Source organism: Mobula birostris, chromosome 14 (genome assembly GCF_030028105.1).
Source record: "Mobula birostris isolate sMobBir1 chromosome 14, sMobBir1.hap1, whole genome shotgun sequence".
Taxonomy (NCBI): Eukaryota; Metazoa; Chordata; class Chondrichthyes; order Myliobatiformes; family Myliobatidae; genus Mobula; species Mobula birostris.
This window is the reverse complement of record NC_092383.1, coordinates 11948025-12020113: the sequence shown is the minus strand read 5'-3', so window position 1 is coordinate 12020113 and position 72089 is coordinate 11948025.

Sequence of the window (72089 nt, the reverse complement as noted above, 5' to 3'; positions counted from 1 at the left end):
CAAGTGTATGTAGAGTGATTCAATATGGATGACGATGGAAAACGGATGTCTCTAACACAGAGAATTCAGATTACAGACAGTTCTCAAGAACAGAAGCTTTACACATGGAAATGTAGGTGGGTGGGTTAGTAAGTTTGTGGATGATACCAAGACTGGTGGAGATGTAGATAGTGTAGAAAACTAGCAAATAACACACCGTGATATAGATCAGTTGCAGATATGGGCAGAGAAAAGGCAGATGGAGTTTAATCCAGATAAATGTTAGGCATCACAGCTTGGTAGGGCAAATGCAAGGAGACGGTACACTACTAAGGGCAAGATCGTTAACAATGTTACAGAGCAGAGAGATCTTGGGATCCAAGTTTGTAGGTCGATAAGGTGGGCTAAGAAGGTTTATGGAATGCTTGCTTTGATTAGTCGAGGTATTGAGTTCAAAAGTCAGGAGGTTATGTTGCAACTTTACAAAACTCCAGTTAGGCCATATCTGACGTATTGCATGCAGTTCCGGTTGCCCTGCTATAGGAAGGATGTTGATGCTTCGGAGGGAATGCAGAAGAGGTTCTCCAGGATGCTGCCTGATTGAGAGTACATGTGCTATCACGAGAGGCTGGATAACCTTGGGCTGTTTTCACTGGAGCACTGGAGTTTGAGAGGAGATCTGGTACTGGTTTACAAGATTATGAGAGGCTTAGAGAGAATGGACAGAGGGTATCTGTTTCCCAGAATTGAATTGTCTAATACCAGAAGGCATGCCTTGAAGGTGAAAGGAGGTAGGTTCAAGGGGGATATGAGGGGGGAGTTTTTCACTCAAAGAGTTGTGGATGCCTGGAATGCTCTGCCTGCAAAAGTGGTAGAGGCAAATACATTCGAGGCTTTAAGAGACTTCTGGATAGGCACATGGAAATGAGGACGGGGAGGGATAGGGACAATGTGCAGGTAGGAGGGATTAGTGTTTGCGTGTTTTTGATTTGCTTTTTAGCTGATTCGGCACAATATTGGGGCCGAATGGCTTGTTCCTGGGCTGTACTCTTCTACAAACGTTTGTACGTTCTGTAAACTGGGGAATGCAAGTGTCCATTTTTTATTTAATTCCACTGTAAGTCAAACCACAGTTCCCATACCCCATCTGTGCAAACTCAATTTGTCCTGCTATTTTCAAGGATTTGTGTTCAAATACCAGCAGCTAAATTTGTGTTGACTTTGCCATAAAATAGCATTTTTTAATAGGACTGTTTATGGTGTCCTGAGGAAATCTCTAAAGATATATCCTTTTGTGGGTGTAAGTCTAAATCTGTCTCCCATTCTTGGGTCCTAATACTCCTAAAAAAAAATATCATCCATCCAAGGCAATGTTGCTTGTTTAATTCCTTAAGGATTTTCAGATATATTCCATCTGGTTGATCAGTGGGCAACGCTTTCAGTTTCTGTGTGAGACATTCTTTCCTAAACTCGAAGTGTGTTTTGTCTCCTTCAGACGTATTTACTCCAGCTAGAATTTGTCAAGAATTCTCCTTTATGAAGAGGTGTTTAATATAAAGAAGGGAATTGTTTGGTAGATGGACAAAGAATCTTCACTCTAACATAAAATGCAGCTCTAAGGTGGTAACCTTAAAATTCCAGCTGTTAACGCTGTTACAAGCAGTAACAGATCATTGCTTAGAGATTAGACCAGATTGCAGTATAATTTTTTACACAAAGACTTTGTGTAAACAGAAGGCAGCACAAAATTGCTGCATTACACAGGGAATAGCACCAATAGCCATGTACATAATGTTGAGATTAGCAGGGATTGCCACATTGCAGCAGAGTATCGTAGTAGTCAGCACAACACTTTAATTCAATTCCCGCTGCTGCCTGTAAGGAGTTTGTACGTTCTCCCCATGACTGCGTGGGTTTCCTCCGGGTGTCTGGTTTCCTCCCACAGTCCAAAGAGGTACCGGTAGGTTAATTCGTCATTGTAAAATTGCCCCGTGATTAGGCTAGGGTTAAATCACGGGATTGCTGGGTGGCTCAGCTCAAAGGGCCAGAAGAGCCTATTCCGCGCTGTATCTCAATAAGTAAGTAAATAAATATATTGCACAGAGAATAGTACATTTCAAAAGGCTTCACAAAAAGTTGTATGGTGGATGGGGAACATTCCAATGAGGGGTACATTTTATTAACAATAACACAGAGAGCCGTGTATGACACAACATAACACACAGAATCAGGATCAAATTTATTATCGCTGACATACCATGCGCGTCATAAATTTTGTTATTCTGTGGCAACGGTACACTGCAAGAGCTACAATATAAAACTAATTAAGAGATATTAAGCTAAATAAATAAATACAGCAAAAAGAAAGCAAATGGTGAGGTAATGTTCATGGTTCATGGACCATTCAGAAATCTGATGGCAGAGGGGTAGAAGCTGTTCCAAAAACATTTGAACCTCCATACCAGGCAGTGTTGCAACCAGTCAGAATGCATCCATAGTAAGTCTGCAGAAATATGTTAGAGTTTTTGGTGATGTTCCAAATATCCTCAAATTCCTAATGAAGTCAGCCGCTGGCGTGCCTTCTTCATGATTGCATCAATATGTTGGGCCAGGATAGGTCCTCAGAGATATAGACACACAGGACAGCGAAGCTGCTCACCCATTCCACTGCTGAAAGAGGGGTCAAAGTTCCGATGTCTGCAAATCCACTGGGGGCTAATGGCCAGAGATGTAGAGATGTGTGTGTGTGTGTGTGTGTGTGTGAAAGACTGGGAGGGAGGAACAGGGCTTGTTTTGCTGTTGTGGCTTTGTTGCTGTTGTTCTATCATTGTTGTTCTGCGAACATGGTGGGCACCCTGCAATGGGTGGCAGGCTCTTGTGGGCTGCCCCCAGCACATCCTTAGGTTGTGCTGGTTGTCAATGCAATTGACACATTTCACTGTACGTCTGATAAGTAGATAACTGACTGAATCTGAGCCTGACCCTTGTTTCATTTGAACTTCCTCCTCCTGATACCCAGGGTATCATCAATCTGCTTCCGTCATTTTGCCAGTCTGCCTTTCACCTGAAGCTTTCTTCTCAATATTTTAGCATAACAACGTCTCTGTTGGTCTGATAACACCTCGGCACAAGTTTTATTACTTGCACACAGCGAGATGCTCCAATTGATTTCATTTCCCATGAGCAGCCTCAGATCTCCTCACTGCAACTCACTCAGAGATCAATAAAGCACTGAACACAAATGAAACCTCAGTGTGAACAACAGACTCAGAGAGAGAGAGAGAGAGAGAGAGAGAGGCAATCAGAAAGCTAATCCCTGAGCCTACACTTCAATCACAGCCTTCCAACAGTAACACTGTGTCACAAATCCACCATAAATTGTGAAGCTTTGCACATGTTCTCAAAGCTCCGCTCTTCAATATTTAATACAGATTTATATTAATGAGAAATCCAGGTGAAGATCAAAAGGCCACTGAGACGAAACAGTGGCAAAAGGATCAACTTGAACATTTCAGAAGTGCTTGTCACAATCTCTCAAACATCCTAACCGTTTTATAGCTAATATTGTGAGTTGCCAGGACCCTGCGATATCACAGAAAGTGCAAATTGAACATTATTAATCCTCTACTTTCATTTTTGGCCCAGGATGAGTACCATCCTATAAATCTGCTCAGGCACTGACTATTCCTCACACACTGTCTCTCCCTCACACTCTCTCCCTCACACACACATTTTGTCATCCTCACGAAGTGACTTTCTCACACACTGTCTCTCTCCCTCACACACTGTCTCTCCCTCACACACTGTCTCCCTCACACACTGTCTCCCTCGCACACTGTCTCTCTCCCTCACACACTGTCTCTCTCCCTGGCACACTGTCTCCCTCGCACACTGTCTCTCCCTCGCACACTGTCTCTCCCTCACACACTGTCTCTCCCTCACACACTGTCTCTCTCCCTCACACACTGTCTCTCCCTCACACACTGTCTCTCCCTCACACACTGTCTCTCTCCCTCGCACACTGTCTCTCTCCCTCACACACTGTCTCTCTCCCTGGCACACTGTCTCCCTCGCACACTGTCTCTCCCTCGCACACTGTCTCTCCCTCACACACTGTCTCTCTCCCTCACACACTGTCTCTCCCTCACACACTGTCTCTCTCCCTCACACACTGTCTCTCCCTCACACACTGTCTCCCTCGCACACTGTCTCTCTCCCTCACACACGGTCTCTCCCTCACACACTGTCTCTCTCCCTTGCACACTATCTCTCCCTCACACACTGTCTCTCCCTCACACACTGTCTCTCTCCCTTGCACACTATCTCTCCCTCATACACTGTCTCTCCCTCGCACACTGTCTCTCTCCCTTGCACACTATCTCTCCCTCATACACTGTCTCTCCCTCACACACTGTCTCTCCCTCACACACTGTCTCCCTCACACACTGTCTCTCTCCCTCGCACACTGTCTCTCTCCCTTGCACACTATCTCTCCCTCACACAGTGTCTCTCCCTCACACACAGTCTCTCCCTCACACACTGTCTCTCTCCCTCACACACTGTCTCCCTCACACACTGTCTCTCTCCCTCACACACGGTCTCTCCCTCACACACTGTCTCTCTCCCTTGCACACTATCTCTCCCTCACACACTGTCTCTCCCTCACACACTGTCTCCCTCACACACTGTCTCTCTCCCTCGCACACTGTCTCCCTCACACACTGTCTCTCTCCCTCACACACTGTCTCCCTCACACACTGTCTCTCTCCCTCACACACTGTCTCTCTCCCTTGCACACTATCTCTCCCTCATACACTGTCTCTCCCTCACACACTGTCTCTCTCCCTTGCACACTATCTCTCCCTCATACACTGTCTCTCCCTCACACACTGTCTCTCCCTCACACACTGTCTCTCTCCCTCGCACACTGTCTCCCTCACACACTGTCTCTCTCCCTCACACAGTCTCTCTCCCTTGCACACTATCTCTCCCTCACACAGTGTCTCTCCCTCACACACAGTCTCTCCCTCACACACTGTCTCTCTCCCTCACACACTGTCTCTCCCTCACACGCTGTCTCTCTCCCTCACACACTGTCTCCCTCACACACTGTCTCTCTCCCTCACACACTGTCTCTCCCTCACACGCTGTCTCTCTCCCTCACACACTGTCTCCCTCACACACTGTCTCTCTCCCTCGCACACTGTCTCTCTCCCTCACACACTGTCTCTCCCTCACACACTGTCTCTCTCCCTGGCACACTGTCTCCCTCGCACACTGTCTCTCCCTCGCACACTGTCTCTCTCCCTCACACACTGTCTCTCCCTCACACACTGTCTCTCTCCCTCACACACTGTCTCTCCCTCACACACTGTCTCCCTCGCACACTGTCTCTCTCCCTCACACACGGTCTCTCCCTCACACACTGTCTCTCTCCCTTGCACACTATCTCTCCCTCACACACTGTCTCTCCCTCACACACTGTCTCCCTCACACACTGTCTCTCTCCCTCGCACACTGTCTCCCTCACACACTGTCTCTCTCCCTCACACACTGTCTCCCTCACACACTGTCTCTCTCCCTCACACACTGTCTCTCCCTCACACACTGTCTCCCTCACACACTGTCTCTCTCCCTCACACAGTGTCTCTCCCTCACACACAGTCTCTCCCTCACACACTGTCTCTCCCTCACACGCTGTCTCTCTCCCTCACACACTGTCTCCCTCACACACTGTCTCTCTCCCTCGCACACTGTCTCTCTCCCTCACACACTGTCTCTCTCCCTCGCACACTGTCACTCCCTGACACACTGTCACTCCCTCACACACTGTCTCCCTCACACACTGTCTCTCCCTCACACACTGTCTCCCTCACACACTGCCTCACACACTGTCTCTCCCTCACACACTGTCTCTCTCCCTCGCACACTGTCTCTCCCTCACACTCTGTCTCCCTCACACACTGTCTCTCACCCTCACACAGTGTCTCTCCCTCACACACAGTCTCTCCCTCACACACTGTCTCTCCCTCACACACTGTCTCTCTCCCTCACACACTGTCTCTCCCTCACACACTGTCTCTCTCCCTCACACACTGTCTCTCTCCCTCGCACACTGTCTCCCTCGCACACTGTCACTCCCTCACACACTGTCACTCCCTCACACACTGTCTCCCTCACACACTGTCTCTCCCTCACACACTGTCTCCCTCACACACTGTCTCTCTCCCTCACACACTGTCTCTCCTTCACACACTGTCTCTCCCACACACTGTCTCCCTCACACATTGTCTCTCCCTCACACACTGTCTCTCTCCCTCACACACTGTCTCTCCCACACACTGTCTCCCTCACACACTGTCTCTCCCTCACACACTGTCTCCCTCACACACTGTCTCTTCCTCACACACTGTCTCCCTTGCACACTGTCTCTCCCTCGCACACTGTCTCTCTCCCTCACACACTGTCTCTCTCCCTTGCACACTATCTCTCCCTCATACACTGTCTCCCTCACACAGAGTCTCTCCCTCGCACACTGTCTCCTTCCCTCACACACTCTCTCCCTCACACACTGTCTCCCTCACACAGAGTCTCTCCCTCACACACTGTCTCTCCCTCACACAGAGTCTCTCCCTCACACACTGTGTCTCCCTCACACACTGTCTCCCTCGCACACTGTCTCTCCCTCGCACACATATTGTCTCATCCTACAAAGTGACTCTTTCTCCTCATAGGCTCGCTCTCCCTCACATGCTGTCATTATCACATACCGATTTTTCCCACAAACATTGATTCTCCCTTACACGCCAGTTCTTTCCCTTGCACACTGACTCACCCATGTACTGAATGTCTTCCTTTATCACGTTAAACATCTCTGGTCTGGATACCCAGATCAGTAAAGAGAAAGAAAAGAAAGGAAGAGCAAGAGACAGTGAGGGAGAGAGAGAGAGGAAAGAGAGAAGAGGAGAGAGAGAGAGAAAGAGAGAAAGAGAGAAAGGGAGAAAGAAGGAGATAGAGGGAGAAAAAGAGAGAGAGCCAAATAACCTAATGACCCACACATTTTTAAAACTGCGTTACCTGGATGAAACCCAAGTGGACACAGAGAGAATGTGCAAACTCCACATAGATAGTAGCATAGGTCAGGATTGAACCTAGTCAACAGAGTATAAGAGTAGGGCAATAGAGTATGAGAATCATGCATTCATATTCTAGTTTTATGAAACTTTGGTTTGGCCACACTTGGAGTATTGCATACATTTCTGGTCACCCAATTACTGGTTATAACCTATAAGTAGAGGTTGGACAAACCAGGATTGTTTCCTCTGCAATGTCAGGGGCTGAACATGATAAGATCGTGCCAGTGAACAATGGTGATGTTCTGTGGGCTGCAGAAAATATATACTTTGATAATAAATTTACTTTGAACTTTGAACTTTGAGAGACCTGATGGAAGTTTCTGAAATGATGAGGGGCAGAAATAGGGGAGACAGCCAGAATCTTTCTCCCATGGTAGAAGTGTCAAATGCTAGACAGCATAGCTCGAACAGGAGAAGGGGAAAGTTTGAAGATGATTCCTGGGTAATATATTTATGTAGACAGTGATGGGAATGAGCTGCTGGCGGTGGGGGGCGGGGCCACTGGGAGCAGATATGACAGTGGCATCCAAGAGGCTTTTATATAGGCACGTAAATTTGCTGGGAATGAAGGGATATGGATCATGTCCAGGCAGAAGGGATTGGCCTACTTTGGCATCCTACTCAGCACAGACAATGTGGGCCGAAGGGCCTTATCCTGTTCGATGTCTTATGTTCTAAGTTCTTAACCAGCATTGGTAAAATACTTGAAAAGATGTAGGTAAAAGGCAGCAAAGAGTTGGAAGCTCTAGGCAGAAGCCAGCAAAGGATGGTCATTGAAAGGGATATGATTCATGAGGAGGCTGTCAGTGACAACAGAGGTTGAGTTGCTGGCACACTGGGCTCTGAATCTGAATGTGGATTGCTACCACATCCCACCTGTGGGAAGAAATCCAGACTGGCATCCCAGTGCAGCAGGGGGGAGGGCACTGTACAAATGGAAGTGTACCATTTTCAGATGGCACATTAAACTAAGGTCTGTCAGCTCTGACAGGTGATTGTCAAAGGCCTCTTGGTGCTATTTTGAAATTTAGAGATACCAGATCTCCAGTATCATCCCCAATGTTTATCCCTCAATGAACATCATAAAGATATTTTTAAAAAAACATTTGGACAGGTTTATGAATAGGAAATGTTTAGAGCAGGTGTTCCCAACCCTTTTTATGCCATGGACCCTTACCTTTGAGCGGGGTGGGGGGTGTCTGTCGACCTTAGGTTGGGAACCCTTTGGCTTAGAGGGATCTGGGTCAAACACAAGCAAGTAAGACTAGCCTCGATGGACATCTTGGTCAGAGTGGACGAGTTGGGAAGAAGGGCCTGATTCTTTGTCTGTATAACTCTAAGTGTCAGGAAACTATCCACCTTGCTGTTTGTGAAACCTTGCTGCATACTAAGAACTTTACATGCTGGGTTTCTTCCATTACAACTACCACTACAATAGTTAATAAGGACATTATTGGTTCTACATCCTTTGCAACATCTTAACATGGTGCCGCATTAGTGCAAGAATTTATTTTCTTTCCTTTTACCGACATGCAGGAACACACTGTTCATCTGGGCACATCGTCCCCTACTGCATAGAATAAGGATATTGATCAAGTAAAGCAATGGGAAAATGTCATATGGATACATTAAGCGTTAATTGATTCACATCACTGGTAAACAGACAATTTTAGCGTACAATGTTTTGGGGAAGTATTTTCTCTTCAGTGCAAGTCCTCCAGCATTACGTCGTCATGGACACCAGCCCAGGTTTACTCCTGCAGCCAAAATAGAGGGAATATATCTAACTAATCTCCTGTTATAATTGCAAGATCTACATTCAAAGCTCCTCTTTTCGAACTCTTATGGCATCAAACTATTCCCAGCAGGTGCATGTCATTTTGCCTTTAATTATTTCCCATCTTCTCTTTTTCCCACATGGAGCTGACAATCAATCCATTTCTTGCTTGGTCTGTCAGGATTAAGCAGCAAGCCCAGGTATCATTCCCCTATCATCATAATGCTTTCTGACTGCTTTATTTATTATCATTATTATTTTTTGTTCTTGCACAGTTTGTCTTCTTTTGCACATTGGATGTTTGTCTTTGTTAGCGTGTAGTTTTTTTCATTGATTCTATTGTATTTCTTTGCTGCACTGTGAATATCCACAAGAAAACGAATTTCTGGGTAGTAAGCGGTGATGTATACGTACTTTGAAGAAAATCACACCAACGGACATCGCTAACAAAGGCGACATCCTCAGGACAGTTCACAAAGCATCTCCTTCCACTTCCTTTGCGTTTTCGTTTGACTTCAGATGTGGATCTGCTACTGTTGAAGCCTGGGAGGTACATTCTGGCGGTGTGTTTTCGGGCTGATCGGGTGACTTGCTGTCTCTGACAGGGTTCCACAATGCTGAGAGCAAAGCGTGCAGCACGGAGGCCAGGGAGCCTGGAGACGGGGAGTGAGCCCGTGACCAACTCCATCTCTTGTTAATCTCACCGATTAAAGTGCCGAGGAAGATAGAAATCATCGAGGCGGGTGAGAGGGGCGAGCGGGTGTTCAGTGCTGTCTACTAGCCTCTCTGTTGTTGCTACCAGGGGAGGGTGCCTACGTATGGCGGTCTCTTTCTCTCGCTCGCTGCTCCTGAGGGAAGGTCCTTACATTTGAGTGATCTCTCTCTCTCTCTTTCTCCCTCGATGCTGTTTGAGGATGGTGCCAGAACAAGGTTTAATTGATGTAGTTTGCAGATGGGACTCTAATTCACGTTTACGATGTGTTACACCCTTTTGTTCGTTACGAAATTTTGGGACACTTTTTGAATCGGGGCTGCCTGCAGATAACAAACATGAGCTGAACTGAAATATGCTTTTTGATTTTGTGTTTTATATTCTGTGTTTTTGCTTGTTTCTCTTTTCGTTGCCGTTTGCACAATTAGTTTTTTTAATGCATTGGTGGGGGGGAGGGTTTGAAGTTTTTCTTTGAATGGGTTCCATGGTTCTTCTATGTTTTGTGGCTGAAGTGGAGAAGACGAATCTCAGGGTTGTATACATACTTCGATAATAAACGTACATTGAAGCCTTTGAATTTGCTTTGAACTTTAAACTAATTTAGCAACAGCAATTTCAATGGCTCTCCACACGGCTTTAGACCACCTGGACAACACAAACACCTACGTCAGGATGCTGTTCATCGACTATAGCTCAGCATTTAATACCATCATTCCCACAATCCTGATTAAGAAGTTGCAGAACCTGGGCCTCTGTACCTCCCTCTGCAATTGGATCCTCGACTTCCTAACCGGAAGATCACAATCTGTGCGGATTGGTGATAACATATCCTCCTCGCTGACGATCAACACTGGTGCACCTCAGGGGTGTGTGCTTAGCCCACTGCTCTACTCTCTCTATACCCATGACTGTGTGACTAGGCATAACTCAAATACCATCTATAAATTTGCTGATGATACAACCATTGTTGGTGGAATCTCAGGTGGTGATGAGAGGGTGTACAAGAGTGAGATATGCCAACTAGTGGAATGGTGCCACAGCAACAGCCTGGCACTCAGCGTCAGTAAGACGAAAGAGCTGATTGTGGATTTCGGGAAGGGTAAGACAAAGGAACACATATCAATCCTCATAGAGCGATCAGAGGTAGAGAGAGTGAGCAGCTTGAAGTTCCTGGGTGTCAAGATCTCTGAGAAACTAACCAGTTCCCGACTTATTGATGTAGTCATAAAGAAGGCAAGATAGCGGCTATACTTTATTAGGAGTTTGCAGAGATTTGGCATGTCAACAAGTACACTCAAAAACGTCTATAGTTGTACCATAGAGAGCATTCTGACGGGCTGCATCACTGTCTGGTATGGAGGGGCTACTGCACAGGACAGAAAGAAGCTGCAGAGGGTTGTAAATCTAGTCAGCTCCATCTTGGGTACTAGCCTACAAAGTACCCAGGACATCTTTAGGGAGCGGTGTCTCAGAAAGGCAGTGTCCATTATTAAGGACCTCCAGCACCCAGGGCATGCCCTTTTCTCACTGTTACCATCAGGTAGGAGGTACAGAAGCCTGAAGGCACACACTCAGCGATTCAGGAACAGCTTCTTCCCCTCTGCCATCTGATTTCTAAATGGACATTAAATCTTTGGACACCATCTCACTTTTTTAAAAATATACAGTATTTCTGTTTTTGCATGTCTTTTAATCTATTCGATATACGTAATTGATTTACTTGTTTATTTATTATTACTATTTTAAATTTATTTATTAATTTTTTTTGCTGCTGGATTATGTATTGCATTGAATTGCTGCTGCAAAGTTAACAAATTTCACGTCACATGCCGGAGATAATAAACCTGATTCTGATTCTGATTTTGATTCTGATTCTAAGGCTCACGTTATGACTTCCAAATCCTTTTGTGGCCCTTAAGCTAACTCTCTAATTTCACCTGCACTCCCTCCCTCCCCGGCCCCCCCAACTATCCCTTTAATTCTCTACATTCCTCTGATTAGGGCCTCCAGGTCACACCCCCAACCCCAGTGGTATCAAAGCAACACTCACAACACGCTGGAGGAACTCAGCAGGTCGGGCAGCATCTGTGGAAACGAACAGTCAACATTTCGGGCCAGAACCCTTTATCAGGACTGAAGAAGGAAGGGGCAGAGGCCCTATAAAGAAGGTGGGTGGAGGGTGGGAAGGAGAAGGTTGGTAGGTTCCAGGTGAAAAACCAGTAAGGGGAAAGATAAAGGGGTGAGGAAGGGGAGGCAGGGAGGTGATAGGCAGGAAAGGTGAAGTAGGAATAGGGGAAAACACAATGGGTAGTAGAAGGAGGTGGAACCATGAGGGAAGTGATAGGCAGCTGGGGGAGGGGGCAGAGTGAAATAGGGATGGGGAAAGGGAAGGGGAGGGAATTAACGGAAATTGGAGAATTCTATGTTCATACCAAGGGGCTGGAGACTACCTAGATGGTATATGAGGTGTTGCTCCTCCAACCTGAGTTTAGCCTCATCATGGCAGTAGAGGAGGCCACGTATGGACACATCTGAATGGGAATGGGAAGCATATGAAGTGGGTGACTACCGGGAGATCCTGTCTATTATGGCGGACAGAGCGGAGTGCTATCACTCTGCCATTGAAAAACAGTTTTTCAGTTATGTAAATCAGTTAATTATCGTCACCTGTACTAAGGTACAGTGAAAAAGTTTATCTTGCTTGCCATCCATACAGATAGATCATTTCAGTTCAATAGTGCTTTGAGGTAGTACAAGAGAACACAAATGACAGGTCTTGGACCTGTTGAGTTCCTCCAGCATTTTAAAAGACTGTCAGCTCTGCCACTGTGCAATCATTTACGTTCTGTGTAACAAGCCCATAAATTTTATTTTGTTTTTTGTTTTCATTTGGTCATAAAGATTTTGAGGCCTGGATGAAGGTTAGCTGCTTGATTGACTGTCAAACACTATCCAATCAGATTGGAAGATCCCCGCTGTGTTTCCATTTAGGAAGTAACACTTCCAAGGTGCACTTGCCTGTTGTAGGGAGGTGTGACTTGTCAGACTGTGCTGAGATCATGGAAGAACTCTATTCTCAATGCTGATTGGTGCACGTCCTCCAATCCTGTTTCACAGGGAGGAAACAGCCAGCAAAAGTTACACAGGAGAGGCCAGATGCTGGAATCTGGAGCAAAAATCAATCTGCTGGAGGAAAGATTAGCTTTACTTGTCACAAATAAAGATTAGCTTTATTTGATATCGAAATATCAAAACACGCAGTTTCAACGTTTTGTTTGTTTTAACGACCAGTATGTAGGGTAACGTAATGGGTGGAAATATATGCACAACTCACATCCACTGACATTGAGTTGGGGTTCACCTTAAGAGGCTTGTCTGATGTGCTGACATAACAATGCAAAGTTTTTACTGCGCTTTGTGTTCGTTGTTGGGTTGACAATATTGTTACGGTTTCTCTTAAACGTAAAACGCCTCTGCTGTTTTATTTACGAAATTTGCAAATATAGTCTGAGAAGGTGCTGGGGGCAGCTCGCAAGAATTGCCATGCTTCTGGCACCAACATAAAATGCCCAAAACCTACTAACCCTCAGCCATTGTGGGAGGAAACCGAGGCACCTAGACGAAACCCAAACAATCATGGGAAGAACATATGAACCCCTCACAGACTGTGTTGAGAGTTGTACCCCAATCTTCCAATCTCTGATGTGATAAAGTGTTATGCTAGAGAGGGGCTGGAAAGAATTGTCAATATTTCTTGTCGACCCCTGGGTCTGTTTACTCTACCAAGTTACTCTAACTCTACATTAATCCCTATGTATTTTCCCACATTATTAACCACCTACAGATGCTACCAGACCTACAAACATAGATAGAACATAGAATAGAATAGTACAGCACATTACAGGCCCTTCGGCCCTCAATGATGTGCCAAACCTCAAACCCTGCCTCCCATATAACCCCCTGCCTTAAATTCCTCCATATACCTGTGGACAATTTTCAATAACAAATCAACCAGCCCACCTGCACATCTTTGGGAACTGGAGGAAACCAGAGCACCTGGAGGAAACCCACATGGTCACGGAGAGGAACTGCAAACTCCACACCAACAGCACCCAACGTTAGACCTGGATGAGCCCCTGGCTGTGTGAGGCATTGGTTCCATCAGCTGTGCCACTCTGCCACCAAATTTGGCTCCTGACATATTGGAGAGCCATGGATTGTAACCAATGGGAGAGAGGCGATTAGCAATGATTGCTGAATGGACAGTTTTACAGGGAGAGTTTTCAGGCAAAGTTGGAAGGCTTTTGTTGAAGGGTTTCAGATTCAGGACATGGTACGGTGGTGACACTATCGATCTTTCATGATGTGCCGTGTTGTATGACGTGGGTGAACATGGTCTTTCCATGACCAGGACTGCTCTTGGCAAAATCTTTCTACAGAAGTTGTTTGTCATTGCCTTCTTCTGGGGAGTGTCTTGACAAGATGGGTGACACCAGCCACTATCATACTTCAGAGATTGTTTGCCTGGCATCAGTGGTCGCATGCTGCTCACACGACCACCTGCCACCTACTCCCATGGCTTCATGTGACCCTGATCGGTGGGGGGGGGGGGGGGGCGGAGGGAGCTAAGCAGATGCTGGCCCAAGGGTGACCTGCAGGCTAACAGAGGGAATAAGTGCCTTCCTGCTCCTTTGGTAGAGACATATTTCCACTACACCATCCGGTGGAACGAAACTTGTCTGATTTGGGGAGTGGGAGCTATGGCGTCCAGGCTGTGACTTCACTACAAGAGCCATGTTGTTTCCCTGCCTCCCCTTCTTGCCATTCATAGTTCACTCAATGTAAATTTGTTATCACATGTTACCACAGATTAATTTTCTTGCAGGCATTTACAGGAAAACAAATAAATACAATAGAATTTTGCCAGAAAATATACATAAGCAGACATTATCAGACAACCCATGTACAAAAGAAGGCAAACGGAGCAAATGAAAATAATATTGAGAACATAAGTTGTAAAGAGCCCTTGAAAGTAAGTCTGTAGGTCCCAGAATCAGTTCAGAGTAGTGGTGAAAGAGCATCATCATTGCTTGTCGCACCAGACAGCCAGCCACTCTAGTGTTGTTTGGTTGACGTTGAGCAGGTCAGTGTCAGCTCAATCAGGTGAGAGTGGGCAGTTGCGCAGAACGTGTTCAATGTTCTGCACCCTTTCACCACACTCACAGGATTCGCTGGTCTTTAATCCCCACTTCACCATATTGTCTCCCGTCCTACAAACTCCCGCTCTCGCTCTGTTGAGAGCGCACCACTTCCGTCTGTCAAGCAGTGCCCCGTCTGGCAACATTTCTGTGGGGTCTTGCACTGTATTGTTTGGTGGGGTTCTGGCTTCTGTTTGTTGCCAGAGGTCAGTCCTGTACCTTTGGGGGGATGTTCTGTGTGGTAGTTCCTCCACTGCAGTAAAGCTTTTCCTCGATTTTAGGCGGTTGGAAACTGGCACATGATGATGTAGTGGGTGCTGTAGATCCGAGTTCTGTTTACCTTTTTCAATTTTTGTTGTAGTGTGTCTTCAGATCTCTGGGGGAGCAGTGCCTGCAAGTCTATAAATGCTGTTAGTGGGTGTGGGGTTTAGTGTGCCCATGATTATTCGGCAGGATTTGTTAAGCAATGGGTCTATTTCTTCGCATCGGCTGATCTGCCCCACACAGGTGCACAGTATTCTGCAGAGTGCTAGGGCAGTTGATCTAAATGTGTGAGCATTAGCTCCCCATTTCGTGCCTGCTAATTTTTTCAAGAGAGAATTGCAAGAGCCAACTTTCCCTCGGAGTGTTTGGATGTGGGTGGCAAATGAGAGCGACCTATCCAGTGTCACACCCAGGTAAATTGGAGTCGGATGGTGTTCAAGTTCCTTCCCACACTGGAAGATCTTGTGCTTCTGAGCTGCTTCTCGATTCCTCAGGTGGAATGCACACACTTGAGTTTTTGATGGATTTGAGTTCAGGGACGATTTTTCATAATACAGCTTCATTGCTTCGAGGACTGTGTAAGTCGTACTTCAACTTCTTAGAAGGAGTTAGCTTGTGTTGCTATGCATAGGTCATCTGCATTGATAAACCTGCCTGTGTTAGGAAAGGTTGGTTGGTTGTTTGTGTAGACATTAAATAGTAGAGGTGCCTGGACTGATCCCTGTGGTAGTCCGTTCTTTTGCGGTGAAAGTTAAAGATTAGCTTTATTTGTCATGTGTACATCGAAAATAGAGTAAAACGTGTTGTTTGCATCAAATCAAATCGGGAAAGATTGTGCTGGGGGCAGCTGGAGGTAATGTCATGCTTCTGTTGCCAACATAGCATGCTCACAACATACCAACCCTAGCAGTACGTCTTTGGAATGTGGGAGGAAACCAAATCACCCGGAGGAAACCCACGTGGTCACAGAGAGAACACAAAAAACTCCTTACAGACAGCAACGTGAATTTAACCCCGATCAGTGATCACTGGCACAGTATAGTGATTGCGTTTACCGCTATGCTAACATGCGTAATGCCATGCATGCCAGTTCAGGAGCCTGATGGTTGTAGGGTAATAGCTGTTCCTGAACCTAGTAGCGTGAGTCCTGAGGCTTCTGTACTTCTTGCCTGATGGTAGTAGCCAGAAGACGGCATGGCCTGTGTGTTGTGGGTCTTTGATCATGAATGCTGCTTTTTTGTGGCAGCTCTCCTTATATGTTTACTCAATGCCCCTGTTCCCAGCTCTTGCAACCGCTGCCCTCAGAGCTGGGAACCAGCTGGCTCTGAAAGAGCCAGTGAAGGGATAATTGTTCTTAAATCCAGTCTTGCTGTTAGTTGGGCAAACAAGCTAATTGTACCAAATGTGGGAAAGGGAGTAGCTTGTTGATCGCTGCTGACAGCTGGCAATGTCACTTTCAGCTGGATACCAGCACCAGTCATCATGTCCAAAGCTAAAGCTATCGTCACTACGTTTAAGAAGAAAGCCGCAGTCCAATGTAACCACAGAGAGGAAAAAAGCCAGAAAAATTGGGAAGAAAATAACTACAGAGCTTCATCCCCTCAACGTCATTAATGGGAAGATTGTAATCACTTTAGATTAGATTTAGATGTAGATTTACAGTGATTAAAATTTATGTACTTATCACAACATACAGTGAAATGTGTCATTTGTGTTAACAACCAACACAGCCTAGCAATGTAACACACATCAAAGTTGCTGGTGAACGCAACAGGCCAGGCAGCATCTCTAGGAAGAGGTACAGTCGACGTTTCTGGCCGCCAAAGACAAGCCTCCTGTCCCATGATCCTCTCATATCCCTTTTGCTAATCACCTGTCCAGCTCTTGGCTCCATCCCTCCCCCTCCTGTCTTCTCCTATCATTTTGGATCTCCCCCTCCCCCTCCCACTTTCAAATCTCTTACTAACTCTTCCTTCAGTTAGTCCTGACGAAGGGTCTCGGCCTGAAACATCAGCTGTACCTTTTCCTAGAGATGCTGCCTGGCCTGCTGCGTTCACCAGCAACTTTGATGTGTGTTGCTTGAATTTCCAGCATCTGCAGAGTTCCTGTTGTCAGCCGAGCAATGTGCTGGGGGCAGCCCATAAGTGTCTCCTCACATTCCGGCACCAACGTAGCATGCCCCCGATGCTTGACAGAACCACACAGAACACAGTGAAGCAGAAGATGCCAAGCACAAAGCAACAACAATGAAACGAGCCCCATTCCACCCTCCCTTCCTCTTTGCAAAGATCCAGAAGGGTGTAGGCAGCACTGATTGATAACTCCCAGCCCCCACACCCTTTCCATCACACTTTTTTATCCTGGCTTGCCAGGTCTGCTGCAATTAGACTCCACCTGCTTTTGGGACCTGTGTGGGAAGAATCAACCATGTGCTAAACATAGACCTCAGTGTTTATAAAACATTATGTGATGTTTAAATGGTTGGATTAATGCCCGAGCACCTAATATAGTATTTGCAGTGAGCATAACACAAACACTGTAAATTACAGTCATCTTTGGACATTTTTATGGCTAATGATATAAAGTTAATTTATCAATTTTTAAAAAGCCCCACACTATCCCTTTGTAAATATAACATCATCAAGCAGAATGTTGATCCAGTGAAGATCGATGTAAGTAGACATTTATTTAACTTGCTTTATGTGTGAATTTTCTATTTGTTTAAAATCAGGGCGAAAAAATTGGAACAACTTATCATCTTGATAGCACAGCAAAGCAGTAACGTCTCTTGGTGTCCACATTGAGAATGTCTAATAGGACTTTGTTGTTGGAGTTGTGTCACGCCATCTCTGTGAACGTTCAATTGAACAGTATCAAGAGGGCTCTAAGCTTCATGTCATTGGAGGAGTCCAGACCTGTTTCTATATTCATATACACCAGGGATTCCCAAACCTTTTTTTTGCCATGGAACAATAGCATTAAGGAAGGAATCTATGGATCCCAGGTTGGGAACCCCTGACTACACTCAGGGCCCACTTTATCAGGTAACTTGTACTTAATAAAGTGGCCACAGAGTGTATGTTCATGACCTCCTGCTGCTCTATGCTGTTCAAGGTTTGACATGTTGTGCATTGAGAGATGCTCTTCTGCACACCACTGTTGTTACTGACAGGTGACTCAAATAGCCAGGTGTATAGGTGTACTTTAGTGTGGGCACGTGGCCAAGTGGTTAAGGCATTCGACTAGTGATCTGAAGGTCGTGTGTTCGAGCCCCAGCCGAGGCGGCGTGTTGTGTCCTTGAGCAAGGCACTTAACCACACATTGCTCTGCAATGACACCGGTGCCAAGCTGTATGGGTCCTAATGCCCTTCTCTTGGTCAACATTGGTGTCGTGGAGAGGGGAGACTTGCAGCATGGGCAACTGCTGGTCTTCCATACAACCTTGCCCAGGCCTGCGCCCTGGAGGGTGAAGACTTTCCAGGCGCAGATCCATGGTCTCGCAAGACTAATGGATGCCTTTATTTATTTTAGGTGTACTTCATACAGCGGCCACCGACTATTTACCTGTGGAACTGTTTAATAGGAGGGAGTGGAGGGAGTTAAACTCTCCATTTAAACCATGCCAAATTCAGAAGGTAACATTTGATGCCTAAAATCACAAATGTTCCACTCTTTCAGCACCAATTCAGATTTTTCAATTCCTGCTGCCTCCGCAAGCAGCTAACATAATCATGGACCCCCTCCCACCGCAGTCATTCTCACTTCTCCCCTCTCCCATCGGGTAGATGATGCAAGAGCTGGAGATCATGTACCACCATGCTCAAGAACAGCTTCCACCCCACTGATATCAGACTCTTGAATGGATGATCGTCTCAGATGAATCCTTGATTTACCTCACCATGGTCCTTAACATTTATTTGTCTACTTACACTGTACTTTATTCTGTATTATGTTTTTTTTACTACCTCAAGATATGGAATGACATGCAAACAAAAGATTTTCACTGTATTTCCGTACATATGACAATAATAAATTAGTACCCCTTGTGATGCTGAGATACACACTAAGATGCACTTCAACTTAGTGATGTAACCTGGGATCATCGGGTGTTTCGGGTCTTTCAACATCAGACACCCTGGCTCAGGTGACCCAGCCAGGGTTGATCAGGCCCTGGTTTGTGTCCCATCATCATTGGTCCACGGGTCACACCTCTTGATCCATAGCCATCTGGAGTCCCACTCAGCAGTCTCTGTGACAGTCCTGATGGCTCTTTTCTTTACAGCCCCCATAATGCCAGGGAGAGAGTAGGTTCTGCACAGCGAGCAGCCAGCTAAATCTCTAGATTTCACCTCTTTCAGCTCACATCGTGTCCTCCACCCCTTTCTCTGGCATTACTCCTGGTATTTGGCTTTCTGATGTTCAAACGCCTCCTTAATCCGGTCATCCCAAGGAACAGTCAGTACTACCATGACCACCTGCTTCGAGGTTTCTGACAGAATGACCATGTCAGGCCTCAGAGATAGATTATAGGTTCACAGAAGGAGTCTAGTTGATCTAAGCAACACACACAAAATGCTGGAGGAACTCAGCAGGCCAGGTAGCATCTACGGAAAAGAATATTGTTGACATTTCAGGCCGAGACCCTTCAGCAGGATCTGCAAAGGCCCAGGTTTTGAAGCTTGTTGATTGGTACTGATGGGATGATGATGAATACCTGCTGGCTCTTGCACTACCTCTTCCACTTTCTTACACTGGCTTCCTCCCATCTAGCTTTCAGTCCAAATGAAGGGTCCATTTCCCTCCATAGCTGTGGCCTGGGTCACTGAGCTCTTTCAGCATTTATTTGTTGCTCCAGATTCTAGCATCATCAATGAACCTAATGGTATGAATATCGATTTCTTCTTCCAGCAAGAAAAAATCCCTCCCCTACCTTTTCTTCTATTCCCCACCCTGGCCTTTTACTTCTTCTCACCTGCCTATCACCTTCCCCTGTTGACCCTCCTCCTTTCATTTTCCTAATGGTCCACTCTCCTCTCCTATCAGATTTCTTCCTCTCCAGCCCTTTACCTTTCCCAGCCACCTGTCACCTTATAGCTATCCTCATACCCCTCTCCCCACCTTTTTATTTCCCCTTGCTTCCCGGTCCTGAAGAAGGGACTCAGCCCAAAGTGTCAACTGTTTATTCATTTCCCTAGGTGCTGCTTGACCTGCTGAGTTCCTCCAGCATTTTGTGGTGTTGCTCTGGATTTTCAGCAACTGCAGTCTTTCTTGTGTTTACGATCTGCAGTCTCTCGTGTCTGCATTCTTTGTTGTTGGAATGCGTCATCAATACATTAGGACATGCATCCACGGCTCAGTCTGAGTGGTAGTGTCCAAGTTCTAAGTTCAAATCCCACTCCAATCACTTGCAGAAGAAGTTCAATCTTTCTTCCCAGTACAGTGCCCATTGATGCTAATCTGTTGGAACAGCAAGATTACAGAGGAATTTTGGATGAAGCTGATCTCAGATTCAGATTCAGAGTTTGCTCTCATTGGGGCAGCAGAGGAGGTAAGGACTGACATATCAGAATGGGAATGGGAAGTCAAATTGAAATGCATGGCTACCAGGAGATACTTCTTTTTGTGGCAGATGGAGCGAAAGTCCGAGTCAAGGCAATCCCCCAGTCTACATCAGGTCTCTCCGATGTAGGGAAGGCTGCACCAGGAGCACCGGATACAATAGGTGATCCCTGCATACTCACGGGGAAGTGTCGCCTCACCTGGAAAGACAGTTTGGGACCCTGAATAGTGGTGAAGGAGGAGGTGTAGGGGCAGGTGTGGCACTTGTTATGCTTGCAGGGATAAGTGCCAAGAGGGAGATCAGTGGCGAGTGATGAGTGGACAAAGGAGGCATATAGAGAGCGATCCCTATATAAAGCGGAGAAGGAGCAGAAAGGAAAGATACGCTTAGTGGTAGGATCCTGTGATGGATGGCAAAAGTTACAAAGTATGATATGTAGACTATGGAGGCTCATGGGATGGTAGGTATGACCTAATTATGAAAATTCTGGTCCGATCAAAGTATTTAAATCAAGTTCCCTTGATGTCAATGTCAGCAATGGATTTTTTTGGCTAGAAACAAAGGGGAACAGAAATCCGTGCTGGATCTTGCCAGCATCTCGCTGCATTGGACACTGCTTTATTCCTGATTGACTCTACATAGCAGAGGTCAAGCCCTGACCTGACAGATGACATCAGGGAGACGGCGTGGAGGGAGAGAAACTGGTCCCTCTGGTGAGGGGATCAATCACTCCGAGTCAGGATTCAGAAACACTGACAGAAGCTGGACAGAAGAACTGAGGAGATTATTTTCACCCGGAGCTGTTAGGATTTAGCATTGGTAATTCCATCAATAATGAGAGCTGTGGAGTATACAGGTCAGAAACAGGGTCCTTCAGGTCATTATCTCCATGCCAACCTTTTGCTCAGCTACACTAATTTTAAAAGTAAGTCGGACAGCTCTTCAGAGGTGGGTAAAGGGTATAAAGTAGGACCATGGGACATTGGAGGGCAGCTCCCTCAGAGAAACATCACTAAAATGGACCAAATGACCTGCTTTTTTGTGCTCCCCTCAGATTCTACAATTGGGAGCTGTACACTCAGTGGCCACTTTATTAGGTACAGAAGGTACACAATAAAGTGAAATAGATCATGGGAAATGGAAGGAGATGTTGAATATACAGATCTGTGCAAAAGTCTTAGGCACATATATGTAGCTAGGGTGCCTAAGACTTTTGCAGAGTACTGTAGTAATTTTATGTGTTGCACTGTACTGCTGCCGCAAAAAAAAACATAGATTTCATGACAATGTGAGTGATGATAAACCTGATTCTGATATGGGCCTCTATTGCGGATTGAGAGTAGGAAGGGGGCAGGGAAAGAGAGTCATGGTTGGGAAAAGGGGAAGGGAGAGGGGAGGGAGCAGGAAGCCTCAAAAGACATTCTGTAATGATCAATAGACCAACTGTTTGGAATGAAATGACCTTGTCCAGGTGTCTCAGGGCTGGGTGTGCCTGCACCTGTGCTACCCAGCGACCCCACCGCCCTTGACACCTGTCCCACCCCCACCTGCAGCACTCCACCCTTGCCATTCCCAGCATCCTTTGCTCCCGCCAGATTTAACATTTGCACAGTATTGTACATAGCCGGCGATGAAGTGCTGCTGTTGGAAGGAGAGTTTATATTGCTTGCGAGGAATAGCACTGAAGACACAAACGCTAAATCTTTCCAATATAAGAACTATAGGCAACTGCCTACTGTGGAATTTTACTTAAGTACAGGAGGTACCTAATAAAGTGCCAAGAGTGTACAGTATAACAGTAATAATAAACCAGTTTCTGATAGGCAGATCCTGGTGAGGCGAGGTGATAGGCAGACCGGGATGGGAAAACAGGAGGCGATAGATGGAGAAGCAGAGAATATTTGCCTTCTCAGTTCCCACTACCCACATCATTTGTCCTTTTCTTGCAGAACATGGAAGGTGGGCCACTTGCTCTTCAGTTTCTTGTCCAGAGGGAGTTTCTGCAGCTGTAATTCCTACTATACTCAAGTACCCCACACCTCATCACCCACTCACTTCCAACTTCCACAAAAGCAGATGTGTTTTGTTATGTAACATCTGGAAACCCCATTTCTCAGCAACCATCCTGCTTGTTTATAATAAAATCGACCATGGGAAATGGAAGGAAGCGTTGAATACACATAGCTGGCGATGAAGTGCTGCTGTTAGAAGGAGAGTTAATATTGCTTGTGAGGAATAGATTTGGAGATACAAAATGCTAAATCTTTCTGATATAAGAAATGATAAGCAGCAGCCTACTTTGGAACTTTATGTAATTATACTTGGAGATCTGGGAGTATTATACAAAAATTTTCTTGTGACAAAAATTTGGAAGATGAAATATAAGAAAGGGTAGGCATCATGGAATTTCATATTTGGACGTCTGGGAGTATTATGCTGCTTTCTTGAGATTAACTTTTGAAAGATAGAACATTAATACAGAATTGAGCAGGGTTGGGGAAAGAGATTAAATCCATAGGATTGAGGACATAATAAAATATAGGTGGAATGGAATAAGGGTATAGTACTGTGGTGATTAATTACTGGACTGGTATTTTGAGGTATGGATTATTCATCTATATTTTCTTGGGAAAATGTAACAATATATATTATATTAGCATCATGAGAAAATGTAGACTTTTTTATTATATATGATATACAGTATTTTGTTCTATTATAATATTATATACAATAAATTAGACAGTATACTTTATTTTATAATATTATAACATATGTTGCAATTTATTCTACCATAATATACGCTGTTAAGCCCATCTAGTCTATACTGGTCCACAGAGCATTTCCAAAGATCCTGTTTCTCTACTTAATTCCCAGTAACTCGGTCTCTTTCGGCTGCCCACAAAGGCCCCAATTCTCATACCACCCACCTACACTAGGAGCAAGTTACAGAGACCGATGAATCTTCCAGCACGTCATAGAGCTATCAAGGTTTTCAGCATGGAGAAAGGCCCTCTGGTCTATAGGCCTTCATGCCGCCCAAGATCAATATTGAGCTGTCTTTAGGATGTGGAGGGGTGAACCAGGATACCCAAGGAAAAATCACGCAGTGGCATGTAGCATGTGTAAGCATCACACAGACAGCACCAGGTTCACTAGAGCAGTCCGGCAGCAGAACTGCCCGCTGCAACGCAACATTATCCAGAGATGTGAGTTTGAATCCACCACAGCAACTAAAGAATTAAATAAAACTTAAATGGCAACAGCGACGATGAAATGAGGCAGCATAACAACCCTTCAGAGTAGGACACCTGTGTCCTGACTGGTCCAGATGTGCCAGGGCAGCTGAATTTTAACACTCCAGCAAGGACAGGCAAGCCAGTCATCTCAAGAGCCAAGATGGGCAATAAATGTCAGTCTTTCCAATTACACCCACGCCATGAACAAATAATGAGGACTCTGTACATGACTCTGGAAGGAATGCGCTTGCATGACCAGAAGAGCGGTCCTTGCTCCAAGCTTTCTAGGATATCCAAACAGTGGGCTGGAAACCTGAGAAAATCCCAGCAATGCCTATATTTATACAGGGTTTTTTTTTGCTGTGGGATTAAGGAAACCTTGGAGCAGACATTAAATCCCTTCAATTTTCTTTACTGATTAATGCATTTTTCTCTTGATTGCCAATAAAACTCACAATGGCAAAGGTTTCATTTACTGAGGGATCCATGTGAAAACAAAGAACAGGCTTGGAGAACTCATGCTGGGTCTTTTCCACCTGAGAGACACTGGAACTGTGAAATAATTACAAGGTCTGCTGGGAGGATCATTGGGATCTCAGCTGAGGTATTTATCAAAAGCGCTGCGTAGATAGGGGACTTTGCATTGTCAATGATCCCTCCCATCTGTCCAACAATCTCTTTGACCTCCTACCATCAAGCAGGAGATACCGTAGCATTAGGACAAGGACTGTTAGGATGGGAAACAGCTTCTTCAACCAGGCCATGAAACCGCTGAACTCCCAGACACCATCCATGTCTCATCACGTATGATGTCCCATTAGGGTTATACTGTTTACTCTTTAATTTATATCTCAAATGCACCTTATTATTTGTTAATTTATTTGTGGTAATATTACTTTATGTGTTGTGTGTGAGGGTTGTGCACCTTGGTCTGGAGAAACGTTGTTTCATTTGGTGGTATACATATATACGGTTGCATGACAGTAAACTTGAACCTGACTTGATGTATTACTATTGTTACGTACCCCGTAACTGGGTTATCAAACCAGCAGAAATGGAACACTCGTTGGAGTCTGTGATTACTAGGAACTAATAAAGTTTTATTAAAGAAATTAGTAATACAGTACACTAATCGTAAGGATATAAATGTAACAGGTTAGCAATGATAATACACACATATACACAGAAATAGGGTAATAGGAATCAATCAAGCTCTATCACAGTCTAGGGGTAAAATGATCAGTCTTAAGTGAAGCAGAGTTCAGTTCAGTTTAGTGCAGTTCGAAGTAATTGCAGTTGTTGTACCATTGGAGAGAGAGAGAGAGAGTGAGAGATGCAATTGGTTTCGGGCAGTCCTTTTGATGTCTTCGCAGTTGGTTTTGGGCAGACCTTTTGATGTCTTCGCAGTTGGTTTCAGGCAGACCTTTTGATGTCTTCTAATCCCACTGTGGTCACCGACTGTGACCCCTCCATTCCCGATACAATCGTTCTTCCGCGGTGAATCCAGCACCCAGGCAAGGGCAGACACATACCCAGATTCCCACCTTTACACCCTGTGAGCCTCTGACCAATTCCCGTGAACCGGTCCTCCAAACTCTCACCAACTTGTGGGGGCGCACTGCTCTTTCCAGGGTCTCGTAGCATGTCTCGTGCCTTATCAAACCTGCTCTTCTTATCCCCCCGCTGGGGTATCACCTGTCCATCAAACTTCAAACAGTTCAGGTTCAAAGCAACCGGTCTGTCAGTATCTGAATTTTGTTTCTTTCTCGTTCATCTCTCCCTTCTCTCTCATTAGCATTTTGAATGTTTCTCCATTGTCTTCCATTATCTCTCTCATTAGCATCATCCGTCCGGTAACTCTGCTTGGCGTTACACATGACACTATAAACTGCAAAATGAAACTTCTCCTAGGATCATCACTTTGTCATGGTGGAGAGGCTTGTGAATTCCCGAGATCCTGAGAGGGATGCTGTCTGGCTCTAAGCTCTTTTTTACTTCTCTTTTGTTTTTCTTTTATATTTGCACAGTTTATTGTCTTTTGCACACTGTTTTTTTTTGTCCGTCCTGCTGGGTGTGGTCTTTCTTTGATTCTATTGTGTTTCTTACAGTATATTTACTGTGAATCCCAAAAAGAAAACAAATCTCAGGGTTGTATATGGTGACATATATGTACTTTGAACTTTGGTAGGGTCACCCATAGCGATAAGGTCAAGAGGGAGTTTTGAAACAAAGAGCAATCCAAACAAGACCTCAAGGGTGGAGCTGGCAGAAGGTGATGACACATCACGATGGCTGTGAAGATGGAGGAAGGCCTGCGGAAGTGGAGGGTCCCTCGTCATTTTGCATTCCATGTCACTGGCCCTGGACTCCGATCTGTCAAGGACCACGTAGTGGCTGCCCACGCATCAGCCTCCCCATGTTTAACAAAGTCACGCACAGGTGTTCTCCATAAAAAGAATAACCCCTTAAGAGAACATTATACTCAACTCCAGTGATTGCACTACAAAATGAAAACAAAGAGAAAATAGTGAAGATCCGCAGCAGGTCAGTAGAAAGAGAAACAGAATTAAAACTTCAGTTACAGGCTGTTTCTCCACAGATCCTGCCTGGTTTACTGAGTATTTCCTGCATTTTCTGCTCTTTTCTTTTGGATTTCTAGCTTTTGTTCTATTTTCAGTTATTGCACAAATAAATGTTTCCAGTCAGCCTATTATCCTTCACCCTTCCTTGGCCGACCAGTCACTTCTGTCTTCTATCTCATCACTCCCCTCTCCTCTTTATGGTGGTTATTTTCCCTCTCCTGATGCAGGGTTTCAAACTGAAACATCAGCAATTCCTTTCTCCCTCTCTCTCTCTCTCTCTCTCTCTCCCCCCCCCACACAACCCCCCATATGCCCTCCACACGCTGCACCCCCCCCCACAAATGCTGCTTGTCTCGTCCAATTCCTGCAGCACAATGTTCGTTGTTGCAGATCCCAGCATCCATATTCACTTGTGTCTCCAGACAGATGCTTTGCCTAGCTAATTAATACTGCAGAGAAAACTTACAATCTACCTCCTTATGAGTGAAGGAGGATGAGAGGTGGCTTGATAGCATCTATGGACCCTTTTTTCAGTCTCATAGTTTTTATACTCAGTACTTTTGTCCATTCTTTTGAATTTTTTTAAAGTGGGAGAGGGGGATTTGGGGGTCGGAGATCTTGTGGCGTTTCGTGCTGGGCGAGGGATCTGGGTTCGATGTTGTTACTTTTTTTTGTTATTTTTTGTGCAGGGAGAGGAGGGTTTGGAGGCTAACGTTCTTGTGTTTCGTGCGGGAGAAGTGGGATTGAGGCATTGATATTTGTGTTTCCATTTTTTGTGCAGGGGCAGTGGATTTGCTGCTCTCTTTGAACTGACTTCTATGGTTTTTCTTTGTTTCATGGCTATCTGGAGAAGACAAATCTCAGAGTTGCATACCGCATATATACTTTGATAATAAATGAACCTTTGAACCTTTGGACCTTTAGGGGTGTACAAGATGATAAGAGGCATCAATAGAATGGATAGCCAGAGACCTTTTCCCAGGGCAGAAATGGTGGCAAATATGAGGGGGGCTAATTTTAAGGTGATTGGAGGAAAGTATAGAAGGGAATGTCAGGAGTAAGTTCTTTACACAGAGAGTCGTGGGTGTGTGGAACGCCCTGCTGGAATGGTGGTAGAATCAGATACATTAGGTACATTTAAGAAACTCCTAGATAACCACATGGATGTTAGAAAAATGGAGGGCTCTGTAGGAGGGAAAGGTTAGGTTGAATTTAGAGTAGGTAAAATTATCCTTAGAGGTTGGCGCAGCATTGTGGGCCGAAGGGCCTACACCGTGCTGCAGAGAATTCATGTAATGCCCCAGAATCTTTTATATCCACCTGAGGTGGTAGAAGAACCTTGATTCAACAACAGCAAAGGTTTTGCCTTCATATCTGAGTTAAAGCAGTAGAGGCTAGCTAGAAGGTGATAGGTGAAGCCAAAAGTCAAGGACTTGGGAAGGAATCTGATAGGAGAGGAGAAGGGAGAAGATCATTGGAGAAAGGGAAAGAGGAGGGGACCCAGGGGGAAGTGATAAGCAGGTGAGAAGAGTGGGGAATAGAAGAAGGGAGATGGGGAGGGAAATGTTTTTTGCCGGAAGGAGAAATCTACATTCATGCCATCAGGATGGAGGCTACCCAAACGGAATATAAGGTGTTGATCCTCCACATTGCAGGCGGCCTCATCGTGGCACAATAAGAGGTCATGGACCAACATATCGGAATGGGAATGAGAATTGGAATTAAAATGCTTGGCCATCGGGAAGTTCCACTTTTGGTGGATGACAATAGACAATAGGTGCAGGAGTAGGCCATTCGGCCCTTCAAGCCCCACTGCCATTCACTGTGATCATGGCTGATCATCCACAATCAGTACCCCATTCTTGCCTTCTCCCCATATCCCTTGACTCCACTGTCATTAAGAGCTCTATCTAACTCTTTCTTGAAAGCATCCAGAGAATTGGCCTCCACTGCCTTCTGAGGCAGAGCATTCCACAGATCCACAACTCTCTGGGTGAAAAGGTTTTTCCTCAACTCCATTCTAAATGGCCTACCCCTTATTCTCAAATTGTGACCGAAGATGCTCAGTGAAGCGGTCCTCCAACTTACGACTGGTCTCATTAACGTACAGGAGGCCGCATCAGGAATACCGGACACAATAGCCGACCCCAACAGATTTGCAGGTGAAGCCCCTCACCTGGAAGGACTGGTTGGGGCCCTGAATGGAGGTGAGGGAGGAGGTTAATGGGCAGGTGTAGCACTTGGGCCACTGGCAGAGATAAGTGCTGGGTGGAAGATTAATGAGGAGGGTCGGATGGACAAGGGAATTATGGAGGGAGTAAACCCTGCAGAAAACCAAGGGCAGGGAAGGTAAAGATATGTTCAGTGGTAGGATCCCTTTGGAGGTGGCGGAAGTTGCGGATAATGATGTGTTGGATGTGGAAGCTCATGGACTGGTAGGTAAGGACAAGAGGAACTCTATCACTGTTCTGGCAGTTGGAAGATGGGGTGAGCACTTCTGTTAGTGTGTTCAAACACTGCCGGTAATCAGCAAGAGCTCACAAAACGCAGCTACAAACTGCGCAAAGTCATCATGGCAAGGTCTGCACACCACCGCAGGCTTCAAAGCTAAACACAGTGGAGTTTCCAACATCGATGCCTCTCTCCCAGAGGAGCTAAATCTTTTTTACACTCGATTCAATGTCACCAATATTGAGCCCCTGAGGAGACCTGCAGATGATGCGGCCGGCAGCTTGGTCATCCCTGAGGCCGAAGTACGTGGGTGTTTCCAACGGGTGGACAGTCGCAAGGCTGTGGGACCAGACAGCATCACAAGGCAAGCACTCAGGATGTGCACGGCACAACTGGCAGGTATGTTTATGGACATTTTTAATCTCTCCCTCTCCCAATGTAGAGTGCCCTCCCGCTTCAAAATGTCCACCATTGTCTCTGGACTTAAAAAAAGCAAGGGAACATGTCTGAACGACTGGCGCCCTGTCGCACTCACCTCAGTAATAAGCAACACACATCAAAGTTGCTGGTGAACGCAGCAGGCCAGGCAGCATCTCTAGGAACAGGTACAGTCGATGTTTCAGGCCGAGACCCTTCGTCAGGACTAACTGAAGGAAGAGTTAGTAAGAGATTTGAAAGTTGGAGGGGGAGGAGGAGATCCAAATTGATAGGAGAAGACAGGAGGGGGAGGGATGGAGCCAAGAGCTGGACAGGTGATTGGCAAAAGGGGATACGAGAGGATCATGGGACAGGAGGTCCTGGAAGAAAGACGGGGGGGGGGGGGGGGAGACCCAGAGGATGGGCAAGGGGTATATTCAGAGGGACAGATGGAGAAAAAGGAGAGTGAGAGAAAGAATGTGTGTATAAAAATAAGTAACAGATGGGGTACGAGGGGGAGGTGGGGCATTAGCGGAAGTTAGAGAAGTCGATGTTCATGCCATCAGGTTGGAGGCTACCTAGACATAATATAAGGTGTTGTTCCTCCAACCTGAGTGTGGCTTCATCTTTACAGTAGAGGAGGCCGTGGATAGACATGTCAGAATGGGAATGGGACGTGGAATTAAAATGTGTGGCCACTGGGAGATCCTGCTTTCTCTGGCGGACAGAGCGTAGGTGTTCAGCAAAGCGGTCTCCCAGTCTGCGTCGGGTCTCGCCAATATATAAAAGGCCACATCGGGAGCACCGGACGCAGTATATCACCCCAGTCGACTCACAGGTGAAGTGTTGCCTCACCTGGAAGGACTGTTTGGGGCCCTGAATGGTGGTAAGGGAGGAAGTGTAAGGGCATGTGTAGCACTTGTTCCGCTTACACAGATAAGTGCCAGGAGGGAGATCGGCGGGGAGGGATGGGGGGGACGAATGGACAAGGGAGTCGCGTAGGGAGCGATCCCTGCGGAATGCAGAGAGAGTGGGGGAGGGAAAGATGTACTTAGTAGTGGGATCCCGTTGGAGGTGGCGGAAGTTACGGAGAATAATATGTTGGACCCGGAGGCTGGTGGGGTGGTAGGTGAGGACCAGGGGAACCCTATTCCTAGTGGGGTGGCGGGAGGATGGAGTGAGAGCAGATGTACGTGAAATGGGGGAGATGCGTTTAAGAGCAGAGTTGATAGTGGAGGAAGGGAAGCCCCTTTCTTTAAAAAAGGAAGACATCTCCCTCATCCTAGAATGAAAAGCCTCATCCTGAGAGCAGATGCGGCAGAAACGGAGGAATTGCGAGAAGGGGATGGCGTTTTTGCAAGAGACAGGGTGAGAAGAGGAATAGTCCAGATAGCTGTGAGAGTCAGTAGGCTTATAGTAGACATCAGTGGATAAGCTGTCTCCAAAGACAGAGACAGAAAGATCTAGAAAGTGGAGGGAGGTGTCGGAAATGGACCAGGTAAACTTGAGGGCAGGGTGAAAGTTGGAGGCAAAGTTAATAAAGTCAACGAGCTCTGCATGCGTGCAGGAAGCAGCGCCAATGCAGTCGTCGATGTAGCGAAGGAAAAGTGGGGGACAGATACCAGAATAGGCACAGAACATAGATTGTTCCGCAAAGCCAACAAAAAGGCAGGCATAGCTAGGACCCATACGGGTGCCCATAGCTACACCTTTAGTTTGGAGGAAGTGGGAGGAGCCAAAGGAGAAATTATTAAGAGTAAGGACTAATTCCGCTAGACGGAGCAGAGTAGTGGTAGAGGGGAACTGATTAGGTCTGGAATCCAAAAAGAAGCGTCGAGCTTTGAGACCTTCCTGATGGGGGATGGAAGTATATAGGGACTGGACATCCATGGTGAAAATAAAGCGGTGGGAGCCAGGGAACTTAAAATCATCGAAAAATTTAAGAGCGTGAGAAGTGTCACGAACATAGGTAGGAAGGGATTGAACAAGGGGGGATAAAACAGTGTCGAGGTATGCAGAAATGAGTTCGGTGGGGCAGGAGCAAGCTGAGACAATAGGTCGGCCAGGACAGGCAGGTTTGTGGATCTTGGGTAGGAGGTAGAAACGGGAAGTGCGGGGTGTGGGAACTATAAGGTTGGTAGCAGTGGATGGGAGATCCCCTGAGCGGATAAAGTCGATGATGGTGTGGGAGACAATGGCCTGGTGCTCCTTACTGGGGTCACAATCGAGGGGTAAATAAGAGGAGGTATCCGCAAGTTGTCGCTGTGCCTCGGCAAGGTAGAGGTCAGTACACCAGAGTACAACAGCACCCCCCTTATCGGCGGGTTTAATAATAAGGTTAGGATTAGTGCAGAGGGAGTGGAGAGCAGAGCGTTCCGAAGGAGTGAGGTTGGAATGGGGACAAGGTGCGGTGAAGTCGAGACAGTTGATGTCCCGTCGGCAGTTAGCGATAAAGAGATCCAGAGCAGGCAGAAGACCAGAGCGGGGTGTCCATGAAGAAGAGGAGGGTTGAAGACGGGAGAAGGGGTCATCGGTGGGGGTGGAAGAGTCCTTGCCGAAGAGGTAGGCTCGGAGACGGAGACGGCGGAAGAAGAGTTCCGCATCATGGCGAACACGGAACTCGCTAAGGTGTGGGCGAAGGGGGACAAACGTGAGGCCCTTACTGAGAACAGAGCGTTCTGCCTCCGACAGTTGAAGGTCGGAGGGGATGGTAAAGACCCGGCACGGATGAGAGCTGGGATCAGAGGGGGGAGGGGGGAGGCTGGGGGTGTCAGTGGAGAGGGGGGTGTTGGGGTGAGAGGAAGATGGAGCCTCTGAGGGCCCAGGAGTTGACGGTGGGATCTGAGGAAGACGGGGCTGCGGAGTGGTGGTGGGGGAAGGGGAGACGGGAGTCACAACAGCAGCACATAAAGACCCAGCCTGGAGTTCAAGGCTGGAGTCGCAGTTGGTGGTTGCGCAATTGCTTTGAAGGTGTCCATGGTCGTTGCTGGAGTCCGGGTTTTGAATATGCCCTGAGGTGTTGGAGCCGGCGAGATCAATGGCAGAGGCCTCAATCTGAAGTTCATGCCTGCTAGTTTCATGGCCAGCAGGCTCTGGAGTCCGTAGATGTAGGATCTTTGCTGAACACCCACGCTCTGTCCGCCAGAGAAAGCAGGATCTCCCAGCGGCCACACATTTTAATTCCACATCCCATTCCCATTCTGACATGTCTATCCACGGCCTCCTCTACTGTAAAGATGAAGCCACACTCAGGTTGGAGGAACAACACCTTATATTCCGTCTGGGTAGCCTCCAACCTGATGGCATGAACATCGACTTCTCTAACTTCCGCTAGGCCCCACCTCCCCCTCGTACCCCATCTGTTACTTATTTTTATACACACATTCTTTCTCTCACTCTCCTTTTTCTCCCTCTGTCTCTCTGAATATACCCCTTGCCCATCCTCTGGGTCCCCCCCCACCCCGTCTTTCTTCCCGGACCTCCTGTCCCATGATCCTCTCATATCCCTTTTGCCTATCACCTGTCCAGCTCTTGGCTCCATCCCTCCCCCTCCTGTCTTCTCCTATCATTTTGGATCTCCCCCTCCCCCTCCAACTTTCAAATCCCTTACTCACCCTTCCTTCAGTTAGTCCTGACAAAGGGTCTCGGGCCAAAACGTCGACTGCACCTCTTCCTAGAGATGCTGCAAAAGTCGCAAAAACAAAGGAGCTGGTTGTGGACTACAGCAGGAATGGAGACAGGCTAACCCCTATTGATATCAATGGATCTGGGGTTGAGTGGCTGAACAGCTTTAAGTTCATTAGCATAAAGATCACCAAAGATCTCAGGTAGTCTGTTCATACTGGCTGTGTGGAGAAAAAGGCACAACAGCACCTCTTTCACCGCAGACGGTTGAAGAAGTTTGGTATGGTCCCCCAAATTCTAAGAACTTTCTATAGAGGCATGATTGAGAGCATCCTGACTGGCTGCATCACTGCCTGGTATGGAAACTGTACATCCCTCAATCGCAGGACTCTGCAGAGAGTGGTGTGGACAGCCCAGCACATCTGTAGATGTGAATTTCCCACTCGGGATATTTACAAAGACAGGTGTGTAAAAAGGGCCCGAAGGATCACTGGGGACCCGAGTCAACCACAAACTATTCCAGCTGCTACCATCCGGGAAATGGTACAGCAGCATAAAAGCCAGGACCAACAGGCTCTGGGACAGCTTCTTCCACCAGGCCATCAGACTGCTCAATTCATGCTGATGCAATTGTATTTCTATGTTATATTGACTGTCCTGTTGTACATACTATTTATTACAAATTACTATCATTGCACATTGCACATTTAGACGGAGAGGTAACATAAAGATTTTTACTCCTCATGTATATGAAGGATGTAAGTAATAAAGTCAATTCAATTCACCTACCTCAGTTACTTAAAATCATTGTTCTGTACTAAACTTGAACTTATCCAAAACTCATCTGCTTACCTCCATTCCTGCTGGGTGTGAGTCCCTGTACCAACCATCTCCTCAAATTTAGGTATTCTTATCCTCGTTTTAAAGTCATTCCAGGGCCACACTCTCTCTATCACTGTGAACTTCTCCAGTCCTGCAAGAACTTCAGGCTTCACAATCTTCTCAAAGTTAGTTGTTCGACTGTTTGTTTGTTTGTTTGTTTGTTTGTTTGTTTATTTAGAAATACTGCGTGAACAGGCCCTTCTGTGCCAATGAGCCACACCGCCCAGCAATCCACCTATTTCACACCAGCCTCATCACAAGACAGCTTACGATGACCAGTTAGCCTACTAACCAGTACGTTTTTGGACTGTGGGAGGAAACCAGAGCACCCGGAGAAAACCCATGTGCTCACTTGGAGGGTGTACAAACTTCTTACAGATGGCACCATAATTGAACTTTGAACTCCAAAAGGCCAAGCATTAATAGCATCTTGCTAGCCGTCGCCTCCAAGCTCTGAAATCCTGCTTTCTCTATCACTCTCCACCTATCTACCTCCCTCTCATTCAAGACCGTCCCTAAATCCAAAGCATTTAGTCACCAATTCTGTTATTTGAGTACGGAACTGGGTCAAATTCTGTTTGCTAATTCCTTCCAAAACCTTTTGCAACTTTATTTTTAACATTTTAGGTGGTGCATAAACCATTGCAATAGTGCAGCAGGCTTCATGCATTGCAAAGGTAAGGAAAGGTAAAAAGATTTTAAAATTAACTTTATTCGTCACATGTACATCGAAAATGCAATGAAATGTGCTGTCAGCATCAAGTCAACCAAATATCGGGTGTATTCAAGGACTTTTTCAACCTCTCATTGCCACGGTCAGAAGTTCCCACCTGCTTCAAAAGGGCAACAATTATACCCATGCCTAGGAAAAGCAGTGTGAGCTGCCTTAATGACTATCATCCAATGCTTTGAGAGGTTGGTCATGACTAGACTGAACTCCTGCCTCAGCAAGGACCTGGACCCACTGCAATTTGCCTATTGCCACAGTAGGTGTACGGCAGACACAATCTCAATTGATTTTCACACGGCCTTAGATCACCTGGACAATACAAACACCTATGTCAGGATGCTGTTCATTGACTATAGTTCAGCATTTAACACCATTATTCCTACAGTCCTAATGGATAAGCTATTGAACCTGGGCCCCTTAAGCTCCCTCTGCAATTGGATACTGTATTCAACTTCCTAACCGGAAGACCACAATCTGCACAGATTGGTAACAATATCTCCTCGTCGATCAACACTGGTGCACCTCAGGGGTGTGTGCTTAGCCCTCTGCTTTACTCTCTCTATACCCATGACTATGTGGCTAGACTTAGCTGAAATGCCAGCTATAAATTCGCTGATGATACAACCATTGTTGGCAGAATCACAAATGGAGATGAGAGGGCATACAGGAACGAGATACACCAGCTAGCTGAGTGGTGTCACAGCAACAACCTGGCACTCAATGTCAGTAAGACAAAAGAGCTGATTCTGGACTTCAGGAAAGGTCGGATGAGGGAACACATACCAATCCTCATAGAGGGATCAGAAATGGAGAGAGTGAGCAATTTCAAGTTCCTAGATGTCAAGATCTCTGAGGATCTAACCTGGTCCCAAGATATCGATGCAGCGTAAAGAGGCAAGACAGCAGCTATATTTCACTAGGAGTTTGAGGAGATTTGGGGTGTCACATTAGACACCCAAAAACTTCTACAGATGTACCATGAAGAGCATTCTGACAGGTCACGTCACCGTCTAGTATTCTGGGTGGGTGGGGGAACACTTCTGCACAGGATTGATAGAAGCTACAGAAGCTTATGAAATTTGTCAGCTCCATCTTGGGTACTAGCCTCTGTAGTATCCAAGACATCTTCAAGGAGGCGTCCATCAGAAAGGCGGCTTCCATCATATCCCAATCACCCAGGACATGCCCTCTTCTCATTGTTACTGTCAGGTAGGAGGTACAGAAGCCTGAAGGCACACACTCAGTGATTCAGGAACAGCTTCTTCCCCTCAGCCATCCAATTCGTAAGTAGACAATGAACCTGTGAACACAACCTTACTTTTATTATTTCGATTTTTGTACTTTTTAATTTAACTATTTAATATATATACTTAATGTGATTGAGTTACTTACTTTTTTTTCTATTATCGTGTATTGGATTGTATTGCTACTGCTACGTTAACAAATTTCATGACAAATGCCAGTGATATTAAACCCGATTCTGATCAAATCAAATCAGCAAGGATTGTACTGGGCAGCCACAAGTGTTGCAATGCCTTCAGCACCAGCGTAACGTGCCCCAACTCAGTATCCCTTACCGCACAATTTGGGAATTTGGGAGGAAAGCTGAACACCCGGAGGAAACCCACACATTCACGGGGAGAATGTACGGGCAGTGGTGGGAGTTGAACCCCAATCATCCAGCTGGCTCTGTAAGGCATTACGCTAACCATTAGGTTACCATGACATCCCAGCTGCAGCCTCAGCAGAGATATATTGACATTACTTGCATCTGCGAAAACTAAGTCCCCGGAGCGCAGACACTAACTTGTAGGGAGTGACATAAACCTCTTATGCACATGGGGAGCCCTGTGTTGTCACACAGGGGATTTTGATACTAAGACCCTCAGCAACTCTATTCAGTGGTTCATTACCTCCTGAAAAATATGTCTTCTGCTGCTATGCCTCCACCCCCCCCCCCACAGCACTCCAAACACTCATTATCTAATTGCAGACAAAGCAAGCCATCTCCTGACAAGTTTGCCACTGTACATTATGAGGTGTAACAATATTGAAACCACAACCTCAGATGGAAGCTGTTTCACCTTCTGCTGCCTGATCAACAATTTATATCGAGTGCTTTCTCTTTAATTCGCACTTCAGTTTGAATTCCATGTATTCTTTACCCTTTTCAAACCTTGTTTTACACCCAGGAGTGGAGCAGGGACTGAAGTTTATCATCAACAGGGTAGAAAGCAGCTGCAGCAAACACACACACACTCAGACAGACAGACACATACACACACAGTCAGACAGACACCCACACACATACACACACACACACTCAGACACACAAACACACACTCAGACAGACACCCACACACATACACACACATACACACAGACACACACACACTCAGACACACACACACACACACACACTCTCAGACAGACACCCACACAGATACACACACACACACACACTCAGACAGACACCCACACACATACACACACATACACACACACACACACACACACAGACACACATACACACTCAGACACACACCCACACACATACACACACACACACACAGACACACATACACACTCAGACACACACCCACACACATACACACACATACACACACACACTCAGACACACACACACACACACACACATACACACACACACACTCAGATAGACATACATACACACACACACACACACACTCAGACAGACACCCTCACACACACACACTCAGACAGACACATACACACACACACACACACTCAGACAGACACCCTCACACATACACACACACACACACTCAGACAGACAGACACACACACACACTCAGACAGACACCCGCACACAGACAGACACACATCCACACACAGACACACACACACACACACACACACACATACACACACTCAGACACTCACACACACACTCACACGAACACACATACAGACTAGACACACACGCGCGTGCACACATACTCAGACACCCACACACAAACACACACACAGACACACACACATACAGACACACACACACAAACACACACACACACACACAAACACACATACACACACACACACACTCATGCAGAAATGCACACAAACACACACACACACGCACACACACACACACACACACACACGCAGTCACACACTCATGCACTCATGCACACAAACACACCCACACAGACATTCACAAGCACACACACAGACACAAACACACATACAGACATGCACACACATACTGGCACACACGCGCGCGCACACACACACACACACACACACATATAGTCACGTACACATGCACACAAACACACGTACACACATACAAAACAAGCACACATATGCACATATGCGCACACACACACAAACACACATACACACACACACACACAGAAACATACGTATACATCTGAGCATGCACACAAAGGTTCAAAGGTTCATTTCATTATCAAAGTATGAATGCAGAGTACAACTCTGAGATTTGTCTTCTCCAGATAGCAATAAAGCACAAAAAAACCCATGGAAGTTATTGAGAGAAAAGACAACAACGCCCCTCTCGCATGAAAAAGAGAACAAAGCAGAACTCACAAATCCCAACCCCTCCCTCGCACAAAAACTAACAGGTCTGCCACCTGGACATAGCAGCTAAAACATCAAACTCCTAACCCCCAAGCTCCTCCCACGCAAAAAAATGCCGTGACAATAATATCAAACAGATTGCTCATGTGCAAAAACACCATCTCAAATCCCCAATCCCTCCCTCACCCACCCAACAATAGTAACATATCACCCACCCACCAATCGACAACAAGAGAGAAAACAGAAGAACTGAAGGAGACCAATATAACCTATAGTTTAACAGTCCTCAAACTACCATCGCGTATGCCTCGGAATTTCGAAAACATGGCCCGTCAGTATCGAGGAGAGCGACAGCCTCTCGACCTCCAGCCCGACCCGTGAAGTGAGACCACTGACCCGGTCTCTTCCACATTAGCCTTGATGTTTTCAATCTTCCCCAACCCTTTGATCAGTTAGAAATGGAGTCGATCATGGCCCCGCACCCCGTCTCCGGTCTCCTGATCCAGACAACTTGTGCTCGCGGTCCTCTCCTGGAATTTTCATGGGGACAGCAGAGCGCTGGATTACTCAATTGAACTCTAAACTGGCTGCAACAGTTCCCGAAACACAACAAGATAAAAAAAGATAAGTAAAAGATGCAGAAAAAGTGAAATAATGAACTTTCTGGAAGATGTCGCTGGCGCCATCTTGACTGAAAGTCAAGTACAAATACATAAATGCAGACACATTGAACCACACACAGATACACACGCACACACACGCACAGACATACAAACACATACTAAGGCAGAAACACACACACACACACACACACACACACACACACATATAGGGAATGCTGATCATTGTATACCCAGATGTTTTAATCATATTGAATGTAGATCAGGCTTAAGAAGCCTAGTTGCCTGTTCCCACTCCTAGTTTCTTGTGTTCCTGTCTAGTGGACTGTCACACTAGTCGGAGAGCTTATGCTACAGTTACACACAGTTCTGATTAGAGCATACCTGTGAGTAGGTATTACCTAAATCTACCACACAATTTTTTTTGTTGCTATTTTGTGCTTATTTGATCACCTGGACCCTTTCAATGACTTTCATGGGCTGGCGTTTTATACTCTGTGTTCTTTGCTCTTTTTTTTGGCGTTTGCAAGATTTCTCTTTTTTTACGTGCAGGTTGGGAGGGGAGCGTCTGATATTTCTCTTTGAACTGCATTCCATGGTGTTTCTTTGTTTCGTGGCTATCTGTGGGAAGACAAATCTCAGAACTGTATACTGCATACAATACTTCGATAATAATTGTAGTTGGAACTTCGAACTTCGAACATTAAGGGGGATTCAGCACAGATATACTAGATTGGGTGCTTGGATTCCAGGTGTTGAGTTACAAAGGATTACACAATTTTTATTTGGTGGGTTTTGGAAATTAAGGCATTGACTGGAATGATATTAGAGTGACAAATGGAGTAATAAATGATTTCTTCTCTTTGGGGAGGGGGATGAATTATCAAAAATTTGGAGCCACACTTTTCAGGAGTAAGCTCAGGAAGGTTTTCCGCATATGAATGAAGACAGAAGCAAAGGATGCCAATTCAGGTGACAATTTTAATTCTGATGGTTTTTTACTCTTGAAGTTGCGAAAGAATGTGAAGAAATGACAGGTTTATGGAATAAGATCAGAGAATGGTAATGATTACAGACTCAAGGAACTGAATTCTCCTGAACTGAAGTCCTGCCAAAGGGTTTCGGCCCGAAACATCAACTGTACTCTTTTCCTAGATGCTGCCTGTCCTGCTGAGTTCCTCCAGCATCTTGTGTGTGTTTCTCCTGAACTGATTCCACAACCTATGGACTCACACTTAAGGATTCTACACCTTATGTTCTCAACGTATTCACTGACTTAGTCAGTCATCTGTCTATCTATTTATCTATTTATCTATTTACTCATTTGTCTGTCTGTTTATTTCTTTTTTGCACAATTTACCTTCTTTTGCGCATTTGTTGCTTGTCGGTCTTCGTGCACAGTTTTCCATTGTTTCTATTGTATCTCTCTGTTCTACTGTAAATGCCCACAAAAAGTGAACCTCAGGGTGGTACATGGTGTCGCATATTCACTTTGATAATTAATTTACTTTGAACTTTTAACTTTTGTGTTCTGTTCGCTGCAGCGTGCTTTTGAGGCAGCTTCAAGCCGTGACCGGCACGGCCCCAATTTCCAAGCATTTGTGACAATGCTGTTGTGTGTTTGCTTTGTCCATCGCTCGTCTTGGCTTGGAATTAATTGTGCAGGTGTGTTGCCTGTCGAAGGGCAGTCAATACTTTGAACCAGGCTTGGGGAATAACCCACAACCCCCCCGCTTCCCCTAAGGGAGTGCTCATTTCCTCTTGTTTGTTTTGGAGCCATCTATTATTGACAGCTGCTGGTAAATTAGCATTCAGAAACAGGCACGGGGAGGCTCAGGCTTCTATGTGTTATTTCCTTTCTCTTTGTCTCTCTCTCTCTCTGTCCTCCTCTGAAAATCTGATGCATCTCAGCATCCCTTGTGCTGAGACTGGCTCTCCTTTTCAGGAAACGTTCCCCAACTTCAAGGGAGGAGGAAGAAAAATAGGCCGGACCCCTGGGTTAAAAGGGCAGTATCTTCCCATCAGGAGCTGCATTCAGCCCTAACTAAGAACTGCTGTAGCCCGTGATTGTATAGAGTGTAAAAAAAGGAACTAGAGGTAGGGGTGGTGGGGGGAAAGAATACAGGAACAAACTTGAATGGATCTTTTTCTAAAAAGCAGCCAAGTCTTTTCAAACTTTTGTGCAGAAACGCTTTTCACACTTTGTCCTTTCATTGAGCTGAATCTGTGAGGTTTGGTGAGAGAGCCGACATTGTGAACTCCTACGCAGAATGCTCTCTCAATCAGGACCAGATGCAAAACGACCATCACTTCTCATGCTCCCTGGGCCAGTGATTTACAAAAAAAAAACAGAAGCTCAGAAATAAAAAAAAATGCTGACTGACTTCTGCTTGCTCATGAATAAGTTTCTCATATTAACATCGCTTGGCAACAGAGGCCCTTTATCAGCCTTAAAGAGGCCACTGAACACGTCCAGTCTCAGTGGGGTCTGCATCCTCCCACACCTGTAAGTGACAGCTGTGGCTTCGGAGTCAGAAGTTTGTTGGTTCAAGACCCTCTCCAGAGACAGGGAGCATCTCTTTGTGTTGCGGATGGAGCATTTAAACAAAGATCCCCTCACACTATTCTGCAGAGCAACAGGGTCATTCCTGGAATTTCTATGCATAAAATGGCCCTTAATTAAAATCACTCAAACAGCGAAAAAGAAATTAATTCTTCGGTCAGTCTCACAAAACGTAGAATGTAATGAAGTGGAATTCAGAGGGTCAAGCAGTACCCGTAGAGGAAAAAGGACAGCGGACATTTCAATATTTATTCTCCACATCTATGTCCACTAAGTTCCTCCAGCATTTTGTGTGTTGCTCCATATTCCAGTATCTGCACTCTCTAGTGTCTCCAATGTAACAGGAAGCTTTGTGAAAAAAAAACAAGCAGTAGGGCTACAAGGAAATAAAGAGCAGTGGTGGAACCGATGATATTGTCAGGTGGCATTGCCTTCCTCTCTCTCATTCCGGCTGCCCTTTCACACCTTCTCTTCTCCCCACCTGCCCATCACTTCCCTCTGATTCCCCAGGTCTTTCCCTTTTTTCAATGATCTTTACTTTATACTTTATTAGACCATAAGACCATAAGACAAAGGAGCAGAAGTCGGCCATTCGGCCCATCGAGTCTGCTCCGCCATTTTATCATGAGCTGTTATTGTTGCCAAACAATTGATAATAGAGCATACAATCATCACGGCGGTATTTGATTCTGCACTTCACACTCCCTGGAGTACAAATCAATAGTAAATATTAAAAATTTTAATTATAAATCATAAATAGAAAATAGAAAATGGAAAGTAAGGTAGTGCAAAAAAAACGAGAGGCAGGTCCGGATATTTGGAGGGTATGGCCCAGATCCAGGTTGGGATCCGTTCAACAGTCTTATCACAGTTGGAAAGAAGCTGTTCCCAAATCTGGCCGTACGAGTCTTCAAGCTCCTGAGCCTTCTCCTGGAGGGAAGAGGGACAAAAAGTGTGTTGGCTGGGTGGGTCGTGTCCTTGATTATCTTGGCAGCACTGCTCCGACAGCGTGCGGTGTAAAGTGAGTCCAAGGATGGAAGATTGGTTTGTGTGATGTGCTGCACCGTGTTCACGATCTTCTGCAAATTCTTCCGGTCTTGGACAGGACAACTTCCATACCAGGTTGTGATGCACCCTAGAAGAATGCTTTCTATGGTGCATCTATAAAAATTAGTGAGGGTTTTAGGGGACAGACCAAATTTCTATAGCTTTCTCAGGAGGTAAAGGCGCTGGTGAGCCTTCTTGGCAGTGGACTCTGCTTGGTTGGACCAAGTCAAGTCATTTGTGATACTGACCCTGAGGAACTTAAAGCTTTCGACCTGATCCACTTGCGCACCACCGATGTAAATTGGGTCGTGCGGTCCGCTACTCCTTCTAAAGTCAACAACCAATTCCCTCGTCTTGCTGACGTTGAGGGATAGGTTATTGTCTTCGCACCATGCCACCAGGTTCTTAATTTCCTCTCTGTACTCAAACTCATCATTACCCGAGATACGGCCTACAATTGTGGTGTCATCAGCAAACTTATATATTGAGTTCAATGGAAACTCGGCTACACAATCATGGGTGTACAGTGAGTACAGCAGGGGGCTGAATATACAGCCTTGTGGGGCACCGGTGCTCAGAGTGATTGCAGAGGAGCTTGTCCCCTATTTTTACAGCCTGAATCTACTATCCTCTCCTATCAGATTCAGCCAGCTATCACCTCCAAACTTCTTACTTCACCCCCCTTCCCACACCCACCCACCTTCCGCCCTCACCAATCACCTGCCAGCTTGTACTCCTTCCCTTTCCCCACCTTCTTATTCTGGCTCCTGCCCCTTTCCTTTCCAGTCAGCCTGAAGAGTTTTTGGCCCAAAATGCCGACTGTTTATTCCCCTCCATAGATGCTTCCTGCTTTGCCGAGTTTCTCCAAAACTTTGTGTACATTGCTCTCTGATAGCAAATAACTACATTGTGATCTTGAAATGTCAACTATCCATTTGTGTCCACAAATGTTGCCTGACCCTCTAAGTTCCTCCAGCATCCTGTGTGTTACACATCATTTGGTAACAAATAAATATTCTTTATGTCGGCATTATTCTTCCACCAGAACACCAGATCATTTGCTACATCAAGGAAAATTCAAAGTCCAAAGTAAATTTATTATCAAAGTCCATATATTTCACTATTTTCAACCCCGAGATTCATTTTCTTGTGAGCATACTCAATAAATCCATCATAGAATCAATGAAAAACTGCTAAACTTGGGCGTTTAACCAGAGTGCAGAATCCAACAAATTGTGCAAATACATACATACATACATAAATAAGCAAGCAAGCAATAACTATTGAGAGCACGAGATGAAGAGTCCTTGAAAGTGCAAACATTTTAGTGATGGGGCAAGTGAAGTTGAGTGAAGTCTGGTTCTTTCTTTCTTTCTTTTTAAATCTTTTTATTGAATTAGTACACAAGAGGTAAACCATGTAGAAACTAATACACTGTTGGGATATAAATTTACAAGAGATATTAATACACAAAAAAATTAGTACAAACAGTGCAGTTTAGATATAAAATAACAAGGTAATATAATAGTATACTAGTTTTCCATACAAATCAATAAAGAGAAGAAAAAACCCAAAAAAAAAACCCCAAAAAAAAACCACCATGCAACTAATCTAAAAAGCAAAGCAAAGCAATGGGCTAACTAGGTATCAAGTAGACTTAAACAACTTAAAATAATCACGTCCTCAAACCCGACCTCCATTAAAAACAGTTAAAAACACAAGAAGGGAATGTAAATATGGGCAAAGAGAAAAAAAAAATTACATTGAATGAAAATATTGAATAAAAGATCTCCAGGTCTGTTCAAATTTAACTAAAGTATCATAAAGATTACTTCTGATTTTCTCCAAAATTAAACAAAAGAAAACCAAAAGAACATAGTTGAGGCATTAATCTCCTTCCAATGTTGTAAAATACATCTTTTCGCCACTAAAGTAAGAAATGCAATCATTCTACGGGCTGAAGGGGAAAGATTACTGGAAATTTTAGGTAATCCAAAGATAGCAGTAATAGGATGGGGAGAAATATCTGTATTCAATGCCTTTGAGATAATATTAAAAATGTCTTTCCAAAAAGTTTCCGAAGTAGGACAGGACCAAAACATATGAGTTAAGGAAGCTATCTCCCCATGACCTCTGTCACAAAGAGGGTTAATATGAGAATAAAAACGAGTTAATTTATCTTTAGACATATGTGCTCTATGAACAACTTTAAATTGAATTAGGGAATGTTTGGAACAGATAGAGGAAGTATTGACTAATTGTAAAATATGCGCCCAGTCATCCGCCAAGATAGTAAAGCGCAATTCCTTTTCCCAATCTGACCTAATCTTATCGAGTGGAGCTTTCCTAAGTTTCATGATAGTATTATAAATAATAGCCGTTACACCATTCTGACATGGGTTAACGTTAATTATATTATCTAAAATATATGTAGGGGGTAACGTCGGAAAGGAAGAAAGTATGGTACTTAGGAAATTTCTAACTTGGAGATATCTAAAAAAATGTATTCTTGGTAAGTTATATTTGTTAGATAATTGTTCAAAAGACATAAGGGAGCCATCTAAAAATAAATCCAAAAACTGTGAAATACCCTTAGTCTTCCAAATTTGAAAGGCACAGTCCGTGGAAGAGGGGGGAAAGAATATGTTGCCTAAAATAGGAATCACAAGCCCAAATTGATTAAGATCAAAAAATTTTCGGAATTGAAACCAAATGCGTAAGGTATATTTAGCTATCGGGTTACAAACCTGTTTATAGCGTTTCAAATCGAAAGGAAGAGAAGAACCTAAAATGGAGCCAAGTGGATAACCTTGAGCAGATTGTAATTCCAATACTACCCATTTAGGAATAGATAGTGTATCTTGGTCAAGTAACCAAAATTTCATGTGTCGAATATTAATTGCCCAATAATAGAATCTAAAATTAGGTAATGCCAAACCTCCATCTCTCTTAGCTTTCTGTAGATGTATTCTACCCAGTCTCGGGTTTTTATATCGCCAAATAAATGAAGAAATTTTAGAGTCAACTTTGTCAAAAAAGGATTTTGGAGCAAAAATCGGTAATGCCTGAAATACATATAAAAATTTTGACAGAATAAACATCTTAACAGCATTAATATGACCAATCAAAGTTAAATAAATTGGAGACCATTTAAATGAAAGTTGTGTAATGTGATCAATTAAGGGTAGGAAATTAGTCTTAAATAAATCCTTATGTTTACAGGTAATTTTAATCCCAAGATATGAAAAATGATTATTAACCAATTTAAACGGGAGGTTCTGATATAAGGGAACTTGCTTATTAATCGGGAAAAGTTTACTCTTACTGAGATTTAACTTATAACCTGAAAAAAGACTAAATTGTGCTAATAAATCTAAAGCTGCAGGAATAGATTTTTGAGGATTAGAAATATATGAAAGTAAGTCATCAGCATAAAGTGATACTTTATGAGACTTTAAACCAGGAGTTATACCAATAATATTTGGAGATTCTCCAATAGCAATTGCAAGAGGGTCTAATGCAATAGCAAATAATAAAGGACTAAGAGGACTACCTTGTCTGGTACCTCGAAAAAGAGGAAAAAAAGGTGAATTTAATGAATTAGTACAAACTGAGGCCATAGGAGAATGATATAACAATGAACAAATGATAATGAATATAACAATATAACATGAGAGAGTAACATGGGAGAATGATATAACAATGAACAAAGAATGAAGTCTGATTCAAGAGCCTCATGGATGAGGGGTAAAAATTATTTCCGAAGTTTTTGGTGTGAGTCCTGAGAGTCCCTGTACCTTCTCCCTGACGGCAGCAGCAAGAAAAGAGCACGTCCTGGGTGGTGGGATCCCCTGATGATGGATGCTGCTTTTCTGCCACAGCGTTTCACGGAAATATGCTCAACGGTTGGGAGGGCTTTACCTGTGCTGGACTGGGCCAAATCCGCTGGTTGTCTATTTAAGTGCATTGGTGTTTCCATACCAGGCTGTGATGCAGCCAGTCAATACACGCTCCACGACACATGTATAGGAGTATTTTCAGAGTTTTAGGTTTCATGCTAAATCTCCGCAAACTCCTAAGGAAGTAGGAGAGATTGTTATACAATTTAGCAAAAGTAAAATGGTGCCTATGCTAGAAATTTTGAAATGAAAGTGAGAGAGAAACAGTTAATGTTACAAATTAATTAATTTTCTTCAGAGCAGGCAATAGTTACAGGAAAGATGCAAGGAAAAAGCAGTATGAACATTGTGGAATGTCTGTGATAGAGTGTAAGGTAGCAGGGATTAAATGGAGTTTGAGCCATGGAGTGATAGAGAGATGAAGCACTGAAACAGGCCTTCAACGTCAAAATGTTCAGATATGGCCCACAATTTACTGACTTTAATGAGATCTGTTGCAGAATTTAAAGGAAAAGAGGAAGAATAAACGCGAGGCCAACAGGTCCATTAACTAAAACTCTCAAACTGAAAGTCAACACCAATATTGCGGCTGGAAACAATAATGAATACTGAAGGAATACTACTTTTTAGCAGCGTCAATCAAAACAGGAGTCTTCTTTCCTGATCAAAGATGAGGGAAAGCAGGGAGCATAAATGCTGCTGTGCTTTTGGTCAAGTCTCCCCTTACTATTGGAAACATCCTCTCCACATATACTCTATCTAGACCTTTCAACATTTGATAGATTTCAATGGGATATCCCTTCATCCTTTTAAATTCCAGCAAGTACAGGCCCAGAGTCATCAAACACTCCTCATAAGATAAGTCTTTCAATCACAGAATCATTTTTGTGAAACTCCTTTGGACCCTCTCCAATGTCAGCACATCCTTTCTTAGATAATAGGCCCAAAACTGCTCACAATCCTCCAAGTAAGGCCTCACCAATGCTTAATAAAGCCTCAGTATTATGTCCTTGCTTTTGTATTTGAGTCACCTCAAAATGAAAGCTAACATTGCATTAGCTTTCCTCATCACAGATTCAACCTGCAAATTAACCTTTCGGAAATCCTGCACGATACTCCCAAGTCCCTTTTTACCTCAGATTTTTGAATTTTCTCCCCGTTTAGAAAGTAGTCTATGCTTTTATTCCTTCCACCAAAGTGCATGACCATACACTTTCCGACACCGTATTCCACCTGCCAGTGATCTGTCCTCTTGGATTAGCCATTGCCATCCTAGGAAGAAGGTGCAGGCTGTCCATTCTATGTTGTGGTATTGGGATATGTTGGGAATAACCTCCATAGACAAAGGTGGAAACTCAGAACTCTCCTCAAAAACTGTTGTTCCTGGGACTGAACTAAAAAATTGAAAGCCAGGATCAACAGATTTTGTGAGGCCTTTTATTAAGCCTTACGAAACCCAGACAGATATAAGATCTAACTAAACAGTGAAAGAGTCACAGCCCAAATGACCCATTCGGTTATTATGTGAGCTAGGCTACTAAACAACTGTACCATACACTTTGCACATCAGTGACATTACATCACATGATCCATACAAGGCAGTTAAAGTCAAAAAGACAAAAGTAAATTTTATTATCAAAGTACAAGTATGTTAACATATACTGACTTGAGATTCATATCCTTGCAGGCATTTAGGAGAAAAATAAAGAAATACAATGGAATTTACAGAAACAAAGACTGACAAACGGCCACTATACAAAAAAAAAGACTGTGCAAATAAAAAAGCATACTGAGACATAGTGCAGAATCTGTTCAAGGTTCAAGGGAGTGAAATTATTCACTCTGGTTCACACTCTGCGATTCAGGGACAGCTTCTTTCCCTCTGCCATCTGATTTCTGAATGTACATTAAACCCATGAACACTACCTCACTACTTTTTTATTTCTATTTCGCACTATTTATTTAATTCAATTATTTTATATATATTTACTGTAATTCACAGGTTTTTTTCTATTATCATGTATTGCATTGTACTGCTGCCGCTAAGCACCATATTTCACGACATATGCCGGTGATAGTAAGCCTGATTATGATTCTGAGCCTAATGGTTGAAGGGTAAAACGGTTTCTGAACCTGGTGATGTGGGACCTAAGGCTCCTGTACCTCCTGTCCAATGGTAATAGTGAGAAGAGAGCATGGCCTCGATGGTGGGATCCTTGATGATGGATGCTGCTTCTTGTGGTAGAGCTCCATGTAACTGTGCTCAATGGTGGAGAGGGCTTTGCCTACGGTGGACTAGGCTATATCCACCACTTCCCGTAGATTTTTCTGTTCTTGGCCATTAGTGCTTCCATACCAGGCTGTTTTGGTCACCAGCCGCTCAGCCATGATTTTCAGTTGGGTGCAAGTCACTTGGAGAGATTTAGCAGGGGCCGTGGTCGAGTGGTCGGTGACTTGGGCCGGCTCCCCCACCAGACGAGGGGGGTGGGAGGACACCCAGCAGGACTGAAAAAAACAGGACCTGACAAAGGGCAGATGAGCTCCTTGTGAGCCAACGGCCATCTTCCGTGGAAGAGATTAAATCCTCACCACCTATCTATGAATCGTATGCTATGCACTTTGTTAGAAGAGACATGATGAACTTGGGCTCTGCACCGTGCGCCTGGACCTGCCCAAGGCCTCCGCCTAAGGAAAGGCCGAGCTCGAAGAAGTGACCGCGGTTGGAGGCTGACACGGCCTCGGGCTCGAGTTCAGCGGGGGCGGCGGCAGGCGGTGCCAAGGCAGCCAGCGAGAACAAACTGGAGGAGAGGCTGTACTCAGTGCTGTCGCAAGATTGAAGAAGATGGAGGTGCATAGCCGCCAACCCCGGATTCGGGACGGCGCCCACTGACTGACTGACTGACCAATCAGGCCGTGAAGCAACCAATTAAGAAACTGTGCATCGATAGACGTTTGTCAAAGTTGTGGTGGTAGTAGGCATTTTCATTTTCACTGTTGGTAGCAGGGACAATATCATGAATAGCCATGGACACAGAGCTGCTGTCATCTCCAAACCATTTGGTCCAGGTCCAAACTCTTTCAGATAAGAGTCCACCATGGATCTTTTTTTTTGTGTCAGGAATTCAAATAATTCTTTCTTCAGAAATGTTAATACAAACAATTTAAAGCCAAACTGGTCACATCACTCTGTCATAAATACTGTGGCATTGAGAGTGACATTTTCTTGGCCCGGTCTGCTGATCACAACTGGAACTTGGGTGTGCCTACTGTTATTTCTTTTATCCTCCAGTGTCAATGAAGCAAGGCGCAAGGGCTTGTCTCAACAAAAGTTAGACTCAGAAGTTTCTTTTATTAATGAATAGAATTTGGTTTACCCAAGGTAAAACCATCACACCTGTATTGTATAAAGTTTGTACAGGAATCGAATCCTGTTCACAAAGCAGAATAGATCAGCTATGATCATTCTGAATGTGGTTTACTGGCACAGTCTCTTGTACCTCAATCTGACGCAGTCTTTAGTTTTCATTTATCATGGAGGAAGATGACAGGGGCTTGGCAAGTATGCCGATATTTGTTTAACAAAGGGTGTTGGGCTGATATTTGCAGTGGGAGTCTGCTGTGAAGGCTTGGTGCCATGGTTCTGTAACGGAATTCAGGCTCACGATGGACTGAGGGTCAACATAATCCAACTCAGACAGGTTGGAAGTCAATCCCTTTACTTGGCAGCTTATAAAAAAGCTAAAGAATGACGAAATGCTGTTGTAGGAAAGCAGCATCCATCAGAGGCTCCCACCACCCAGGTCATGCTCTCTTCTCATTGCTGCCATCGGGTAGAAGATACAGGAGCCTCAGGACTCGCACCACCAGGTTCAAGAACAGTTACTACCCCTCAACCATCAGTCTCTTGAATAAAAGGTGGTGACTACACTCACCTGCCCCATCACTGAAATGTTCCCACAACCAATGATCTCACTTTTAAGGACTCTTTATCTCATTATCTCATGGTCTCGTTATTGATTGCAATTTATTAATATTTGTATTTGCATTGTCTGCTGTCTTCAGCACTCTGGTTGATCTCCATTGATCCTGTTATAGTTACTGTAGTTCTATAGGTTTGCTGAGTATGCCCACAAGAAAATGAATCTCAGGGTGATACATGGTGATATATGTATCTTGATAATAAGATTTACTTTGAACTTTGAATGCATAAATATGTTTTCTCAACTCAACCCCTTTGCCCAACTTAACTATACCCAACTTTATCCCAACTTTATTAAGCTGTTTCCAACACTGTAAAATGGTGATTTCCAACTATATGCATGAATGACAATTATCAATTGTCAGACCCCACTTGGAGTACTGTGCTCAGTTCTGGTCGCCTCACTACAGGAAGGACGTGGTAACCATAGAAAGGGTGCAGAGGAGATTTACAAGGATGTTGCCTGGATTGGGGAGCATGCCTTATGAAAACAGGTTGGGTGAAGTTGGTCTTTTCTCCTTGAAGCGATGGAGGATGAGAGGTGACCTGATAGAGGTGTACGTATAAGATGATGAGAGGCATTGGTCATGTGGATAGTCAGAGGCGTTTTCCCAGGGCTGAAATGGTTGCCACAAGAGGACACAGGTTTAAGGTGCTGGGGAGTAGGTACAGGGGAGATGTCAGGGGTAAGTTTTTTACGCAGACAGTGGTGAGTGCGTGGAATGGGCTGCCGGCAACGGTGGTGAAGGTGGATACGATAGGGTCTTTTAAGAGACTTTTGGATAGGTACATGGAGCTTAGAAAAATAAAGGGCTATGGATAAGCCTAGTAACTTCTAAGGTAGGGACATGTTTGGTACGACATTGTGGGCTGAAGGGCCTGTATTGTGCTGTAGGTTTTCTATGTTTCTATATTTCTATCTTAAATCCACATCTTTGAATACGGACCCTCCTCCTACTGGAAATCAAAACTTATTTTAGTATTGTGCACCTTTCCCAACACAGACAAGAATTCAGTTTTCAACTTGCTCCCCATGACTCAGTCAGTGAAGGCAATGCAGTGTGGGCAATGAGTCATCATCCCAGGACATTGGTCAGGTGAAACAGTCTTCATATCGAGCCAGTGGTGAGGAAAGCAAATGCGATGTCAGCATTCATTTCGAGAAGACCAGAATATAAAAACAAGGATGTAATGCTGAGACTTTATGAGGAATAGGTCAGACCACATTTTTTTTTAGCAATTTTAGAGCCCTTATCTAAAAATGGGTGGCGCGTGGCCAAGTGGTTAGGGCATTGGGCTCACAATCTGAAGGTTGTGGGTTCGAGTCTCGGCCAAGGCAGCGTGTTGTGCCTTTGAGCAAGGCACTTAGCCACATACTGCTCCAGTCCACCCAGCTGAAAATGGGTACCAGCAAATGCTGGGGGTTAACCTCGCGATAGACTGGCGTCCTATCTGGGGGGTTGTCTCGTACCCCCAGTTACTTCACGCCACGGAAACCGGCATAAGCACCGGCCTGATGAGCCACAAAGGCTCGGGACAGACTTTGACTTTGACTATCTAAAAATGGAAGCGCTAGCAGTGGGAAGGGTCAAGAAAAACTTCATGACAATGATCCCAGGAATGAAAGGGTTAGTATATGACTGTTTGATGGTTTTGGGACTGTACTCACCAGAGGTCAGAAGAACGAAAGGGGATCTTATTGAAACCTATTGAATGTTGAAAGGTTTAGACAGTGTGAACGTGGACGGAGTATTTCCTACAGTGGGGAGTCGAGGACCAGAGGGTACAGCCTCAGAATAGAGGGACATTTATTTAGAATAGAGATGAGAAGGAATTTCCTTAGCTAGAGAATGGTGAATCTGTGGAATTCATTGCCATAGACGGCTGTGGGGGCCAAGTCCTTAGGTATATTTAAAATGGAGGTTGATAGGTTCTTGATTAGTAAGGGTGTCAGGTTATGGGAAGAAGACCAGGAGACTGAGGTTGAGAGGGATATTAAATAAGCCATGCTGGAATGGTGGAGCAGACATGATGGACAGAATAGCCTGATTATGTCCCTATGTCTTATGGTCTTATGGTAACAGAGGTTTATAAAGCTGAATTAATTACTGCATTTTTCTTGCCACAGGTGCTGCCTGACCTGCTGAGTAGTTTTAGCATTTTCTGTTTTTGTTCAGATTTCTAGCATCTGCAGTCCTTTCTCTTCATTATATTGGGCTGTGAGTTTAACCAGTTTCAGGCACACTATATAGCAAGGTCCAACATGAGTATAAACCTGATAGGTTCCTTCTGGCAGCTGCAAAAGAGTGGTCTGCTTTCTTTGTCTCGGTGTGAATCAGGGAGTGTGGGAATGTTTCAGGAGGAGGGACGCCCATGGCAACCTCTGAAAATTGTTTGCGCACAGCCAGCAGGCAAGAAAGTGGTTTGGTGCTAGCTGTAATGACCTACATTGTTATCAAACCTCCTTGCCTCCTGTATGTATGGAGGGAAACAATGGAGGACTTCAGCCCAAACCATGACAGTTCCTTACCCTCCACATATGCTGGCTGACCTGAGTTCCTCCAGCATTCTGTGTGCATACCTCTCTCAATCCCATTGAGTGCAAGAATAGGGACATCATGTTGCAGATATACAAGTCATTGGTGAGACAGCACTTGTGTGCGGTTCTGGTCACAGAAATGATGTTGCTGTCAGAAGGATTTTGTTAATTTGACAGGTGCAGAAAAGATCCACAAGGATAACACCAGGACAGGAACGCTTGATTTAGAAGGAGGGACTGGAGAGATTGGGGCTTTTTCCCTCCAGAGCAAAGGAGGATAAGTGCTGACCTTATACAGGTATATAAAATGATTTTGGGAATTTCAGTGAATGGTCATGGCCTGCAAAAGAATGAATGGTAACATACAGTATGTTGATACAGTAATAAATTTACTTTGAACTTTGAACTTTTTAAAAGACATTCAGAAAGTTACACAGATAGAAAAGGCTCAGTGGGATATAAGTCAAATTTGGGCAAATGGAACCAGCTTAGGTAGGCAAAGGGACAGATTGGGCTAAGAGGCCTATTTCCAAGTTGCATTACTCTATGACTCCAACTAATTCCACAGGAGGGCAGTGAAATCAGCTTGTGGTCTAACTATGCAAAGCCTGACCTCTGAGTATCAACAGCAGAATCGTCAATCGTGGATTTGACCTTCAGGACTAGACCCCAGGTCACACCAATCATGCATTTGACCTTCAGGCCTGGATTTCCAAATTTGCATGGATCTCTGACCCCAGTGACCTCAGGGCGTAACTCCTTTGGACCTCTACCTGTAGACTGGCAGACTTTGGTCTTTGACCTTCAAGAGGACAACTTCTAAGAAGGCGTGCAGAGAAAGCTTAGTTTGTAGATTTGGCATCTGAATTCATGAACAACCAGTAACCAAATGATTAAAATCAGTATTGCACAGAATGAACACGGAGACTGGGAGTGAGACACAAAGACTGATTACTGTTGCAATTGTATACTCAGATTTAACCAAGGATCATATTACTATCTACCGGCTTACAGAGGTCAACTAAGAGTCTCCGTTTGAATGTCCACACTTCGTACAGGTGGTTATATTTTCCACATCTAAAACCAGGAACAATGCCTTTTGTCTAGGGGGTGATAAAGTGGTCAGATAGAGTAGAAGTTTAATTGTTCTTGCTCTGTAGTCTCAGGTGATATGGTAATATATTGTGTGCTACATGTAGCTACTGGATCGTCTGTTCTTTGTGTTATGATGCATGCAGGAACCCTGAGGTGAGAGCAGGTTCAGTTAGACATTCTTCCAGGCTGAATTCCCCTCCACCTGCACAAACAGAAGCAATATTTTGTAAAAGGAAGAGAACATGAAACCAACAAGAGATGCTGTCTTTCAACTCCACAAAATTGAACTCGATGTTTGTCCGAGTTCATGAACTGTTACTAAGCAGCTTTTCAATTTTGTTGGGGGGATGGGAAGGGGATGCCTGTCAAACTTGTATTTTTACGCGGTTCTCTTTTCCGCTGGGGGGACTAGTTCAAGAGGCAGTCCTTTTCAAAGACCCAAGCACAAAAATCTAGGCCTTTCACCCAGAGCAGTATAGAGATCAATCAGAAATGTCACATTATCAGTGAAATGCTAAACCAAAGCCCCATCTGCTCTCTCACAGGTGTGTAAAACATCCTAGGATTTTTTAAAACGTTAGCTTTAATTGTCACATATGCATTGAAACATCAACACATACTATGAAATGCATTTTTTTGCATCAACAACCAACACAGTCCAAGGATGTGCAGAAGGTAGCCCGTAAATATCACACATTTCCAGCACTAAAATAACATGCTCACAGCTTACAAACCATAGACCATAGGAGCAGAATTAGGCCATTTGGCACATTGGGTTCGCTCCGTGATTCCATCATGGCTGATTTATTATCCCTCTCAACCCCATTCTCCTGCTTTCTCCCCGTAACCTTTAACAACCTGACTAATCAAGAACTTATCAACCTTCGCTTTAAAAATACCTGATGAACTCACCTCCACAGTCATTTGTGGCAGTGAATTTCAAAGATTCAGTGCGCTCTGACTAATGAAATTCTTCTTCATCTCTGTTATAAATGGACATCCCTCTGTTCTGAGTCTGTGCCCTCTGGCCCTAGACTCCCTCACTATAGGAAACATCCTCTTCACATTGACTCAGTCTAGGTCCTTCAATATTCAAAAGGTTTCAATGAGATCCCCACTCGTCCTTCTAAACTTCAATGAGTACAGGCCCAGAGTATCAAAATGCTCTTCATGCGTTCAGACTTTCATTCCTAGAATCATTCTCATGAACCTCCTCTGTATTCTCTCCAATGCCAACATATTTTTTCTTAGATAAGAGGCCCAAAACTGCTCACAATACTCCAAGTGCGGTCTGACCAATGAACGCTAACATTGCACTTGTCTCCCATGCTACTGAGCAACATGCAAGTTAACCTTTAAGGAATTCTGCTCCAGGGCCCCCAATTCCCTTTGTACCTCTGATTTCTGAATTTTCTCTCCATTTAGAAAATGGTCTACACCTTTATTCCTTCACCATATAGTTCCCTACACTTTAGTCCATCTCCAACCTCTTTGCCCATTCTCCCAATTTGTCTAAGTCCTTCTGCAGACTTCCTGCTTCCTCAACACTACCTATTCCTCTACCTATATTAGTATCATTTGAAAATATGGCCTCAATGAATTCCAACAGATTTGTCATGCAAGATTTCCCCTTAAGGAAACCATGCTGACTTTGGCCTATTTTATCATGTGCCTCCAAGTACCCTGAAACCTCATCCTTGATTACGGATTCCAACATCTTCCCAACCACTAAAGTCACGAAAACTGCCCTATAATTTCCTTTCTTCTGCCTCCCTTCCTTCTTGAAGAATGAAGTAACATTTATAATTTTCCAGTCCTCAGAACCATTCCAGAATCTAGTGATCCTTGAAAGATCATTACTCATGCCTCCACAACTTCTTCTGCAATCTCTTTCAGAACCCTGGGGTGCAGTCCATCTGGTCCAGGTGACTTATCTACCATCAAACGTTTCAGTTTCCCAAACACCTTCTCCTTAGTAATAGCACCTACACTCACTTCTGAATTTCCGGCATACTGCCAGTGTCTTCTACAGACTGATGCAAAATACTTAATATGTTCCTCGGCTATTTTTTTGTCCCCATTACTACCTCTCCAGCATCATTTTCCAGCAGTCCAGTATCCACTCTCACCTCTCTTTTACACTTTATGTATCTGAAAAATAACTTTTGGTATCCTCTTTCATATTACTGGTTAGCTTACCTTCATATTTCATCTTTTTTCTCCTTACGGTTTTTCACTTGCCTTCTGTTGGTTTTCAAAAGCTTCCTAATCTTCTAACTTCCCACTAATTTTTGCTCTATTATATGCCCTCTCTTTGGCTTTTATGTTGGCTTTGACTTCCCTTGTAAGCCATGGTTTTGCCACCGTCCCTTTAGAATAGTTCTTCACCTTTGGGATTTATCTATTCCATGTCTTCTGAATTGCTCCCAGAAACTCCAGCCATTGCTGTTCTGCTGTCATCCCTGCTAGTGTCCCCTTTCAATTGACTTTGGCCAGCTCCTCTGTCTTGCCTCTGTAATATCCTTTACTCCACTGTAATACTGGTGCATCTGACTTTAGCTTCTCGCCCTTGATCTGTATGGTGAATTATACATATTATGATCATTATCTCATAAAAGTTCCTCTACCTTGAGCTCCCTAATCAATTCTAATTCATTACGTAATGCCCATCTAAAATTGCCTTTCCCCTAATGGGCTCAACCACAAGCTTCTCTAAAAAGCCATCTCAAAGACAAAATTCAAAGTTCAAAGTAAAACTTATCATCAGAGTACACACATGTCACTACATGCAACCCTGCGGTTCTTTTTCTGCAGGCTTACACAGCAAATCTATATAAGCAGTAAATGTTAAACAAGATCAAGCCAACAAACTGTGCAGATGTAAATATAAATAAACAGCTGTAAATGAAGAGCATGAAATAACAAGACAAAGAGTCCTTAAAGTGAGACCATTGGTTTGGGAACCCCAGAACAAGAATGAGTGTAGTTACCCCTTTTTGTTCAAGAGCCTGATGGTTGTGGATTAGTAATTGTTCTTGAACCTGGTGGTGTGAGTCCTAAGGCACTTGTACCTTCTACCTGATGGCAGCAGTGAGAAAAGAGCATTACCTGGATGGTGACGGTCTTTGATGATGGATGCTGCTTTTCTGTGGCAAAGTTTCATATAGATGAGCTCAATGGCTGGGAAGGTTCTACCTATGATGTACTGGGCCGAATCCATTACCTTTTGTAGGGTTTTCCACTCAAAGTCACTGGTGTTCCCATATCAGACTGTAATGCAGCCAGCCAGTACATTTTTCACCACACATCTACTGAAGGTTGCCAAGGTTTTTAATGACATGTCGAATCTCCTGAGAGCCCCAAAGAGCTCCTGGGTTATTTAAGTAAAGGCACTATCATGCTTTTATATTTATATGATGAGTCCAGGACTGTTCCTCTGAGATTGTGACACCCAAGAGCTTAAAGTTACTGACCTTCTCCACTTCTGATCCTCCAATGATTACTGGTTCATGGACTTCTGCTGAAGTCTACAATCAGTTCCTTGGTCTTATTGACATTGAGTGAGAGGTTGTTGTTATTACACCACTCAGCCAAGTTTACAATCTCCTTCCTGTACATTGATTCATCACCCCCTTTGATACAGCCCACAACAGTGGTGTCATCAGCAAACTTGTATATAGTGTTGGAGCTGTACTTAGCCACACAGTCATACGTGTAAAGTGAGCAGAGCAGGTGCCAAGCACACATTCCTGTGGTGCTCCTGTGCTGGTGGAGATTGTGGAGGAAATGTTTTTGCCAATCTGACTTGACTGGGGTCAACAAGTGAGGAAATTCAGGATCCAATTACACAAGGGGGTATTGAGGCCCAGGTCTTGGAGTTTACTGACTAATTCTGAGGGGATGATGGCATTCTACAAATTCACTCTCCTGGATCAGCACCAACCTGATTTTCACAATCTGCCTGCATATTGAAATCCCATGACTGTTGTAACATTACCCTTTTTACATGCTTTTTATCAATCTTACATTATAATTTGTATCCCACATCCTGGCTACTGTCCGGAGGCCCGTATGTAACTCCCATCAGTGTCTTTTTACCCTTGCAGTTTCTTAACCCTACCCACAAGGTTTCTACATCTTCCAATCCTATGTCACCTCTTTCTAAGTACTTGATTTTATTTTATTACCAATAGAGCCACCCTTCCCCTTCTGCCTACGTACCTGTCCTTTTGATGCAATGTGTATCCTTGGAGGTTGTTCTCCCAACTATGATCTCCTTCATCCACGACTCAGTGATGCCCACAATGTCATACTTGGCACTCTAACTGTGCTACAAGATCATCTGCCTTATTCTGAATACTGTGTGTGTTCAGATATAACATCTCTCCTGTGTTAATCACCCTTTTGATTTTGCCCCCATGTTACACTTTAACTAATCAGACTGTCTGCAATTTTACCCTAACGTCAGCATCTACTTGTTTACTAATTGCCCCTAATCCTAACCTATACATCTTTGAAAGGTGTGAGGAAACTGGAGCACCTAGAGGAAACAAGGAGAATGTAAAAATTCCTTACAAACAGTGGCAGGAATTGAACTTGGGTCAATGGCACTGTGAAGAGGTGTGCCTGCTGCTACACTACTACACCATACCACTGTTGTGAAATATAGCAAGAAGTTATTCCCTGTGCCTAACTCAAACTGAAACAATTCGATCATTACCATGGTTGTTTTTTGGAGTATGCTATGTGGCTATTGATTTCCCAGAATGCAATAGCAACTACCCTTCAGAAAGTGCCAAAGTGTTTTCGATCTCCTGAGGCAGCAAGAGTCTGCGTATAAATACAAGCCCGCCAATTTGTTGATGACTAGCCAAAAAAGCATAACCAAACTACTTAACCTTGAGAAACCATCACAGCTGAGCACGTCAGGATCTCACACACATCCGCATATTCAGCTAACATCAGGAAATGGTTGCATAGCCGTCAAGGGACTGGGCTAATAATTCAGAGGATTAGCCTGATGGCTTTGAGATGTGAGTTCAAATCCCACACTACTGTGCAATTTAAAGCCAGTTAATTAGGGGAATAACAAGCCAGTCTGTGACATTAACCATGAAAATATCAGATTGTTGTAATCACCCATCTGGTCATTAATGTCCTTTAGAGAAAGAAACCTGCTGCCAATTCTGGACTGGACAATATGTGACTTCAGATTGATAACAATGTGGCTGACTTTTATTTCAAGAAATATTTATTCCAAAGCTGTTGGGAATGGAAATTAAATGCTGGCCTTGCCCATGTTCTGCAAGCTAATCATCTGCAGGATTCTTGATTTTCTTTTTCACTTTCTTATTGGAAGATTCTGAGGCTAATTATTGAAATCAGCTAATTTAAGGCACAGCCAAGGACCCAACCTATCCAGGTGCCTGTCCAAGTGCCTTTTAAATAACGCAATGATATATGTCTTCACCACCTTCTTTTGAATATCTATTGTTCTTTTTTATTTATTTATTGAGATATAGTGTGGAATTGACCTTCTGAGCCATGCCACCCAGCAATCCCCTGACTTAATCCTAGCCTAATCACAGGACAATTTACAATGACCAATTAACTTACCAACCGGTACATCTTTGGACTGTGGGAGGAAACCCATGCGTTACGGGGTGAATGTACAGTCTCCTTGCAGGCAGTGGCGGGAATTGAACCCAAGTCACTGGTACTGTAAAGTGTGATGACCTCTACACTACCATGCACTTAGCTGTTTGCTAGTTTTATTCTATGTATATTTTTTCACAATTCTATTTTCTGTAAATGCCTGCTAGAAAATGAATCTTAAGGCAGAATGTCAAATTTAAGTTCAAGTTTATTTTTATATATTTTAGATTTAGATTATGAGGGCACGCAGTCCTCTTTTATTGTCATTTAGCATTAAGAAATGATACAATTTGTTCCTCCAGAATGATATAACAGAAACCAAGACAAACCAAGACTAAAAAGACTGACAAAAACCACATAATTATAATATATATTTACAACAGTGCAAGCAATACAGTAATTTGATAAAGAACAGACCATGGGCACGGTAAAAAGTCTCAAAGTCTCTCGAAAGTCCCATCATCTCACGTAGACGGTTGAAGGAAGAAAACTCTTCCTGCCATGAACCTTCAGCACCGCAAACTTGCTGATGCAGCACTCTGGAAGCACCCGACCACAGTCTGACTCCGAGTCCGTCCGAAAACTTCGAGCCTCCGACCAGCTCTCCGACACTGAGCACTGAGCACCATTTCTGCCGAGCGCTTCGACCCCAGCCCCGGCAACAGGCAATAGGCAAAGCCGAGGATTTGGGGCCTTCCCTTCCGGAGATTCTCGATCGCACAGTAGCAGCGGCAGCAAAGCAGGCATTTCAGAATTTTCTCCAGATGTTCCTCCGTGCTTCTCACGGCTGTCTCCATCAAAATATATTTACAAGGATGTTGCTAGGTCTGGAGTATCTGAGTTATAAACAAAGATTGAATTGGTTAGGACTTTATTCCTTGGAACATAGAAGATTGAGTGGAGATTTGATAGAGGGATACAAAATTATGAGGGGTGTAGATAGGGTAAATGCAAGCAGGCTTTTCCCACTGATGTTGGGTGGGACTACAACTAGAGGACATGGGTTAAGGGTGAAAGGTGAAAAGTTTAAGGGGATTATGGGGGGAAGCATCTTTACTCAGAGGGATGTGAGAGTGTGGAACAAGCTGCCAGCACAAGCCAGCTTGATTTCAACATTTAAGGGAAGTTTGGACGGGTACATAGATGGTAGGGGTATGGAGGGCTATGGTCCTGCTGCAGGTCGATGGGTCTAGGCAGTTTAAATAGTTTGGCACAGACTAGATGGGCCAAAGGGCCTGTTTCTGTGCTGTACTTTTCTATGACTCTGTAGAGTAACATATACAGATTCTGATAATAAATTTACTTTGACTTTGACGTCCTCTAGCAGCTAGCTCCAGATATTCAAACGATCTGTTTGAAAAACTTACCCTTCAAATCACCCTTAAATTTCTCTGCTCTCATCTTAAACCTGTGCTCTCCAATTCTAGACTCTCTCGTTCTGGGAAACTGTTTCTGAAGATCTGTCCTATCAATGTCCTTCATAACCTTAGAAGTTTACCAGAGGCATGTGCTATCATGAGAGACTGGATAAATGTGGGTTGTTTTCTCTGGAGCGCCAGAAGCTGAGGAGAGATCTGATAGAAATTAGATTAGATTATGAGGACACGCAGTCTTCTTTTATTGTCATTTAGTAATGCATGCATTAAGAAATGATACAATGTTCCTCCAGTGTGATATCACAGAAACACAAGACAGACCAAGACTGAAAAACTGACAAAAACCACATAATTATAACATATAGTTACAACAGTGCAAACAATACCATAACTTGATGAAGAACAGGCCATGGGCATGGTAAAAAAAAAGTTCAAAGTCTCTCGAAAGTCCCATGATCTCACGCAGATGGGAGAAGGAAGAAAGCTCTCCCTGCCATGCTTCCAGAGCCACAAACTTGCCGATGCAGCATCCTGGAAGCACCGACCACAGTCCGACTCTGAGTCAGCTGAAAACTTCGAGCCTCCGACCAGCCCTCCGACACCAAGCACCGAGCACCATCTCTGCCGAGTGCTTCAACCCCAGCCCCGGACGCCAGCAAAAGGCAAAGCCGAGGATTTTGGGACCTACCCTCCGGGGATTCTCGATCGCACAGTAGCAGCGGCAGCGAACCAGGTATTTCAGAAATTTCTCCAGATGTTCCTCCGTGCTGTCTCCATCAAATCAGAATTGTGCATGGCCCCCTATTTAACAAATACAATATCATTTCACTGGAGAGGCCGCGCGCACTGCGATGCGCCGCCATCTTCTCCTCCCTCGTGTATAAGATTATGAGAGGCATAGATAGAGTGGACAGGGAATGCCTAATACCAGAAGGCATGCATTGAAGGTGAGAGGGGGTAGGTTCAAAGGGGAGGTGAGGGGTAACTTTTTTACTCAGAGAGTAAATGGATGCCTGGAACATGCTGCCTGGTATGGTGGTAGAGGCAAATTCATTGGAGGCTTTTAAGAGACGATTGGATAGGCTCATGAATGTGAGGAAGATGGAGGGATGTGGACATGGTGTAGATGAGAGGAATTAGTGTTTGGGTGTTTTTGACTTGCTTTTAGCCAGGTCAGCACAACATTGTGAGCCAAATGGCCTGTCCCTGCTATGTTCTATGTAAACCTCTATAAAGTCATCCGTTAGCCTCCTTCATTCCATTGAAGTCATTCTCCTCCTACAGTCGTCCATTCAAGGCCAGAAGCTGGTGAATCACTTCTGCACTCTCTCAATGCCTGTAGTATGCTGACCAGAATAGTACTCCATACTCCAAGTGTAGTCTAATCAATCTGTTGTGTAGCAGCAACATGATGTCTGAATTCTTTCTGTCTGCATCAGAAAATTGCATGTACTTCCCCTGAATTTTATTTATTAATGCTGTTCTCTGCACCTAACCGTCAACGGTTTATGCCAATGGCATATAATTAAAAAAAGCCATCTGATCGGTTGAGTTAACATGTAAATAACAGCAGCTTGTTTCAAAAGGGCTGTGTACAGCACTTAAAGGCAGACAATCTTGGCTGATTAAACTGTGAGGCTACGAAACGAGCTGAAATGAGCACCAGGAGGAACACGACTACTGTGCATGTTTCCTTTGCTGGCAAAGCATTTAATGTTGGTAAAATGTGTTAACTTGAATGTTTGCTGTCTGTGGATTACAGGATTGCTGTTCTATTTATAATGCACAATAGTTAGGTTGGAAGATGAATAAAGAGAGATAAATAGTTCAAGGGATGGATGCATTGATAAATAGATGCACATACTGACAGATAAACATACAGATATACAAAGAAACAGACAGACAGATAGAACAAAATTCCATTATATATATATGTATATATTAGATAGGGTAATATTCTATTATCTATAAATATATTTATTTATATAATATGTTTATGCTGACTGTATATAATAAATACATTTATATAGTATATGATATCTGATAGATGGATTTCTTTTTTCCCCTGCAAAAGCCTGCAAGAAAATGTATTTCAAGGTACTGTATGGTACGTATACTGCAGTAAATAATAATATATCACATAAATTTACCTTGAACTTTGAACTTTGACTGATAATCAACTACATATTTGGAAATCCTGAAGACATTTCAGTTTCAGAATCAGAATCAGGTTTATTATCACCGGCATGTGTTATGAAATTTGTTAACTTAGCAGCTGCAGTTCAATGCAACACAGAATATAGAAGAAAAAAATAAAATAATAATGATAATAATAATAAATGAATAAGTAAATCAATTACTGTATACATATATTGAATAGATTGAAAATGTGCAAAAAACAGAAATAATATATATTTAAAAAGGGGGGGTAGTGTTCATGGGTTCAACGTCCACTTAGGAATCGGATGGCAGACGGGAAGAAGCTGTTCCTGAATCGCTGACTGTGTGCCTTCAGGCTTCTGTACCTCCAACCTGATGGTAACAGTGAGGAAAGGGCAGCCCTGGGAGCTGGAGGTCCTTAATAATGGATGCTGCCTTTCTGAGACACTGCTCCTTGAAGATGTCCTGGGTACTTTGTAGGCTAGTACCCAGGATGGAGCTGACTAAATTTACAACCCTCTGCAGTTTCTTCCAGTCCTGTTCAGTAGCCCCTCCATACCAGACAGTGATGCAGCCTGTCAGAATGCTCTCCACGGTACATATATATAGAGAAAGGTGCCGGAAAAGGACCAGTAGCATCATGGAGGGTCCCACTCACCCTGCTTCGTCCTAGTACCATCAGGGGGAAGACCACGTAGCATCCATGCCAAGACCACCAGACTCAAAAACATTTCTTTCCCCCAAGCAGTAAGGTTGATCTGTGGAACAAATCATCATTGTCAAAGCATTATTGAATGTCAAGGAAACATGACTGAACTCTCTTGTTGGAGATGATTATTACCTGTCATTTGTGTGACACAAATATTACTTAATCACCTTAAATGCAATTACTTAGCTCATGAGTTGGAAAACAGTTTGCACTAATTTATGTTATCACCCTGGATTGTATTCCAAGCTATTAAAATTATTTTAAGTGCTTTGCTTAATAAATGGTTAATTCCAGTTTCTGAAGACTGAAACAGGTTGTTAATAAAGCTAATAACATGTCCAATTGAAGAAAATTACATCTGTCATAGTTGAGGGTTGTCTGAGTAAATCTTTAACCTTTCATTACTTCAGTAGAATGAATGCCTAGCGCCAGAGGTTAACTGTATTTCACAACCATCCCTGGCAATGCCTGGGGTAACTTTTTATGGAACTGCAGGGGATATGGTGGTCTCATCAGAAATTTCAATCCATCTCCACTGTGGCCACTTGACTTATACTCAGTGGTCACTTTGTTAGGTACACCGGTACACCCGCTCGTTAATGCAAATATCTAAGAAGCCAATCATGTGGCAGCAACTCAATGCATAAAAGCATGCAGACATGGTCAAGAGGCTCAGTTGTCGTTCAGACCAAACAATGTGATCAAAGTGACTTTGACCATGGAATGTTCGTTGGTGCCAGACTGGGTGGTTTGATTATCTCAGAACCTGCGGATCTCCTGGGACTTAACATACACAATAGTCTACAGAGTTTACAGAGAAAGGCGTGAAAAAGGTAAGACATCCAGTGTGTGGCAGTTCTGTGGGCAATAACATCTTCTTGATAAGAAAGGCGAGAGGAGAGTGGCCAGACTTGTTCAAGATGATAGGAAGGCAACAGTAAATCAAATAACCATGCATTTCAACAGTGGTGTGCAGAAGCGCAACTCTGAATGCAAAACACGTCGAACCTTGAAATGGATGAGCTACAGCAAAAGAAGACCACGAACATACACTCAGGAGGTACCCAATAAAATGGTCACTGACTATAGTTCTTGGCCCAGCACATTGCGCCAGGTTAATTTAGTGTAGCCCTGGTTCATGAGGAACAACGGCATTATTGGACTCATCGAAACTTCCCTTCAGCTGCTTAAGAGAAGGGAAGGAACTGAAATAAGCAAGAGAAAAGGAAAACATGCTCATAATGCCGAAGCCACATTTGTACATGTGACTCAGGAAAGATTCATATTCCTCCAAGGTGATCTGAGATTTGGCAAACTCCACAACAAAAGTTCAAATCCTGATATCAATTACTCGGCCGGTTGTGTCACCTGCAAAGTCCGGTCCGGATTAGCCATGCTTTAAGATCCAAGATTCAAGAATCAAGGTTGTTTAATGTCATTTACAGTACATGCGTGTGAAGGAGGACGAAATAATTACTACGCCCAATCTGATGTAGCCAAAAAAAACACAAGATAATGAACACAACAATAAAAAATACAATAAATATAAATACATAAGATAGCTTATATACATTGATTGTATGTCCATCAAGTGACGCTGGGCACAGGAGTGTCTGTATATAAGGTGACTCTGACAGGAAATGATAAAGTCGTGGTGGTGGGGTGGGTTAGAGTGTGGTGCATTACCTCTCGAGGAAAATAACTGTTTTTGAGTCTGGTGCCCCCGGCATTGTTGCTAAATAGCCTCCTCCCTGATAGGAGTGGGACAGTCTGGGACAGGAACATAGCTAGCTGCAGTACTACCAAGTAATTGATTAATGCCTTTGCGTGAAATTCCTTTGGCATGTCAATAGAGACATTAACCTGTTTAAAGTGAACTCGTTAATTGCTTCAGTAAAAGACCATCTGGTAACATCTCCCCATTTCCCTGCTGAATACAGATAAGCAGTGAAACGGCCTACTTTACCTCATGCATCTGGATCCCCACCATTTCATCTTCAAACTGGATCTTGAATAAAATACACATAGTGGCCTCCCGTACCTAATAAAGTAGCCACTAAGTGCATGTTCATGGTCTTCTGCTGCTATAGCCCAACCACTTCAAGCTATGATGTATTATCCATGTAGAAATACTCTCCTTCACACCATTATTATAATGCATGGTTACTTGAGTTACAGTTGCCTTCCTGTCAGCTTGACCATTCTCCTCCGACCTTCCTCGTGATCAAGGCATTTTCACCCTTGGAACTGCAGCTCACTGAATGGTCTTTTGCTTTTCGCACCGTTCTCTGCAAACTTTAGATATTGCTATGTGTGAAAATCCCAGGGGATCAGCAGTTTCTGAGGTACTCAAACCACCCTGTCTGGCACCAACAATCATTCCACAGTCAAAGTCACTCAGATCAGATTTCTGCCCCATTCTGATGGTTGGTCTGAACAGCAACTGAAACTCTTAACCATGTCTGCATGCTTTTATGCATTGAGTTGCTGCACATGATCGGCTGATTGGATATTTGTATTAACAAGCATGTTACAAGTGTACCTAATAAAGTGGCCACTGTGTGTATGTCATTTTAGCTTCACCAGCCTACCCAAAACTCTATTACAGGTGTAGAAGTTCTTCCTTGATTCACACTCTACCAGCTAGCTGATAACTTTTCTGATTATCTTCCATTTCTGATTAAACTTATTAACCTCGTTTTACCTTTCTATTCTGTTCAGCTTCATTCTGCTCAGTGGAGGATGTACTTCTTGCTGCACTTAGCAAAATCCTATCTGCCCCCAGAACATACAGGTGCAATTCCACGACGGCATCCTCACATCAGCCATTACAGGCTGGTTCGGTGCAGCATCCCCTCACGATATACGCAACTACAGAGAACTGTCAGGGCAGCAGCCTACCATCACTGTAGGACTTGTCTGTGTCCAGGACAAAGAAGCGGGCAGGAAAAATCATGGCCGACAGCACCCACCCGGTATCACACCTGGAGGCAGCATCTATGGAAAAAAGTACCGTCGATGTTTTGGGCTTTAACTCACCCTGTGAACTGCCTTTTCCAAAAAAGCTCCCATCAGGAAAGTGCAATAGGGCTAATAAAACAAAAGACTCAAGCCATCTTAAAGGTTTCTTCCTGCAGGTAGTTAATCTGATCGACGATACTAGTTAGCACCCCACACCCTCCTCTGTTACCCCAGTCACTGCACTGCACTGTAAACACTTTAAACCACTTTTTATAATGTTGTTTACATTGTAAGTACTTGCTGGTCTTCTCCGTGGATTGTCACCTTGTCGCGGTGGAGAAGCTTGTGTGGTCCTGAGATCCTGAGAGCGATGCCGTCTGGAGCTATGCTCCTGGTAGGGTCACCCATGGCGATAAGGTCGAGGGTGAGGTCCCTGACAAAGAACAATCCAACCAAGACCTCAACGGTGGAACAGGCGGACGAAGTTACTTCCAACTCAACTGCTGTGAAGGTGGAGGAAGGCTGCAACAAGTCCATCAGCTCCAATCGTTGTGGTTTCCATGCCATTGGAATCAGTTGGTTGATTTGTGAAGTATCGCGTGCTTCTTGGAGTGCAACATCAAGTACACGTTAAACAAATACACGCACAGGTGACTTCACTCTGTGGGCCACTTCTTCAGAACGAAGACCATCATCCTTGACCTCGAGGGATAGCCATGACAACGACGACTTGCTGGTATTTATGTATTTATGCATATTTTATTCCATATATACTTCATTCTTTATAATGGTTGAATTGAACTGAATTGACCTTATTTCTTACATTCTTCACATACATGAGGAGTAAAAATCTTTATGTTACATCTCTGTCTAAATGTGCAATGTGCAATTTATAGTAATTTGTAGTAAACAGTATATACACTGGGACAGTCAATATAGTGTGGGTGTAGGGTTAGGGTTAGGGTTAGGGTAACTTACACCAACTTTAGAGGTAGCATGGCAAATTCATAATCATAATCAGAATCAGGTTTATTATCATTGAGATATGGTGTCATGGTAGTGTAGTGGATAGTTAGATTAGATTAGGTTATGAGGACACACAGTCCTCTTTTATTGTTATTTAGTAATGCATGCATTAAGAAATGATACAATATTCCTTCGGTGTGATATCACAAAAACACAGGACAGACCAAGACTGAAAAACTAACAAAACCACATTATTATAACGTATAGTTACAACAGTGCAACAATACCATAACTTGATGAAGAACAGTCCATGGCACAGTAAAAAAAAGTCCAAAGTTTCTCGAAATTCCCACATCTCATGCAGACGGGAGAAGGAAGAAAACTCTCCCTGCCATGCTCGACCACAGTCTGACTCTGAGTCATCCGAAAACTTCGAGCTCTGATCAGTCCTCCGACACCGAGTACCGAGCACCATCTCTATCCGAATGCTGCGACCTCAGCCTCGGTCGCCAGCAGCAGGCAAAGCTGGGGATTTTGGGGCCTACTCGCAGGAGATTCTCGATTGCACAGTAACAGCAGCAGCAAACAGGCATTTCAGAAATTTCTCCAGATGTTCCTCTGCTTCTCACGTCTGTCTTCATCAAATCAGAATTGTCCACGGCCCTTTAACAGATACGATATTATTTCACCGGAGAGCTGCGCGCGCTGCATCGCGCTGCCATTTTCTCCTCCTGCCTTTTGTGCGACACTATTACAGCTTGGGGCATTCCATAGTTCAGAGTTCAATTCTGGCACCATTCTATATGGAGTCTCTGTACATCCTCCTTGTGGAATGCATGTGTGGGTTTTCCTCTAGTGTTCTGGTTTCTTCCCACAGTCCGAAGACAGACCAGGTAGGCTAATTGGTGATTGTAAATTCTCCTGTGATTAGGTTAGGGTTAATCAGTTTTATTGGGGGTTGATAGGGCAGCATGATTTGAAGGGCCAGAAGGGCCTACTTCATGCTGTATCGTGAAACAAATAAATATGAAACAAATAGCACAGAAATACAATTGTATCAGCATGAATTAATTGCTGATGACCCGGTGGAAGAAGCTGTCCCAGAGCCTGCTGGTCCTGGCTGTTATGCTGTGGTACCGTGGTAGCAGCTGGAACAGTTTGTGGTTGGGGTGACTCGGGTCCCCAGTGATCCTTCAGGCCCTTTTTACGCACCTGTCTCTGTAAATGTCCTGAACAGTTTGAAGTTCATATCAACAGATGTGCTGGGCTGTCCGCACCACTCTCTGCAGAGTCCTGCACTTAAGGGATGTACAGGTCCCATACCAGGCAGTGATGCAGCCAGTCAGGATGCTCTCAGTTGTGCTCCTGTGGAAAGGATAGCACAGCACAGTAGGATTTGGGGACTCATGCCAAACTTCTTCAATTGTCTGAGGTGAAAGAGGTGCTGTTGTGCTTTTTTCACCACACAGCCGGTATTTACAGATCCTTGGTGATGTTTATGTCAAGGAACTTAAAGCTGTTCACCCTCTCAACCCCAGATCCATTATGTCAATAGGGGTTAGCCTGTCTCCATTCCTCCTGTAGTCCACACCAGCTCCTTGGTTTTTGTGACATTGAGGGAGAGGTTGTTTTCTTGACACCACTATGTCAGGGTGATGACTTCCTCTCTGTAGGCTGCCTCATTATTGCTTGAGATAAGGCCAATGAATGCAGTGTCGTCAGCAAACTTAATTAGCAGATTGGAGCTGTGGGTGGCGACACTGTCATGGGTATACAGAGAGTAAAGGAGGCAGTTTGGGACACAGCCTCGAGGGGCACCAGTGTTGAGGGTCAGAGGGGCAGAGGTGAGGGAGCCCACTCTTACCACCTGTCAGCAATCAGACAGAAATGCTGTTTTTTGTTGCATGTCATGCCAACACACCACAGCAAACTCCTAATACATGTAAATATATATGGTGAATAAGGATCATCTTTAATCCTGAGGAACTCTGTAATAATCCTTCTGTTTATGTCTTCTTTACAGGTTACATTTCCACAGTGCTTCTTAATCTGCTTTCAGTCCTCAGGAGGTGACAATGCTTAGCAATAGAATAAATTTTCATTGGATCAATCAGAGAATTGTGGCAGCACAAAGCCACTGGAGTAATTTAGTCTGTGTTGGCTTTCGATTGGCTGTATTCCCCAAATCTATCTCCATAGCCCGACAAATTACTTTCCCTCAGTGCTTGTCTAATTCTTTTTGGAAGATACTAATTAATTCTGTTCCAGCCCGTCACCACAGATGATGAGTTCCAGATCATAGATCTCTTCTAAGGTCAAAGTTCAAAGTACATTTATTATCAAAGTATGTATTTATGCCACCTTGAGATTTGTCCCCTTACAGGCAGCCACAAAACAAAGAACCCCGTGGAACCCATTAAATAAAGAAGACCATCAAACACCAAGTATACAGAGAAAAATACACAATAAAAGTAAGCAAATAGCCTTCAGAACTGAAGTTCACAAAAGTAAGTCGCTGCCGCTGCTACTGTGCGATCAAGAATCTCCGGAGGGGAAGGCCCCAAATCCTCGGCTTTGCCTATTGCCTGTTGCCGGGGCCGGGGTCGAAGTGCTCAGCAGAGATGGTGCTCAGTGCTCGGAGTCGGAGGGCTGGTCGGAGGCTCGAAGTTTTCAGACAGACTCAGAGTCGGACTGTGGGCGGGTGCTTCTAGGATGCTGCATCGGCAAGTTTGTGGCACTCGAAGTTCATGGCAGGGAGAGTTTCTCCCTTCAACAGTCTGCGTGAGATGATGGGACTTTCGAGAGACTGAGACTTTTTTTTTACCGTGCCCATGGCCTGTTCTTCATCAAATTACGGTATTGCTTTGCACTGTTGCAACTATATGTTATAATTATGTGGTTTTTGTCAGTTTTTTTTAGTCTTGCTTTGTCTTGTGTTTCTGTGACATCATTCTGGAGGAACAAATTGTATCATTTCTTAATGCAATGCATTACTAAATAACAATAAAAGAGGACTGCGTGTCCTCATAACTTAATCTAATCTAAAAGCCCACAGACACAAAGCCAGGCATCTCTATAGTCAGCTCTGCATACACTAGCACTTTCTAACATCCTTTGCCAAAAATTTTGAATCTGTGCCCCTGAGTTCTTGAACCATCTGCTAATGAGAAAACTTAACTCTGTTAAAGCCTGTCCAGAATTTGTTCTTACTTACTTACTTACTGCCTGATACACCACAGGCGTTTAGGGCAGCAATGAAGGTCCTCCATCTCTGGCAGTGTTCACGGCCTCCTTCATTGTGCCAATAGCTTCCTTGCTGTTTTCACTACTTCCAGTCATGCGAGTCCTGGGTGGAGACTCAGGAATACCAACGCACTCAAACATAGAAGGGTTCTTCATTGCTGTGTCCATAACAGTTTTATTTGACCAGTCAAGGTGGTGAGATATGAGCTGATCTCCGAACCTGGAGGACTGGTGGACCACTCTTAGTCTGTCCTCTACCCTTTGGCCTATTTAACTTGGGTGACCCTACCAGGAGTCTTGACTCTGCCCAACATAGCTCTCTGGGTCATTGAAGCACGCAAGCCTTCAAACCACGACAATGTTGTCGATCTCTTGGAGGATGATCATGTCCACCTGTATTGAACCTTCTCTCAGTCTCCTTCACTCCAAGTAGAACAATCAGTCGAACCTTGTAGCTAAAGTCATTCACCCCAGAAGCCATTCTATTAAGGCACTTCCACTACAGCCTCTCTCTCAAGCCATAGAGTCATAGAATCCTACAGTGTGGAAGCAGACCTCTCACTGCACCATGTCCATGCCGTACATTAAGTTCCCACCTATATTAAATCCTGCATGATACCTTAAATGATTCAAATGTTCATCTTGACTTTTTCTCATTTTCACTCAGAGGGTGTTGAGAGTGTGGAATGAACGGTGACCCCTGTTTCCATCCAGGGGGTCAGTGTGGACATGGTGGAGGATTACAAATACCTGGGGTTACGAATTGACAATAAACTGGACTGGTCAAAGAACACTGAGGCTGTCTACAAGAAGGGTCAGAGCCGTCTCTATTTCCTGAGGAGACTGAGGTCCTTTAACATCTGCCGGACGATGCTGAGGATGGTCTACAAGTCTGTGGTGGCCAGTGCTGTCATGTTTGCTGTTGTGTGCTGGGGAAGCAGGCTGAGGGTAGCAGACACCATCAGAATCAACAAACTCATTCGTAAGGCCAGTGATGTTGTGGGGATGGAACTGGACTCTCTGACGGTGGTATCTGAAAAGAGGATGCTGTCCAAGTTGCATGCCATCTTGGACAATATCTCCCATCCACTACACAATGTACTGGGTGGGCACAGGAGTACATTCAGCCAGAGACTCATTCCAC